This window comes from Cyprinus carpio, chromosome B7, assembly GCF_018340385.1.
Source record: "Cyprinus carpio isolate SPL01 chromosome B7, ASM1834038v1, whole genome shotgun sequence".
NCBI classification, from domain to species: domain Eukaryota; kingdom Metazoa; phylum Chordata; class Actinopteri; order Cypriniformes; family Cyprinidae; genus Cyprinus; species Cyprinus carpio.
In genome coordinates this window covers 36,623,477-36,676,053 of record NC_056603.1, presented here as the reverse complement: position 1 = coordinate 36,676,053, position 52,577 = coordinate 36,623,477, and the positions used below count along the sequence as shown (strand labels likewise).

General features: G+C 37.3%; 1 protein-coding gene across 4 annotated transcripts; it reads right to left on the bottom strand.

Moving 5' to 3' along the window:
• Positions 1-4,746: 4,746 nt before the first annotated feature.
• On the bottom strand, positions 4,747-51,315 carry acsf3 (acyl-CoA synthetase family member 3). Of its 4 annotated transcripts, XM_042728489.1 has the most exons (11): positions 51,085-51,197; positions 50,349-50,404; positions 49,476-50,226; positions 43,784-43,939; positions 34,853-35,007; positions 34,388-34,533; positions 30,755-30,852; positions 29,481-29,607; positions 10,813-10,947; positions 10,624-10,735; positions 4,747-5,277 (listed from the first exon to the last, which is right to left on the bottom strand). In XM_042728489.1, the coding sequence occupies exons 3-11, from the start codon at positions 50,175-50,177 to the stop codon at positions 5,151-5,153; spliced, it is 1,758 nt and encodes a 585-aa protein (XP_042584423.1). In that variant the 5' UTR covers positions 50,178-50,226; positions 50,349-50,404; positions 51,085-51,197; the 3' UTR covers positions 4,747-5,150. The 4 variants fall into 4 exon arrangements, with proteins under 4 accessions (XP_042584423.1, XP_042584424.1, XP_042584425.1 ...); XM_042728490.1 differs by lacking the exons at positions 50,349-50,404; positions 51,085-51,197 and adding an exon at positions 51,220-51,315; XM_042728491.1 differs by lacking the exon at positions 50,349-50,404 and having other exon boundaries at positions 51,085-51,217.
• Between the last annotated feature and the right edge of the window lie 1,262 nt (positions 51,316-52,577).

Genomic DNA, 52,577 nt, shown 5'->3' with positions numbered 1-52,577 from the left:
CCCTGCCCAGATTTAAAAAGAAACTCAAAAGTAACATAATGCATTACTTTCCATAAAAAAGAAACTAACATAATTAGTTACTTTTTAGGGGGTAATGCAATATTGTAATGCGTTACTTTTAAAAATAACTTTCCCCAACACTGGACTTTTCAGACTGAATAAGCCACCAGTCTGATTCTAAACTAGGTATTTGGTTTCATGTAAACATATCCAGTGATAGTTGGATCCTGCAGTTCCTATTAGGTTCCATGCATTTGATTGGTGTCAGTGAGCACCCCTTAAGTTTAAGGAAAATTTAGCATTATCCCACTTCCAGCATTTGTTTGCTTGGCATAGTGTTCTGAAACATTGCATTAATGTTTTACTCTGTGTGGTTATTCAGTGTAGGTGGGGACTGAATAGTAAATTAGCATGGAAACCTCAGCAAAGTGAACCAGACATTTTGTTCTGGACTGGTATGATGTCCCTATTGGTCCAAAATCTCACTGAACATTGTTGGTGATTTTGTCAGATAACATTTCGCAAATTTGTCAAGAGTTTTTAAAGAGTTTTATGAGTTTAGTTTGGATTCAGACATGGTTGAAACACTTAACTTTTCACAAGTTTTTTGGAACAGATCCATTGTTTGAAATGGTATCTGAATCCGGCCTTTCCTGTAAGTCAAAAGAGAAGTCAGATCCTGAGGTCATAGAGCCCCACACAAAATCAATTCATATCTAGACAGAAAGGAACAGAGGTCAATGTACTGATATCAATACAATACCTCATCTGATAGGGACTCCCCTCACCCTCCTCCTACCACTTACTACTTATGGACACAAAAGAGGAAGAACTGCTGTAAAATGCTGAGTAAGGGAGGACAGAAAGTGTGTAAGAGTGATGAAGGAGATAAATATTACCAGTGCAGGTTGTTGAGCAGGGCAACTGGTCGATAATGAATGTGTCCCATTACAGAGCAGGAATAAGAGACTTCTGCTGACACCAGCATCTACCTCTAGATCTCCTGCGCATCTGATAATCTTACAGGCACACACACAACAGTCAACAGTCTTCACTAACATTTAATTCAAAGTGCAGATGTATACAAAGCATTTCCAACTATCCTGGAGTTACCTTGTTCAAGGGGTCAATGATGGCTAAAGGCTTGAACCAGCTATTTGAAACTTTTCAGCCATGAGTAATAGTTTCTACACCATCCTTAATATTAACATTGAAGCTGATGCAAGACCAGGGTCTGCCCGGCAAGTAAGTCACGCTCTGGGATTAACTTGCTTGGTGGTCGTGGAATAGAATTAAAGTTTAGGATTTAGTTAACCATCATAGTTAGGGATAGGGTTACAGATTGGATCCTGGATTAACATGTTTATCATACCTGTGGTTTTCTTTTCTTGCCAGTATTTCCAGCTCTTTGTTAATACAGTATCTCTGATTGTTTCTTAGTAAGAGACATGTGGATTGGCAGCTTGCCTTGAGTGACGGCCAGGTGTTTCACAGTATCTGTGAGTCTGATCATCCATCAAAGCGATCGATCACAATCCCAGCGGTTTTTATTAATGATCCTGTCAGCTGGCGCGCTCCACGGTGCCCATAGTTGTCCAGGATGATAGATCTTTAGTCAGCCTGCCTGTTATTTATTCTCTTATGACCTTGTCCATATCTATTGTTGAGCACACCAAATTATGAGTGCTGGGACATGATAATTCAGTGTTCATCTTGCCGTTTTCAAAAATGTTGAGCTGGAGTGTCAGATCATTTATAAAATCAATTGAACAATTGCCATTGCATAAAGGCTTTGGACAGAGTCATTCTAGTGTCTTTAAAATTCTCTGTATATCTTTTCTAAATGCATATTATAGAACTTATTGTAAATAGTTAATTTGTGCATGTTTTATTTAATTTGTTTTGATCTCATAATGTGGTAGTTATTTTACAACCCTGAGTATTTTATGGTGTCCTTGTTACATGTTACATGTACTTACTATTATCATAACAATAAATAATGTATAATTACACACAGTAACCCTAAGCCAAACCCTGATTCTAATACTAAACATATAGTAAGTACATGTAGTTAATTCATATTACTCAGTACTTCAATGTATAATTACACTGTAACAAAGACACCTTAAAATAAAGTGTAACCAAATAACGTGTAACCCAATCATGTTCTGCATATACATACTACTTATTGTAGTATTTACAATAACTGTGTAATAAAATAAAATTAAAAATGATCCAACAATGGTCAGATTTTGTTTCATTAAGACTTGCCTAGTGCACTGAGCACATCACCGTCACAGTGCAGCTCTCTATACTTCCAGACATTTAATAGTTAATTTAATAGTTTTAAAGGAACTTCAACAGATAATTTTTTGAGGTTAGTCTTACCTGCCTCGATCATCTGAATAGCGTTTTGCCATTCTAGCCAAGTTAGCCAAAAGTCAACTACCTTCAAAGCTAAACAAATCATATGTAAATCCATAAGAAAAGTGGGCAATAATGACAGTAAATGTTTATTTTTTTCATTTGGTTCTGATACAAACCAGAAGCCCTTGAGAGAGCTTCCTCCTCAGCCTTTATGTGACTTCTGTTTACGTACATCTATACCAATTTGTAAAATAGCATTTGCTACTATTGTTAGAAAGCTTTCTAGAAAAATGGTTCCTTTTGCAGTATTAAAACTGTTTAGTATATATACGCTGTACAAATTGAAATAGTAAATGAATCAAGACTATTTTAGTCTTTCTTCTAAATTTCATGATTAATTCAACTTGCCATTCCTTTGAAATTATTTGTGAAATTTACAAGCAATTTCTGAGTTCCAAAGTAAATTCCACACCAACATCCCTGTTATTCGCCTCCTGGTTGTGGAACTTGACTGTTTATTTCTTTGCTCGTTGTGTGTGAAAGCTGGTGATAAAATAACCGCAGTAGTAACAAAGTAGAGTCCAGTCGAATGTTTCTCTTGACTTGTCTCTTGTGGCCCCCACAAGGCCCAGGGGCCCAATAAGCATCCATCTGCAGACAGCCCACTACAACACGCTTGAGTGGACATCCATGCAAGCCAGGGTGTTTGTAAGTGTGTGTGTGTGTGCGTGTTTGTGCACTCTTGTATGTCTGACTGGAGCTGCAGACATTTTATCATTCTAGAGCCTTGGGGATCAACCCCCCCACGCAAATACACAAAAACAATCTTCACAGCTCTGCTCTCATCAGTGTTGTCACCACATCCAATTGTTCGTCTTTTCTTCTCTTTGCCGTGCCACCTTTATAGTCTCCTGTCAGCATGTCTCACAGCCCATCCACCAGTGCCACTGCTACCCACCCAGCACATCCATCCTTCTCAGCCAGGCCAGAGATCGATAGAGCTGCTCTCTTAATCAGCTCTCTGGTGACTGCAGGCGGAGGAGGGATGGAGCGGGTGCTCTTTCCTTCTCTCTTTTTTCCCGCTTGGTTGCCTCTGTTCATTCAACATCTATTTTACCTCTGTATCTTCTTAAATCCCCACCCTGTGCTGGTGGGGCCGACTTATATTTCCAGAGCCCAGCCTGGGGGAGTCTGTCCGTCAGTGTCTCTGTCAGTCTTTCTCTCTGGATGGTTCGATTCGCGTTGTGAGCTCTCTGGCTCAGTGCTGCTGCTGACGCTCTGAATAATTGTGGTGATTTATTATAGGGCAACTGCTGCACTGTAAGTTAATTTATACACAATAACTTCCAAAGTCACAAACACTTAGAAGGAGACACACTCTGGGAAAGCTGTACAGTGAGTCATGGTAGTGGTTCAATAGTGCAGAAATTGCACTAAAGTAAACCAAAGCACCCTTAATCAAACCCTGAAATGTATAAATATTAACATCATGCATTTCCATAATAAGTACGCTAAAGTGTACTTCTTTTTCACAAGGTTATGTCTTTCGAATTTCGAAGGTTTCATGCCACTTGTGGTTGCAACAAACACATGCATGTAATGTTGTTTTAGGCTTTTGAGGATGAGGGCATCTCATTGAACCATTTCTGGCAGAATCTAACCTAATTTGGTTACATACTACCAAAGTGAGAGATGAATATAAATACCAAAATACTTGTTTGATTGGACGCACATCCTTTGACGTCAGCAACAAAAGATATGGGAAGCTGAAACCCCCCGTTTATTTTGCTTTTTTCTAATTATCTGTGACGATATGCTTAGTTGGATTTTATTTTCATTCAGCATTGTTTCTCACTTTTGTACACGACCAGATCAAAACAGATATGCAACCATTTTCAATTGGATGTCCAAGGCACCAAAACATCACATTTGATGACATAGAACAAATTAAACCAAGTTTAGGAGAAAAGCAAGGTAAAATTTTAAGTTACTGCACATAAGCCATTATTATGTAGATTTCCCTGTAAAATGAAAACATTGAAAACATTTGAGCAATCCAACATAACAGCTGCTTGTTCAACCAGTGGTATACAGCACTGAAATGCACACCTATAGACTTACCTGAGATTCATAGGATAAGACAGTAAGGGATTTCTAACAGAGATTCGTCAAGAAACCACTACACTTGTTCTCTCACAGACCAATACAATGGCCTTATCAGTGAAATAGAGGGGACGACAAAAGAGAGGACCCATCTGTGCTGTAATCACTTCCTTCTCTACAAGCACACACTGCCTTTGGGCCTGACCGCACACCTGTGTACACACAGCTGCACACACACACACACATATGCACACAAACACTAGAGAACATCACTGATCAAAATAAATTCGTTTATTTCAAAATTTCATTACAAAAATATGTAACTAATTTTAAATACACATGCTGCTGCCTCAACATCTTCAGTGTTTTAAAATGTGTACATTGTTGAATTTTCTTCAGTTTAACTGTCATATTATTACTGGTGTCTTATTTTAAATACAGATTACATAAATTTTTTTTCATCTATTATCTGCTTAATAAAGCACCACAAAAATCAAGTATATTAAGAACAATACAGTACTCTGCATTGTGGACACATCTCATCACTCACGCTGACATCTACTGTTCAGTGAGGAGACATCACAGTCTCCTTTCTTTCAAAGATGGGATCCGGACACAGTTCTTGAGTCTGTGGTTAAGACTCCCATCTCTCTAAAGACTGATCTTGGAGCAGACATGGTTCAATCAGAGCGAGTAGGGAAAAACTTGCGAAGAAGGTCCTTCTTATTCACCTTGCCCATCTGGTTTCTGGGCATTTCTTCCACCAGGATCAGCCCTGTGGGAATGGTGTATGGAGCCATGTGCTCTCTGAAAGAAGAAACCAAAAGAGAAGATCAACTTAAGAAAATAAGAAATCGTGGATTTCAGTTGTTCTTTCACAACTGTTGTTTGTTAGATGGTCTCCAATGAGATCTTGGGTAAGCTCACGGCAGATGGTGATATACATCCTAGCTAACAGTGTTAGGTTAGCTGACGCATCATTTTCATAATAGCTTTTTGTCAGCAGTATTTTTTCATCATCGAAAATGAGACTATAACTAAATGTAATCGAGTTTTGAATGACAAAACTATGACTAAATGTCAGTTTTGGTGAAAATTATTTAATGTTGGCTGTGTCTTAAGGGAACATAAACAGTTGGAAAATACTGAACGTGCATTAGTATAGTAGATTCTTGCATTCGGTCTTAAAGTGACAGCAGTCTAATGTACCTGCTACTGCCTGTGTCAAATCAAACAACAACAAAAAAAAGAAGAAAATCACTCACTGCTCTTGACTGAATCATTGTAGTAGATTTAATAACGATTAATCTAGATAATATGCTTGTTTCATTATGAGAATTGGTTTTATTTAATTTTAAGATAAACAAAGATGTTATATGCCATAACAATTAAATTTGAGTCTATATTGCACGTTCAAAACTCATTTATATTACCATTTCTCCAAGAATATATAAATAGTTATATATAATAGAAATTTTGGAGAAATCCTTAACGCATTGCAATTTAACTAAACCCATTAGATTTTATTCATATAAATCTACTGCAGACTTTAGTCAAGTAAAACTAACGCAATTAACATGACTAAAAATTATAAAAATTAAATAGCATTTTAGTCAAAAGACTATCTAAAATTTGCTGTCAAAATTTGTATAGTGTTGTATAGGAGTTGTATAGAACCGATATGGGTTTTTTGGGGGCCGATGCTGATATTAGGGAGTAAAAAAAGACCAATACCGATTTATCGGCCGATATTCTTTATGTGTAGGCTATATTATAGTACAGTATAGTCAAAAGTTTGGACACACATCCCATTCGTGACTGGTACTGGTACTGTATATAGAATACAGTATATAGCCTACATAAACAGAATATATACATAAACACTTTTTTTTGCAATGATAACTCGAATGTGGTTATCAAACACTTATAATGATGTGACAAACATAGGCCTACAGTATGTAGTGGAGGCAGGGTATTTAACAATTTAACAATAGACTTTATTACTCAAAATGAGTCTGACATCAGTGCACTTAAAAGTAAACTTTACTTCACTTATTATAAATAACTTCTAACAAATAGAACAAAATATATATAACTTGAATTAAGAAATTAAACAAGGTAACTGTGTAGGGCAAGCAAGCTACTGCCAAAACAACAGGGGCAGGTTTATGCAGGAAGTACAGCTTTTCCAAATGTAAACATCTAAAATTAATAAATAATAATAATTAACAATTTTTTTTCAACAAACTCTGTGTTGTGTATTTTCAATCAATACAAACAACAAGAACAACATTATCAAAAAAATCATCTTTTTCAGTCAAATAAACACACACACACACAATATATATATATATAGCATTAAATCACCATTCAACAGACTCAAGCCACCACCGCACTGCCGTCTATTGGACTGCAGAAAGATACTAACTTTTTCAATCTGCTACGTTACTGACTGTACTGACAAACTATGCTGGCACCTTGTCTGCACCTCAACAGGACGCGACAAAGCGACCGTTGAAAATCATTTGAACTTTGTGTCAGCACATCATAAATAGAACCAGGCATCAGTTTACTGCATCCAGTGTAGACAACATCACTGATTATAATGGGTTTTATTCTACACCAGATGCGAGCGGCACGGTGCAACAAAATACAGAATTCTATTGTATTTACTAGCACCACGCCACATCATGTAAAAAAACCAACAATCACTAAATCTGGGCCACGGTGCAACACAGGTTTAATGCGCCGCAGATGTGTGCCGTGATCACAGATCAGCTCTAGTCTCTAACGCCACTGAATCTGCTGTTAAAATTGAACAGTCCCATTCATCATATCATCATGCAAAACTAAGAATTAGAATCATTGTAATGTGATGATCAAATATAAGTGCGGGTGGGTGGCGGGCAGATCATTTGAAGCAGTGGACTCAGGTGAAGTTTGAGCTCATCCATGCATCTCTACTCTACACTGACCTTGGTCTCCAGTAGCAAACAATGGAGTCCGCTCTAAGTACGCTCTAAGTTAACTAAGTAATTACACCATTTAGAAGCATTTAATCCACGTTATATGTTCTGTAAAAAAAAATCATATTGGCGGCATATTCGGCGATACCGATATATTGGCGACAGGCACATATCGACTGATAATTTCGGCTAAACGATATATCGTTGGGCTCTAATAGGAGTCACACGAGAAGATTTTCAATTCCATCAGAAACTAAGATTTATCACAAAGGTGATGTTTGAATTAATTTATTAGTGATCGATGAGCTTGTGACCTTGTGAAACTATTCATAAACAAAGCATTTTCTCTAATACTTGCCTAGAACCTCTGAAAAAGCAACATTTATTTTGTTATAACAAAACATGAAATCAAGCTTTTGCAGCTAGAGGCATTTGTACAAATGTACTTATGTAGACCATGCTTTTCAGGACCAAAGAAAGAAATCTTAGGTTCTTTAAATTTTGTTGCAGAGGGCAAAATGATGAAAAAAAAGAAAAGAAAAGAAAAAAAGAAAGATTTTCAGGACCAAAGAAAAAAATCTTAGGTTCTTTAAATTTTGTTGCAGAGGGCAAAAAGAAAAAAAAAGAAAGATTTTTAACTTAATAAAATTCAACTCTGGGAGTGGAAGGAAATAAAGATGTGTCATAATTTAATGCTGCATGTTGTTTTATATGGAACATGTGGTGAAAATGTCTTCAGGCAAAGCAAAGACACTAATGACTTTGTGCAGATGTGAAACGTCAAGTGAAATACACACATAAATACATAAAAAGGCAAAAAAAAAAACTCTTGCGTATCTTTTAACACAGCCTCCATCCTGGAACTTCTGTTGTATAAAACGCTGCCAGATACATGGAATTCGATTAATTCCACAAACAATGAAATCAGCAAGAAATAAAGACAAATACTAAAAGGCAGAGTGGAGCGTTGAGCTAATTAAATGTTTTGCGTTCTTGCCTGACTCTTGCGGTTGTCTACAGTAGAAGCCTGGAGCCGTCTTTATCATCTTATGTTTTTTTGTGTGTGTGCGAAAATATTTTTTTATTCTGTTTTCTTCTATATAAGTCCCTTCCAGCAAGGTGTCTCTCTGTTAATGCCTCCTCTTTTCACTCCCTCTCTTTTTACTCTTCCCTGCAGTGGTATGAAGATTTTGAATGTACTTCACACTCCAGAATATTCCGCTCTTCACTGTAGCCGCGTGTCTGTGTGCAGTGTTTGGGTAACTTTCAGCTCATCAGCTCCTGTCTTTCTACGCCTTTTGACATATATAGAGTGACGGTTACGCAGGATGACAGCTGGAGTTACGGCGCTGGGGAGTGAGCATCTTTCCCTGTGCATGTTACTCTTTGCTGGGGTGTGCTAGAGGGGCTGGGACAGGTCAGAAGGGTCGCCACAAAAAACACATGCAGCATCGCACCAGCAGGGCACAACACTGCTTCCAACACCCCCACACCATATGGAGCTTACACACACAGAGAAAGAAAAAGCCCTGAGCTACTTCCTGTAAAGGGACATGTGTCTTCTGACAGAACTTACGTTCAGGCAAAATGGTACATTTGGGCAACAAAAGTGACATTTAAAAAAAGTGAGAGAGAATGAGGAATAAAATGAACAGGCACTGCTTAAACAGAGCATGTTAGATGCTGTTTCTTTCTTCTCACCATCATCGGTTTCTTTCTCCGCCCCTTCTCGCACCAAAAACACATCTGTTCTTGCAGCATGCTCCTAAATGAGTTCTTGTCCATGAGTGTGTCTACGTGTGTCTATTGTTATTTATACAGAGGCCTCTCGAGTCTAACGCATGTCCTGAGGGATTCCAACTCGACGTCTGACTCAACATGCTACACGTACGCTGACGCAAGCCCAAAAAACACCTCCAAACACACTGCTGTGCTCCACAATAAACTACTTGCAACAAGGCTGCTGGTGCATTTCCACAACATTTCATCACCTGCCGTTTTTTTTTTTTTTTTTTTGAGTAAGTTCAAGTGTGTTTTGCTAGATGCTGATTGACACTAGAACATTCTGGTCCTGTCATATCTCATTCAGACCTCTAGGGGAGTTGTAGAAGGAGAATGATGTACAATGTAAACTAATTTAAGCTTCTGTGAGCTGTTCTGTGAGATTACAAAAAAAAAAAGGAGAGAAAAGTAGTGGTGACAGAGTAACAAATGCCCTGGTGATAAATGGTGATTTTAGAATAGCCAGCACTAGGGCTGGGTGGTATGGACAAAAAAAATCACAATAATATCACAAAAAAGGTATTTCTTTCAAGTTTAAAGGAAGATTTCTTCTCTTGAGTGAAAGTTGGAACAAGACAGTTTCACAGGTTTTAAACTACTGATGTATGAGCCTTGATGTACATTTATGTTCATTAACAAAAACAGTAACATCTTGTAAAAACTGTAACAACCTCATATTTATAGGGTAAAATGTAAATATTCTGACTGTTCTACTTAGGTCTCTACTTGACCAGATTAACCATTCGTCATCTATAGTATCACACAATTAGATTATGATAACCAAAGATACCACACATACCACCTCACTACTATGGTAAAATGTAACTATATGGTTTCTATGATATTTGTATGAAGAACAGTACCCTAAATACATGTAATATAAATACAAATGCACATATGCTATAGCTTAATAACAACCATTACTCAGTTTAATACATGTCTAGATTAATAATATAATAAAATTCCATATTGTACATCCGGTGAAATATTAATATTGAAATATATATTGTCAGTGATGTTTTACTGGCTTTAACATTGTTTTGTTCCTCTTTTGGTGCATAAACATTACATCAAACATTAATAGAACATGTTATCGCTTTATCAAGGGAGAAATATTTTGTGATAATTATTGTTATCGTTGTTTCGTCCAGCCCTAGCTAGCACCTATTTAATAAATCTTGCCTTTGAGAAAATCAGTCAGGACTGCTGGGATTGTCATGGTATTAATATACATAAGGTAAGATAAGTTTTATGCATCCACTTTTTTACTCTTTCTCAGCATGTCTCACATTTATAAATCCAAGAATTTGTTCTGTGTGAACAGCCCCTTAGTGAGCTGAATAAACTGCAGTGTGGACCGCATTTATTCTAAACTAAAGTCTGGTTCAGTGAGGATATGAGTTACCTGGCCCAGGCCTGTAGCTGTGACAGAGTCAAAGTCTTCCCCTTTTTAAGCTGCACAACTGCAGTGACCTTCTGACCCCAGGTTGGGTCTGGAGCACCAATCACAGCCACATCTAAAGCAAAGAAGAAACAGTGCATATTTATTCCCTTGTCCATATGTACATGTGTATTTATGTGAGTGCTTGTGTACCTGTGATATCTGGGTGGGCAAGCAGATGTCTCTCCACGTCTAGCGCACTGATCTTGTATCCTCCGCTCTTGATGATGTCCACTGATGTGCGGCCCATGATCCAGTACACGCCATCTCTGTAGAGTGCAGTGTCACCTAAAAGAGCATCCAGAGCGGTCAGAGATCCCTTGGAGTTACACCTGCCTCATCACTACTCTCTGGTTTAATAGGGGTCTGCGCCTCTATTAATCGCTGAAGAGACCATATGGGGCTCAAACAGTGAGGCAAACGGCTGTATAGTCGACATCCTCCTACTACAGCTGTGGAAGGGGGCAGCAATAAGAACATGAGGGTTGTGTGTGTGTGGTTGCTGCATGCTGTCTTCTGCTGAGCTCTAATAATAGCCTGTAGTCAGGCTCAAGATCATCTGCTTGCAATCTTAAAAACCAATTGCACAGAGCTGCTCAGCTGGAGACTGCTTAATTACCACCCCATAACACACAAACACACTGCAGCCATCAGCAGCAGGAGCAGTGTGGTACACCCTATCCAAACCAGGTGCAGGTTTCCGGCATCACGTTTCCTCACTGAAAGAGTGTTACAAAGTGACAAATGCAAAGCCAATCAAAACTTGGATATACAGCTAAGTGGATCTGAAACAGAATCCGGCTCAAATGCAGAAATTAATGTGGACTTGTCCGACTTGTGGATTTGTGGCCTTTCCTTGCATGTGTCTTTGAAGTCCAAGAGACCGGAGTGTGCCCTTTTTGAAATTTGATGTTTCAAATAGATGCTTACAAATAACCTCTTTGTGGCCATGATGCACTCTTTCGCAAGACCCTATGCTACCATGGATACTGTCATAAGCTGCATCCAAAAGTAGTAGCACAGAGAATGTTGTTCCTCACTATTTAACAAAAATGACAACTCCTCTCCCACAGCCATGAGATAAGTGTCCAAAGTGTCCACTGGATACTCGCTTCAGAATCTTGGCAGAACTAGTAGGTCATCTGGGTATTTTTTTTTTGCAATTTTCTTTAGGAAATACTGCTTATTTGGACTAATCTGCCATACTACTTTTTGCATACTATGTAGTAAGGAAGTAGACATATCAGTTTTCATGGCTTGTCGCAGTCGTTGCCTAATAGATAAAGAATCTGACTTGTAACCCGAAGGTCTGCGGGTTCGAGTCTCGGGTCCAGCAGGGATTGTAGGTGGGGGAAATTAATATCCAGCACTCTCGCCACCCTCAATACCACGTCCGAGGTGAGACCCTTGAGCAAGGCACCAAACCCCCAACTGCTCCCCGGGCGCCACAGCATTGGCTGCCCACTGCTCTGGGTGTGTTTACGGTGTGTGTGTGTGCGTTTGTTCACTAGTCACTGCTGTGTGTGTGCACTTGGATGGGTTAAATGCAGAGCACAAATTCTAAGTATGGGATACCATTCTTGGCCATACATCACGTCCTTTCCTTTCCTTTTAGGACAATATCAGATTGACATCAAAAAGATGGAACCTTTAGCTTGTTCCTTTATCATGATGTGCCTGGTTAGGACAAGGTGTTAGCCTCCACTTTAACACACACCTTGATGAAAGGTCAAAGTTTTCAGACCGAGTCTGAAAAGTACAAGTCATCACAAGCCAGAATGTCTTCCAATCTCTTTAGCAGAGCGGAGACAAAGAGACTACTCATCGAGTGTTGGGGCTCAGCTGGGGCAGGACCATGAAGCCGACAGGAAATAGGTCATAGCAGGTGAGTGACTGAGTGTGAAAGAGAAGGAGGAAAGAACATTGGGCAAAGGTGTTGGATGTCCAGCGTGGATCATTATTGAGTGCTAAGCCCCAGCTGTGGCGAAGGGGAGTTGAGAAACGAGAATGCATGTGTGTGAGGTGTGTGAAGGTTAAGGATGATATGTCATGGGTTATAGTGAGTGTGTGTGGGAGGGGGTGGTTAAGTTGGCAGGGCAAGGGGAACTAAACATAGGCTGTGACTGGTTGGAGATGAAATCCAGTTGATGAGTAAGATGGGAATCACACCCCCATGATCAGTCATTGCCTCAAACTCATTGCCACAAACTTTAATTAGTTTCCATCCTTTATTGCCACAACGCTTACTCCCTAAAAAAAACACCCCTATCAGTATTACTTGGTGGACTCCTTTGAGCAGGTTCCAGTAAGTTACCACCTAAAAAACATCAAAATCACTGCATGATTTACTCACCCTCAAATAATCCTAGGTGTATATGACTTTCTTCATTCAGATGCATACTATGGGAGTAAGATTAAAAAATGTCCTGGCTCTTTCAAGGTTTATAATGGTAGTGAATTGTGGTCGAGATTTTGATGCCCCAATAATTCATCCATCCATCATGAAAAGTTCTTCATACGGCTCAGGGGGGTTAATTAAAGGCCTTCTGAATTGAAGGGATGCGTTTGTGTAAGAAAAATATCCATATTTAAAACTTCATAAACAGTAATCTCTAGCTTCCAGTAACTGCACATTCACGAGAGAGTGGTGATCCAGCGGATGACATAGGACGTAGGCATATCACTTTTTTACTGCCGTTATAAAGCTTGGAAGAGCCAGGATTTTTTTTTTTTTTTTACAATACAAACTCGGATTGTATTCATCTGAAAAAAGAAAGTCATTTGTACCTAGGGTGGCTTGAGGGTGAGTACATCATTGGGTAATTTTAATTTTTTGTGAACTATCCTTTTAACAACTACATAGCAACACAGTTGCAACACCCATAATACCCTAGCATTGTAGTGGGGAGTTTGGTACAGGCAAATACACTTTTTTTTTGTTTTAGAAAATGTCTAGTTTCATTCATACTTCCTTTAACTCTTTAAACTGAGGTTCCTATAGTGTCAGTTCAAACCTCACTTTAAGGCCCAATCGCAATTCTATTTTATACCCCTTCCCCTTCCCCTACCCCTTCCCCTCGTCCCTTGAAACAGAGTGTCAAGGGGTAGGGGTGAAAATATTCCCCTAAGAATTGGGACCACAACTATGCCGTCACACGTCATCATACATCGTCTAACTCCTACAATACACACATATACTGGTGTGTTGGTGTGAATTAGAGCCTTTAATTACCGTTCTGTATTAAACAACTGAAAACTCACACACAAAACGAAATGGCGCAGCTCACACATCCAGGAGAGAAGAAACTTGTCAACGCTGCCCCACAACTTTTATTAAATACAGTTTAAATACTGAATCGCTACATTATATTTTCCAGCAACGAGAGGATAAAATTGCTGTTTTTAAGTAAACTCACTCTAAAACGAGAAACACAGACGCGCATACACGCAACTTCCATCTCTCTCTCATTCTCTCTCTCCCAATATTTGAGAAAAGGGTTTAGCGATATCTAATTATTGGGGGGACTAGCCCCCCTCAATGTCTACGGTTGTTATCACCCTGATCAGACATGAAAATATGTTGTGGTACTATCGTGCAGTCTATAATGATATTAAGTTAGCAAATATTAGCGATTTTTTGCAAACATTTCTTTGAGTAACACGACCGTTAATATGAACTAACGATTGAATGTAAACTAAAACAAATGATTACTCTTCGTTAAAATTTTGTTAATGCCAAAATGCTTACATTTATGTCTTTTTGTTCGCTCAGGCAGCCATGTTGCCGAGATAATTCATACCCCTTCGTTTGAAGTGTGGTCCCAAAAAATCTTTGTTTGAAAGGGCTGTCTGGCCCTTCCCCTTACCCCTACTCCTCCAACCAAAAGAGAGTCGAGACACCACTACCCCTTCACGTGAATGTGCAAAACGGAGGGGTAGGGGAAAGTGGAAGGGCTAAGGGGTAGAATTGGGAATGGGCCTAAATGTAAAGACACAATGGTCAACTGTCGGGCAATGTCACATGGTCTGTACTGTTGGCACTACTTGTTAGGGGTGTAATGATTCATCGATATGGATCGATACATCGATACGATGTCTGACGATACGATGCATTGATGCCACACGTAAAATATCGATATCTGTAATATAAATAGGCACCTTATTTGGCACTTTCCACATTTTCACATAATGTCCATCCAATCATTACCGCAAACGCGTGCATTCTCATTCAAACTCACGGGTCAGGACTCAGAATTAGGACTGCCCAAAGGCACAAGATGCTCGGGATTGTTTGTGGAACAGTCGAGCGCTGTGTGAGAAGTTTTCAGCGCACACATCTGAAGCGCGCACAGACAGACAGCTGCACCACGCGAATACTAAATTGAGCTCTCTTCCACTTTTTTTGTGCATGGATGAATAAATACAGACAAGATTACATCAAAATGCGCGTTTTGGTGAATTTCCTAGTAAACACAGTCGTTTAGTCATATGTCTTAGCGTAAACAGTTCAGAAAGAAAAGGCATGTGTATATTAAATCCGTGCTTGGTTCTTAAAGTGAAAGCAAACTAATAATAAATCTAATGCTGTCAAAGTGCTCACTGCTTCTGACTAAATAACCTTTGTAAAATCAAAAATGATTAATCTATATTTAATTTTTACATGAAGACTATGCAGTTATTTTACATTTGATTACTACATTACTGTACCATACCTTAAAATTTATTTTAGACTGAGCTGAAAACCTGAAAAGCAGTTTATTTAACTGTTTTAAAGTTTATTGAACTTGTGTCTTTGATGTATTGTATTTGTTTTCTGCTATTGCTCATAATTTGGTTACCTGTAGAAAAGATTTTTAGCACTGAGCCCATAGTAGCAACCAGAATTGTTTTTCCAATTATTTATTTTCTGTATTATATAAAAAAAAATTTTTAAAAATATGTAGGCCTATTTTTTTGTTGTGAATATCCCAATTGAAGTAAACAATGTGAAAACTTCAGATAAATGTTCATGTTATATATTTTGGTTGCATTTGTGAGTTAATAAAAATGTAGATGGTTGTTTAAAATAGATGTATAATATCAAAATATCGATAAATTGATCGATATACTTCTGTATCGTATCGAATCGTATCGTAGAATTTTTTGAGGTATCGGCAAATATCGTATCGCTGGGTATGAGAATCGATATCGAATCGTATCATGATGAACCATCCGATTTACACCCCTACTACTTTACCCCCATCAATGGCTTTTTGGCCAATTGAGCATGCTGAATCGGTGGTGTCCGTTCATGAGAGAGATCACTGTGACTATCCGTTCAGTTTAGCAAACCTGTGCATGAGGAGAAAAACTGTACTGACAGAAGCTAGCAAATGAAACTCGAGCGAGAGTGGTGTTAAAGCAAGTACAATTTGCATACCTGCAGTCTTAGCTCTTCTGGTTAACCCTTTCCCCTACAAACTACTGCCATCTACTGGTTTGGAGAGTTATTTCCTTTCACACAGGTGCAGAATGTACATGCTATTTTATGGAGGTAAATCAGTAGCTAAACTCGAGAGGTTGGACATCTGAATGTGAGAACTTGTCATTTTAACATTCGTATTTGTAAGTTGAAATTTACACTCACAGCTCTGATGTGAAAAGCTGAATCTTTCAATTTGCACACACAGACAATGATTAAACACCCGTGTTTTGAATTGGAAGTTGTAGATTAATAGTCACAAATGTGTAAAATGACATTCACACAAAGAAAATGACATACACAAATGTTTACGACATATTTACTTTTGCACCTTACTTCAGTTTCGCTGCACAACGTCAAGTCGGCACTTACAACCTCTCAGATCTGGCAGTACGAGTTCAAATCCTAGCGCTCTGACTTTTGCTACTCTTTTTGCAGTATTCCTGTTGCAAAAACTCACTTGGGCACTTGTATATGCAGACGTGAGAGCGCAGAGCCAGGGGCGGGGCTTTGGTGCGAATGAAGACATTTTATTGGTCGATGCCTGACCAATGAACAATGCCAGCCACCGTGACATGCCAAGTCTTTTTGTCTTGGGTTTCATGGCATATGTATCAAATATTTGTAAAAACACTGCAAACTATTTTCACTGAATATCCTTAGCTTTACAGGATTTTAAGACACTGCATTCATTTTGTCATTCAGGTATTATCTGGTAGACAAATAATGCAACATTTTCATATGTATATCCCACTGCATATCGCTGTACCAGAATTGCAACATAACTCTGTTGTTTTTATTATTATTTTTATGATTTGTAAAAATAATTTAAACTTCTTCATTGGATTAAATTCCTAATTTGCTTGTCAGTAATGAACCTTTTTAAATGCAACATAAAAAAAAGCTTATAAAAATCGAGTGTTTGATAATGTCTAAATGTACATTAAAAAGCAAAACCTAAAAAAATAAGCAGTTTTATGACCAGCAATACTGTTTTGAACAACTAGAGTAGAGCTAAAATACATCTATTTATTAAACATCAATAAGGCCATCTAGTGGTTAAACAATGGCATTACATATGAATATTATCTTTCTGGACACCAAATGCCTCTAAATTTGCCTCTTTGCACTGAAATTTAAAAATTTTTTCTCTATTTTAATCCTAAATACTACACTTATTGTAATATAAATAATAAAGCATATTAGAAATTGTTATATTTTAAATGGTCATTCATGGATCATAATTATTGCGCATATTATTTAGTATCATAATCTCTTCCAATTAACTAAACAGGACTGAGCTAAGTAAGAGCTATGTAAGAGCTATGTAGTACAGTTATTTTATTGGTTAAAAGTTCCACTTAAGATGTTTGATCACATTTGACTGCTAAGGAGTATGCGAATATAATACTGTTTCATCTCCAGAATAAAATGCTATTGTAAAGCGTAGTCAGCCATGCACAATCAATGTACATTATGTGTTAATAATTACTAAAAATCGCTGCAAATATAATGAAACCGCTGTCTGTCCTGATTAATTCCATTCAAATAGATTGTCAGCGCGAGATGTTTAGTACTATTGATAGCTCCACATGACCGCGTGGCGGTGAGATCAAAGCATGTCACAACTGTTTCTCAGCTGCTCTGGTGCAGCGATATTACATATGAAAGATGTTGCATTATTTGTCTACTAGATAATACCTGAATGACAAAGATGGAATGCAGTGTCTCTAAAATCATGTAAAAAGCTAGGATATACAATAGGCCTAACTGATACAGATGCATAAAATCACAAATGTCTTTTTCTTCGGCAAGTCGCGATGGCTGGCGTTTTAGTGGTCAATCGGACCTGTCTCATTCGCACCAAAGCCCCGCCCTCGGCTCTGCGCTCTCACGTCTGAATAAACAATGTGCACAAGTGAGTTTGCAACATAGCAAAAGTCAGAGCGCTAGGATTGAAAACGAGTACTGCCGATCTGAGATGTTGTAAGTGCCGACTTGACGTTGTTCAGCGAAAATGAAGGTAAAGTTGCAAAAGTAAATATGTCATTTTACACATTTGTGACTATTAATCTACAACTTCCAATTCAAAACAAGGGTGTGTTTGCTATCCCTGTCTGTGTGTGGCCCCTTGAAAGATTCAGCTTTTCACATTCAGAGCTGTGAGTGTAAATTTCATTACAACTACAAATGTTAAATTGACAAGTTCTCACATTCAGATGTCCAACCTCTCGAGTTTAGCTACTGATTTACCTCCATACTATTTAGCGGCTGACAGTCAAGTGGTGCATTAAAAATGCAACTTATAGGCCCAGAAACAGGCAACATGAGGCAGATATATTAAAATCACATGAATAAATTGAATTACTAAGAAAAACAGCTGTTATTGGACACTTTTGTTAATGCAATAAATGGATCATGGCTGATGTGAGTAGTGCAGGTCCAGTATGCTTGCCATAATTGTCGGATTTTGTACACAAAGTGTACACAGAAAAACAACTGCCTTTTCCCCCCAATACATTTTCAATAAAGCCCTAAAACGTAGAGCTTTTTTCTCTTTGCCTCTCTCCCACCATCCCTCTCTCTCTCCATCTCCAGCGAGGAGCACGGCATCAATAGAGGGCCCATCTGTTCCCATACATCAAGCTCTTCATTTCAGTTTATTAGCTGGGATAAATCATAAATATTTCATTATATATCACGGGCGGCTGTCGCACAAACGGCGCAATTTATCAGCGCTGCCCTCTCTTGCCGCCCAGCACTGGAGCAATAAGCTTTCCAGTCTATTAAACAAGATTGATACAGTGTGTAAAAATTTAGATATTGGGAATTTCTTCACAGACCACTGCTCCACAGTGATAGGCTGGGGTGAGGTGAAGGAGAAGCAGGTGGGTGGAAGGAGACGGAGAGAGCGAGCAAGGGATGGGGGCGGTGGGGAAAATGGCTGGGTGTTAACAGCAGTAAGAGTGTATTTACACTCGCCTCGTCCTTCTTTAAAATAACCCTATCCGCAAACGCAAGGTGTAATTTGGTCACAGCAGCATAGCTTCCTTCTCATGGAAATGAACCAGGAACATGTTTGACATGGGGACAGATAAGCTGTTGGTGAGTGAGGGGAGAGAATTTACAGAGGTTTTTATCCTCTTTAAGAATTCATAATGCCCCTGGGGAGGGATCAAAGGTCACAGAAAGTATTAAACCCTCATGTCAGGGTTTTCTTCTATGATTAAAAGCAAAAGAAGGTTGATGTTGATAAGTATGTGGATATGAATAACATTGTGTCCTAACCAGCTAAAAAAAAAAAAAAAAAAAAAAAAAACCTAAATGCTACCACCTTCATCAAAAAGTGTTTTTGTCCCAACCAACCAGCAAACAACAAGTAATATTTTGTTGTTTTGTTGAGTTTGGTTTCTATTCCTGCAGCAATGCTCTGGACAGGCAATATAAAAGTACATTATATAATTAAATAAATTAATTGATATAATTTTTGATTGACTGTGATTATGTCAGCATCTTCATGTTCAATGAGGAAAGACAAATTGTTTGTTGCTTTGAAATTGTACCGTGTAAATTGTAGAAAAATATTTTTAAGAGAAAAATTTTGTGGAAAAAATTCTATGCCATATTCAAAAGAAGTTTCATTACATTGACTAACAATGTCATGTGATGTAATCATCAAGTAAAAAAAAAATAAAAATAAATAAATAAAATATATATATTGTACAATTTTGACACATCCCCCTTTGTAAAAAATAAAAAATAAAAAAAAAAACCTAAATGGTTTAACGGCTAAAATGTGAGGTTTATCATTTTAAAACTGTTTATGTCCACACTTGTAATATTTGAACTGTAAAGTTATTTAATTTTTTACAGTCATTTTACAGTTTAGGATGTCACCATAGACATTGGCTCACCATAATATTAAAATTTTCCTAATGAAACTTATTTTCTGAAGAATTAAAGAGTAGGCTTATTAATCATTATTATTTGAGCTGATCTCCCCTCCTTCTTTCAACAATGTATCAGTATATGTCACTGTACAGTATATGTGAAATGCATTTTTAAGGTATTAATAAATTAACGCTGTCACGCCATTGACTCACAAGCCAAAATTCCTGTAAACTGTCTTGAAACTAATCAAGTGTCTCCCAGAGGCTCACAAACACTATAAGCAAATGAATCCGAATGATTGATTTTACATGGTTTATGAGAACATAAGCACAGTTACATAGACATTCTCTCTAACCACACACCTAACATCAAAACAACATTTAACAGCATTTAACATCTGATTCTGCACACCATGTCGCGACTCATTTACATGAGGTAAACAATGACCCGTCAACTACATGACAACTTTTCTGGACGACTCGTAAAAATGAGTAATTGTGCGAACGCTAATATGAACCGCTCCATGAACACAGTGGCAGCAAAGGCATCAGTCTACTGAAGTCACTGCAGAAGCGCTACGGCCCAGCGGCTTTCCTAATTAAAATGATAAGAAGCTTTATTGCACTAGTTCTTTTTTCTCAATGTCTGGCTGAGGTGTTTAAGTGAACACAGCCATGTTGCATGCTAAACAAGTACGAACACATGATGCAATGTGGAGAAAGCATCCCACAGACAACTCATGCATTTAAAGCAAAGTCATTCTTCACATTATTTCCACATATAGTGTCATCTCAGATGGTGAGCTGAGGTTTGGTGATGCTTTAACATAAGAAAACCAGTATGCTTGGTTTAGATTTTTAACTCTTTGATTTAACAGGACAAAATGTGTTGTTTTTGCATACCCACAAAAGAATTACCTGAACATGCCAACAAACACATCTGTAAAAGCTCCTGGCACATGCCAACATTTAAACAAACATAAATAGGCTATTTTGCTGGAAGCTCAGGGTGTAAACAAAAACAATGCAGCACACACACATCATACACACATACTTGCATGAGAAGCTGAAGGGGTTGACAGCTCAGGAAAGGGCAGTGTGACAGAGGCCATGTTTCACGTCCAGCACACTTACACATCAGTGAACAAACACAGCGCTCTGACAAGCTGTGAGCTCCAGTGCTCCTCTTGAACATGTGTGAATGACTCTATATTCCCTGACAGCCATGGACGCAAAATTGAGGTGAGGAACATAGGCTCTCTGGGTTTGTAAAACTTGAACTGAGCTTCTGTTGGATATTTATATAAATTCTAAAGTGAATTATAAAAAAGAACCATATAAAGCATTTATTTATTTATTTACTCTTTAAATCATGTTAAAATGTAGGCCTATGTATCAAATATGGTGTATCAAATATTTATCTTACTTTTTAAATAACATTCCAAAATAACAACCAAATTGCACCCCCCCACCCACCCCACAGATGCAAACAGAAATGACAAAAACTATTTTGGTTTCAGCATAAAAGCGTGTTAGTGTATTAAACATTTGCTTGTAATAAGTGCTGCAGTGCTCTTTAAGATGAAAAAGGAACAAAACATATCAAAGACTAAATCAATGAAGGAAAATGTTGAAAGTCAGCACATAAAGTGCCATCTTCCTACAATATAAGCAGAACTCAGAAAGAGTTGTAGATTAAGTGGGGCCTGATGGAAAGTGATCTCTGTTAAGTAGCCAGATATACAGTAAACACTCACAACAACATGAATATTAATGCATGCATTTTAGAGCATTATAACACTTCCAGCTCCACACAAAGGCTAATGGGGATGGATAACAAGACAAGCACTGACAAAACACAAATTACATTTATCGTCCTTAAGCTTTTTTTCTCATCAGTTGCAATCAAATTTGAATATTTCTACTATACTCTTCCTGTAAAAGAATCAAACTCAAACCATTTTTAGTGGACCAAAATTGCATTCACACTTGCCTTGAAAGTGGATTCAGATCTCATTTTGGTCCCCACTGTGATAACGGCCTTAGTTAATTCATTGTTCACTGAAACACAGTCAACTTGGATAGTATTGTAATGTAATACTGATAATGATGACCATAATTTAAATTAATATTTGAGTATAGTTAGGGCTTTCAAAAACATTCCTGTTTTGCCTACAACTAATAAAATCAAATCAGAATAATTACATCAACATTAACATTAATAGTATTATAAGGATGGACTTTGAAAGCCCAGAAATAGTACATAATCTAAGCATTTTATTTTTTAATACACTGCAATTCAGAATGCACAAATTCTAATCGTGCATACTATTTTGAAAAGAATGTATGCCAACTGGGACACAGCCATAGTCTTATTTTAGTAATTAATACCCGAGTGAGTGCTTTGTACTTGGGTGAGTGATCTTATTTGTCTAATATGATTCAGTGAGAGGGGGCGGAATTGTTAATGGAACTGATTGTGCAGCTTGCTTATGATAACAGCTCAACTTTAGGATATCATGGAGGTTTTGAATCTAAACTATATTAAGCTATAGCATTCAAATACACAATGAAATTATTCATTCCAGCTTCCAGTTGAATTGAGTTTATTTTTGTTACCCCACTGGCAAATTGCTTTTAGCACAACAATCATGAGTACTGTAAAAAAAAAAAAACACTATTTTATATTATATTATATTATATTTTACATCTCCTGTAAATCCCAGTGTTAAAGAACCATAACTATCTAAACAAATCTATGAAAGCAGGTCTCTCTATCTCTGAAGGACAGGACAAGTGTAAAAATTAGACTAGGTCAAGCAGCTGTTGAGGGCAGCCCCTCAGTGGGACGGGGTAGGTAGCTGGGTGGACATGTCTTCAGGAAGACCTCAGAGCTGTTGAGAATCAGTGCCAACATTTCAAGCTCAAGAATCACATTTACCAAGAGCAAACTGCAAACTGACCACTGCTACAAGCACAAGGCAGACTCATGAATTACTGTAGCTTTTGGGCGTGTGTGTCTGTATGTTTGTCGGAATGACATGCAGAGCTGAAGGTGCTACACACAGCCGGGAATAGGACAACCAATGTTCCTTGTGCTCTAAGACATTTTTACTTTTAGCATTGCATTATTGTGAATGAATGATCAGTGCACATTAGTTTGAAGAAAAAAATAAATGTTTATCTCTGTAAAAAGACTTCCTTAAAAGACTTAGTTTTACAGCAAGGCAAACCCATTTACACAGACAGTGAATGTGCAGGGCAGCTTTATAAAACGAAGCCTGCTAAAGTGTCCTCAAATAGCACATGGCTGTCTAGCGTCTGTGACAGCAACAATAAGGTCACTTCTCCCTCTCACTGCCTTTCACTCCTCACACATAATGTCAAGCAAAGTACAATCAGCAATGCTCTATCTGCCAACAAGTGTGCTCTCTCAAAAGCAGGGTGATGGCACTGTGGACAGATATTCTTTTACTCTTCAAAAAGAAGAAAGAGTGATTGACCCTGTACTCAATATGTGGCCCATTTCAACAGATGACAAATGTATGTCACCTTCACAGAATAATCTTAGCAGGTTACTTAGCAGTTCATGGCTCATGCAGGGTTCCTACAGGTTTCTTTAACAGACCTTTTTAAGACCATTATATAAAAAATTAATGCCTATTTCACGTCATGAAAAACAAAATCCTTGAACTTGTGTTCATTTATTTTTCAAATGTGGAAAAGGATAAGTCAGCAGGTTTGAAAAAATAAAAACATGCAATAGACACAAGAAAGTTGCCGAACAATGTTGTTTTTTAACATTAGCTAGCTACTTATTCCATGCTGGGATATGGGGAACTGAGAGACCCCCCTGAACAATAAACATCGAAAATCAGAACTCACAATAAATTAAATTAAGAAACACACAGTCAAACTCCTGACTCAGGGCATTCTCTTTATCAAGGTTGTCCACTGGTTTCAGGGTTATCCGCCACGCCACGCTTCATTAAATTTACATTTCCCCATAACCTCAGAATGAAATGGTAGCGAGCTAACGTAACAACATACAACAAAACCGTTAAAAATATAACGGCCGTCAGTCAACCTTTCTGTGGAATGCTGAGATTTTCTTAATTTTTCACGCTTCTCCTTGCTTGTTGCTTGAGGTCTGTGTTGTGTTGTTTTGCTTTGCAGTCTATGGTTGTGGTGACTTTCATCTTCATTTACTGAAGGCATCACGTGTTCGCAGTATTTTGTACTGTGACCCGGGGCTGCGTTGCGTCAATTATTGGTTCCGCCACTCTTTATTTATACACGTCATTTAATCAAATAATCGTGGTTGACAAATGAAACTTCTGAGTTACAATACGGAGAAGTTACATACAGCACAATTTTTAAGACCCAGAATCAAAATTCAAGACTTTTTAAAGTCTTTTTAAGGTATTATTTCCAAATTAATAAATTCAATACTTTTAAGGCTTTTTAAGACCCCGCGGGAACCCTGTCATGAGAACAAGATTAGATGAATTTGAAAAATCTCAGATATACCGTATACAATATATGAAATTAAAGGATAAAGGGAGGGATGAGGGGGGTTTCAAATATTGCCATATTTTACATCACAATACCATATAGATTTTTTTGAGGCTGAAAATTGATTTTTTTTTTTTTTGGGGGGTTGAGTCTGTGAGAAGTTTAACAAATCTTGTTTTAGGGATCTCTAAGAAAGACATATTGAAACCAATGTACATTATTCCAATGTACATTATTTTTTATTAATTAAAGACTAATGTTCTCCACACTCTATAACAGGAAATTCAGCACTCATCCAATGAACACTTTATCCAGGTTCACTAATGCAACAGAACCACTAATGCAAAACTTTTCTACTCATGGCTCAGGAACGCAAAGACAATTTGCAATGTCCTCATGTAAAGGACAAGTGATGTTGTAATGGCTGCTAAAAAATTCTTTGGTGTCACAGAAAAAAAGTATATATATATATATATATATATATATATATACACACACACACACACACACACACACACACACACACACACACACACACACACACTTTATTCTTGATTTTTCTAAACTTTTTTCCAGTAGTATGTTTCAGAGCCATCATTGGACTTGTGACCTTCCCACTGGATAATTGTGTTGGATAGGCCAGTGAGAAGGAGAGATGTGTGACCTGAGGGTGGGGGTCAGAAAGAAGGATGAGCAAAAGAAGGGTCAGGAGAAATAGACGGAGAGGGGGATGACTGAATGCTTCATGTGATCAAGCGATGGCTGGAATCAGAGCTGGGTGATGAATTGGCCGCCCAGCAGGCTGAAAACACTGATGTACAGAACAAAGCAAATAAAACATGCAAACTCTTCCATACATCATTAATAAATGTCAACAATTTGATCTCCGAACAGCTATAGTGGAGAGAGAGAGTGAAACAGCTAGTTAACATTCTGCCCAGCACTCCGGTGCTCGGGAGTCAACCCCGTTACCACCTCGCTTCTGTTATTTACGAGCAGCTGGGCTAATGTGCATTCCCTAACCAGTGCTTACCCGAGTGCACCCGACTTTTAGCATGCCTCCATTATTCATAACTATGTGTGCGCAGCATTTGGAAAATTGCTAATGCTTCTCTGTGCGCAGCCTTGTCTTATTTATTTAATTTTATTTATTGTTTCCCAGAGTGTAATTCATTCCAGGAAAGAGCTGTCCTGCTAGAGAAGAGGGCATCACCTCAACCCGCTTGTCTTTCTTCATTTCTTTTCTATTTTTCTCCCTTTTCCCTTGTTTCTTTTCCTACTGTTTGTGTGTTAGAAAAAAATTAATTGGTTGTAAACAGCATGTGGGATGTTACTATAGTATCACTGGTAAAAACTATACAACTATACAACATATAACCAGAGACAGACAAGCCTGAGCTTCAGTTGACCACAGAGTTCACAGATCATCTGATACATATTGCACACAAATATGACAATTATATTTTTAAATAACAGGGTTAAAACTGTCCATTTATATGTTGTTATATGTTATTAAATTGGTCAGACAACCTATTCCTGCCTAACTTGACGGTTCTTGGGAAGAATAACCTCCATGTTAGACTTTAAGCTGATAGTAAAACATCTCACAAGACTAGTGAGTCAGTTGGCAAAAAAGATGAATAGCAGGCAACCAAGTTAATATTTCACTTACAGAAAGTGTAAAGCAAAAGCCAGGGCCAGATAATGTTCTCAGATATTTATTACAAAATCCTAATGACCTTCAACCAGAGTTAATGAGGGTCTGTGTCTGTGTGTGTGTGTGTGTGTGTGTGTGTGTGTGGACTGCTGATGGAGTATCCAACAGCATGAAATTCATAGCAACAACAAAGGAACAAGAGAGATATGGAAGAGAAGGAGGAGGGAGAGGAAGAGAGAGGGAGAACATAAAGGCACGCATGAAAATCAATGGGAAGAACGAAGCATGAGGATTGGCAGAAAGTGAGCGCTGTAGAAAGGGTGACAGATGATCTATAGAGGTGCCAGTCACAGCCTGCAGCCACACTTACACTATTAGAGACACAGCCGGGCAGACACGGGCCGCATTGATCTGCTCTATCTCCCTCTCTGAGAGTGTGATGATGAAATGTGAGGGTGTGAGGGTGAGCAGATGGACTGCAACATCCAGCAAACTCAGGAAGAACAAGAAGAACAGTCTTTTTTTAAGGATGCAGGTGAAAAGGAAATGAGAAGGACATTTCTTACTAGGGATGGGCAGGATGGTCGATTAGTTGTTCATCAGCTGAATATATGATTAGTGAGGTCGACAAGTTTTTTGAGAGGTGAGGGGTGGTTGTTACACTACAGTAAAACACATTAACTGCAAAAACAACCCACAAACAACCCCCAAAAACATACCAAAAAAATAAAATTCAGGGCAAGATTGACTATGGTTTGTGCCAATGAAAAATAATATATATATATATTTACTAAAAATTAGTGATGAAAAGCGGTAATCAATTTACTGGTATTTGTGGCATTATTTAACGCCCAACATATTTTGCGCTTGACATGGCTGTGATAGTTGCTAAATTGTGCTGCTCTTGATAGATTCTAGATGGCGTTGGTCATTATGGAAATGAGCTGGCTGTGTCTGTGTTCTCATTGTTAGTAGATCATCTGCCAAATAAACGCACGTGTCATGGATCTTTTGTGAATGTGTGTCAGAGATCTATGCAAAAGTGACGTTTTTTGCACACACACAAAGCATTCATATTGTTTCATGAAAATGGAATAAACCGAGTCATGTGGATTTCTTTTATCATGCCTTTATGATCTTTTTGGAGCTTGAAAGTTTTGGTTGAATCGACCTTCAATTGAGGGACAAAAATGTCTCAGGTGTCATTAAAAATCTTAATTTGTGTTTTGAAGATGAAAAGAACATTTGAAATGACATGAGGGTGTGTAACCAGTAACAGAATATTAGTTATTATGTGAATTATTGTAAGTGGAATAAAAATAACAATCAGAAACCCTAGATGGCTCATTGTTGTGGCATCAATGGTTTCAGATTCACCTGCCCTTAAAAATCAAATGAACAAAACAAAAAATTTGTCATTTTAAATATTTTTATCATGTTTAATCATCTATTCATCTGGGCTCTTTTTGCACTTTATGCCAACAGACAAAATGTGGTAACATGATGTCAGCATTGGTATTAATACTAACAAGGGTCTAAATAAAAATTTACAAGAAGCAAATAGTCTGTTTCAGAAATGGTTTAGTCCATATGAATACATACCTCCACAATGAAACCACACACACTCACAGTCTGCAGACTGGTGTGTTTTGAGCTGATTGCTCTCTCTCTCTTATTATGGGATGGTGCTGTGTTATGGAGTGTGACAGAAGTGTGGAGCATTTTTTTAGGTAAGTACATAGTAGTTAAGGTAGCCTCCTGCACTCTCTATCAAACTACTCTCTTTTCCTTGATATTTTTATTTACATTTTTTGGTCCTACTTTATATTAGGCTACTGTGTACTTACATTTAAATTAATCATTTATATAATGCACTTATTGTACAGTGTTTACATTTTTTATTATTACCTATATGTAATTACATCTGTATTATTTCTGTAATTAAAAAAAAATTGTAACTGTTGACCCATCCCTGACACCTTAAGCCATTTCCCTAACCTTACCCGTATCCCACCTCATGTTTTGTTTTGCAATACAATATGAACACAATAAGTACATTGTACTTATTTTTTTTAGGTAAGTATAGTATTAAGGCAACAATTGAGCTTTTTTTATTCTGTTTATAGAACAACAAATATATTTTAAAGAGTACAATTGTCATCATTTACAGCAGTATGTATGGTCAACATTCTTTCATAGAACACAAATATATTTTAAAGAGTCTTTCCTATCTAATGAAAGAATGCAAGAAGCATAGGGTGTGAAGTTTCTGAAGCCATAAGATAGCTCTCTGTAAGCAACAAACTTCTATGCTGCAGCAGCATTATTTTAGTTGCATTGAAATAATAGAAAATTTTTATTACTATTTGGAATTTGTTTTTATTTTCTGTTTTTATTTCAATTTTAAAGTTTTAGTGTTTTTATATGTCTTTACAGTTTTCATATTTTAGTACATCAAGTTAAAATAAATGATAAAGTGCCTTGGCAAGTACCTATAAACTAGAAATAAATTCCTTTTTTTTTTTTGAATGTGCACAGGTGCAAACAGAAAGCGGTTTTATACCTTCAGATCATTACAAATATGGCACATGAGTCATATATATATGTATATATATATATATGTATTTTAATATATATTTATTATATAATATGTATTATGTATGTATATGTGCATAGGTGCAATGTAGATATGGTATATATAATAGTATATATTTCAGATATGTATATATATATATATATAGATATATATATATATATATATATATATATATATATATATATATATATATATATATATATATATATATATATATATATATATATATCTATATATATATATATATATGTATGTATGTATGTATATATATATATATATATATATATATATATATATATATATATATATATATATATATATATGTGTGTGCACATGTTTATGCACAAGAGCAGCATGACAAGTTTGCATCTTATCTCATTTTCTGTTGCATAAAAGAAAAGTCAATAATAAATGATGACAGAATTTTCATTGGGCGAACAATTTTTTACATTTTATGCCCCGCTTTTATGGCAGCAAACTGGACCATTATGTCTTCTCCTTTTATCTCTCATTATTTTTTACTAGTTTCTTTGATTTATCTTGCACTTTATTCAGACAGACAGTCAAACCTTCATACAGCCCCACCTGAGCATGTCCCACAGAACACACAGTCTCACCTATGCACAGTGCGTAGAAATGCTTCCCTATATTGTATGTGTAGTACTATAACAGACAAGCATAAAGTAAGTGTGAGAGCAGTACCGGTTTTGAACCATCCGTCCTCGGTGAAGGTGTCTGCTGTCTCCTGAGGTTTGTTCCAGTACTTCTGAAAGACAGAAGAACCTCGAACCAACAGCTCGCCCTCCTTCCCCTCCAAGCCAGCCTTCACCTGACAAAAAAAGAGAAACAAAAAAACACACATAGGTCTAGAGACTCAAAGGAGTACAATGTCAGTAGGGCTTCTTCATTAATAACTGTGTATGTACAGTAAATACAAATTTGATTTTGTATTTGAATAAATTTAAATGCATACTTATAGTTAAATCTTTTTTTTTTTTTTTTTTTTTTCTGTGAGAACATTTGTACAGGTTTTATGCACAAGAAGGTTCGCACACACACTTATGGAAAGACTGTCCACCTTCTTCTGTAAACTTTTAATGCATTTTAAATTATGGGTAGTACTTCCGGTTTGGTGAACTTCCACTCATGGCTGAATGACTGAAACAAATAATTTCAAATAATGGGCTACAAATAATGTTATTTGTGCTACAAATAATCCTTATCAGTCAGTTTGACAGATGTACAACTCTTTTTTTTTACAACTCTATTTGTACTCTATTTTTATTTTATTAAATATGTAGCACTTTTACATGAAATAATGTAACACAATTAATGTAACATTGATATCAAAACAATATCTGTGCTAAATTCTTTTCTTTCAGTTTGCTGTGTACTGTTTCTCCTGATTATTTACTTTCCTTTGTTTTGTTTTGGACCTGCTGTATTACTATGACAAAGACATCAGAAACTGCACAGTTGTGGTCTGCTCTCATGGTTTTTCTCTTCAAAACATCACCCTTAACGCTTTACCATTTTTTCACACAGTTCCTGTTTTCACTTCTAATCCCTATCAGCAGTGTTTTCTAGAATATTTCAAAGGTGGAATATACAACATTTATAAAGGAAAAAAGAAAATGAAGGAAAGCACTTTGACATTTGCATAAATATCCAAGTATTTCATGACAGAACATTTTTGATTCACACAACATACCCATGTGTTACATAATATAGACTTATATACTATACAGTAATATTTAACACATCCACAATATTGCTGCTGAAAGAAAACCTGAGCTTTTGGAGTTATTAATTCTCTGGTGACAGTAACTTTAAAAACTTTTTTTTTTTTATGTCAGTCGCTCATTGTTTACAGTTTAATGGAAGTTATACCCATAATTCGTGTCATGGGGCGTAGGAAAAAGGTGGATAGGAATACTTCTTTTCTATAGGAAAAAACAGAGTGCTCCTATAGGTACCCGGGTTCCTTTGCTGTTGCCCTCAGCGATTATAGCATTGGTGGAGTTTGTCATCATGATACGCACTTCCACTCCTGGCAGAGGCACTCCAACAGCACCTGGAAAAACACACACAGGCAATTTTATTAAATACAACTTGTATTATTTTTTATTTTATTTTCGAGGCTTATATGCAGTCAAAAAAAATTGGTTTACCATGTTCTTATTGCGATGTAAAGCACGAATTAGCAATTCCTAAAAAAGGTAATGGTAAACTTTTATTTAATCACTGAACTGAGTTCTAGTTGATTTTGATTTGGTTTGGAGAAGCTTCATTTTGGATGCTGGGAGAAGTAATACTTAGGGTGTATTCACACCAGGAAAGTCCGCTAGTTCACTTGCTTTGGTCCGGAACAAATACAATGTTGATTTTTTTTGTTCGTTTTGTTTTGTTTTGACACTGCTCTTTTTGCAAGTGAACCAGAAACTGTGAACAAAACCACACGTGTGCTTAAGATCATACATTCATCGGTTCATCCATTCAACTATTCCAGTGTTCGTTTGGAAGTGGACCGAGACCACCTCTTCTGCTGGGTTCAGGTTGTTTGGTCCGCACTCAAGTGTGATTGCTGTATTCACACCTGTCCAATAGATCTGCACCAAGGGGGAAAGGAATTTGAATTCAATTCAATCAAACCAAACAAGACAGGTGTGAATACACCCTTAAATTCTCCTAGCAAAACCTTCATTATCAAAATTCAATGTTCCAGCATCTCAAACACTGTAGTGTCTGAAGGAAAAATGTCAGCCTACTGTAAAACTGGATCAATCTGTCTAAAAAATAAATTCTGTCTGCACTGTAAAGCTGTAGCACAGATATACAGAGCTGAAGAGATGTCTTACTCCTATATACACACGTTATGTGAAATCTGACCATTAGGGACTTGAGTGTGAATATAAATGAGACGGGGGCTGATTTGAGGTCTATGCACGGTGTCCACTGGGATATGATTGCGTGCAAGTATATACTGGAATGTGGTTGTCCCTGTAACAGCATTCCTGTCACAAAAATGAGAAAAGGACACAATAGCTCCCAGACTGCTTAAAGAAGCCATTAACAAGCCTCCAGTCCCTCTGCCCATCACAAGCCCTCATTAAAACAGAGGACACACACACACACACACTCATGTTTTATTCAAAGCTTTTCGCACAGCATTCCACACTGAGCCACCATAGGGAGTGGCAGCACCCGCTAGTACAACACTGAAAGAAAAAGAACTTATGCGCATTTCTACTATTGCCACAATTAGATTTGTTTTTCTGAATGCCTTGTTTAACTAGATTTCAACATTTTCTTGAAAATGTCAGTGGTGTTTGCCTGTGCTAAATTTAAAGCTATAAGGTGTTCCGAGTGGTTGCTAGGGCATTGATGTATTCTCCATGCCTGTATCACATCCTAAGTACGAACAAATAACAGTAGAATGTAGTATTTGAACTTCCATAATTTATTATCACTTGTTAGTTAAATAGTTTATTTATTCTGGAAAATTTATGCATTTCATTTTATGTTGCCCTACAGATATTTATTTAAAGTACTTGTTTACTCCAGTCACACAATTTTACTTCTTTATTTAACTTATTATGTAACATTTCTCATTGTATTCAGCTATGGTAAGCTTTGGTAATACAAATGCAGTTTCTGTCATGCCAATAAAGCACACCAAAATTAAATTGAAAACAGATAGAAAGAGAGTGCAGAAAGGGAGTCATGGTAAGAAAATAGAGGTGGGGGATTTGCTGTGGAGCAATTACAAAAGAAATTGATCAAATGAAAGAGTAAGAGAGAGACGAAGGTTTGAAAATGTGTGAAAATCAATATAAAGGTTTATAAATAACATCTATTTATAAAAACAAGCTCTCTTGCTTGTGTTTTAAAATGAAAGCTGAAAAATTGTTCATGCCATATAATTCTTTTGTGCCTTTATGATACAATTACTACATAAAGATATTAACAAGAAATTTAATTAATTATTAAGTACATTTAATTAAGATGTGTCACACTTCTGCTAGAAAATACAGACCCTCGCTAAGTTGAATAGCTGGCTTATGGGTGCAACACAGAGATATGCACAATGGCTAGATAAACGTGTTTTATATCATAGCTGATACTATCCATTTTTATAATTAACATTTGCAATAGGTCTTAAAATTTTACCATTTAATTCAGCTAGAACAATGCCTCATCTAGTCTGAGTTTTTGAGTGCTTTTTTAAAATTGGTAAAATCAAGAATCACATTATTTCCTGAACTGACTGAAAAGAAAATTTAAACCATTTCTTCAAGAGACTTTTAAATCTTTTGGTTTATACTGCCACACACATTAGATCAAACTCATCATAATTCTTGGGCGTCTCCTCTGGTGATCACAGACAACCCTGTGACTGATACTGATTGACTTCAACCTACTTTTGAATTAGACAGCCTCACACAGGCGTCTCGTGGGGCTGAGCAGAAAATGTTAACAGTTGCAAACTCCTCTTAATCATCACCTCCGAGCATTAACTTCAGACCATTTTTCCTCCAAACTCTTCACTAATAATACAACACAGCACACAAGCTGCCTCTGACAGCCACGTTAGCACCTTCACTCACAAACACGTGTCGAAAGGCGAACAAAACAATCCTCAGATACCCAGAGCAATGCAAGAAACTGCAAGAAGAGCACTGAAAGTGCTTTGATACTGACACTAAAAGAAGACGTGGAAGTTGACGGGAGCAGTTTGATCAGTGCTACATCACTCAGAAAGACCCATGGAGAGTTTCTCAGAAGATAATCACACGTAAACAACAAAACGCAGACGAAAGAAAGACAAACAAACTACTTCAGAGCGGAGGTTGATCTGTGACAACTTGTCATCGCAAAACTGTCTGAGAAAAAAAATACTGTTACAGAGATGAAGCATTAGGGCTAAACATCAGTAGAAGAAAAAGTAACAAAGCCGAGATGACTAGTTTAAAATTTAAACTAGCTCTATTTCAGATTCTGGCAGAAGGAAGAGGTATATAATACTAAAAAAAAGCTATCATATTCACATTCATCTACATGGCAGTTGATTGGTCAGATTTTAATTCACTTATTTTATATGGCAAGCATTTAACATGGTAACATTAGTTAACAACCAAAAATACTGGGGTTCTTACTCGGGCTGTTGATATATTGGTATTGAAGAGAACCATGATTTACAGACTGTCTTTCTGCCGCTCTACATTCATATTTTGAGTATGATTTTACTGGCCAAAAAAGACAAAACACAAAATAAAGTTAAATATAAATTTGATATCATAATTTTTTTAAATATAGATACTGGCTGTTCAGTAAGTATTTTCAAGAACTAGAACAGTCTCAATATCAGATTTTCACTACACGATTATCATGGCCAAAAGTATTTGTAATAAAATTGCATAGTTCTTAAATTGCTAACTGTAAAGACGTAAAATATAAATATGGGATCTTCTTCAAACAAGCTTTCAGAATCTTTAGTTGAACTTCTGTATTGGTGACGGAATATGGTATCCCATTGTTAACTTTTGTTAAGTGTTCACATATTTGCTTTTATTGTTCTTGGTCGTCATATTTATGAAGTGATGCAGTACCAGGTACACGTGACCCCTTAAGTGGATTTGACAGTGCCATGCCAATCTCAGTCATGCCATAGCGCTCCAGCAGCACATGACCTGTGATCTCTGCCCAACGCTCCAGCACAGGCTGTGGAAGAGCAGCAGAACCAGACACCATCAACCTGTGAGAAAGAAAAAGAGAGAGAATTGGCCATTTATTCCATTTTCCACACTTTTTTTTAAAGTTGGAAATTATGCATTGGTTGTTTTCTTCAAAAAGTATTTTTTTCGCCATTTGACCCTGAGGTAAAGTACACAGAAGCTTATGCGACTGAGCCAAATAAAGGTTTGAAGGCTTGTCTTTGATGTAGGTTTACTGAAGAATAAAAGAGAATTTTGAGGAAGATGCGCTGGCTGGTTGCATATGAAGACAGAAGCTGCGAGTCAGGATTCTAGCTAAATTACTGTGGTGTTTTAAAAGAGAAAGAGAGAGGATAGTACCGTATTCTCTCTTTGCACACAGCTCTGATGAAGTCTTGGACTTGAGGTTGAGTAAAGTGTTGGTCATAATATTCAATGAGTTTAGAGTAGATGGTGGGAACTGCCATAAAAACATTCACCATGGGGGACTTCGAACTGATCAACTGCTCCCAAACCTGAAACACAGCAAAACCAAACAAGCAAACAAATCAGCATTCAAGCATTATCAACCAAATGTGTAACTGAACAGTTTAACATAAATGTAACTGGAAATAAAATAGCCTAATTTGCAAATAATATAAATATTACATTTTAAATAGCTGATATGCACAACATTTTTGGATTATTTATGTGTTATGATAATTAACTATAGTTCACTCAATAGGTTACAACAATTATTAATATTATTACATAAAAGATAGCCATTTCTCACAATGAATGAGTGAAATGTAAATATCAATAAAAAATATCCTGTAGGTTAAACTGAAAACAACAACAACAACAACAACAACAACAACAACAACAACGCAGAACTGAGAAAAGATTGCAACATGTTGCCAGCTGCCTCTGAGATGAATGGGAATACTAAAATATATTTTCTGCAGCTTTTAAAGACCCACTTAGTTCACAGTAGATGAAATCAGACATCAAAACATTTAAATGTAGAATAGAAAACTATACTTTTATTACCAAAAATGTCTGAATTGGATTTAATAAATAAATAAAAAAACAACCCTGATATTATTTGCTTCCAGTATCGGCCTAATCAGACCGTTAGGGTTAATTACAGGAACAAAAACCACTACAGATACTGATTAAGTCACTGATTGTGCATCCCTAGTGTTATGTGTCTTTGTGACTGTATAAGCTTGGGGGGAAAGGTTGTCGACTGGAGGAATGTTGTTAAAAAAGGAAAAAGCGAGTATAGATTTGTAAAGGTCAGTGTGATTCACAGCAGAAGAGAAACAGTTCAGATTCCCTGTAGAGCTACTATTGAGGTCAGAGTGAAGAGTGCACTGAGCAGGACACACTGGGCTTTTACAGCGTTTCTCTGCTTTTGATGAATGTGTTGCATGAAGCATAGTGAAGGACGGCAGACCCAGTCCCCGCCACACACACCCACACTCATCCCAGTCTGTCAGACGGAAACAGATTCAAGTAGACAAGTAGCATAACTGCCGATATAAACACACTTCTCATGCAGGCACACAAATCAATTACACAGCATCTAATTCTCTCATTTCATTCACATACTTTCATTGTACGACATACAAACACATGAGAATGAAAGGCTGTACAATGGATGATCAAACATAAATGTGTACGATTCACACGTAAAAGTTACAATATAACAATTCTGTCTATTTCATCTCGCACAGGCACACACAGTCTCACAGTCGGGCGGCACGCCTGGCTGCACCTTTAGAACACAGTGGGAGAAACGCATGAATTAATTGAAGGTGAACGACAGATTCTCCTTGGCTCTGTCCCCCCTGGGAGGCATACATCTCCCCCCCGCCCTCTCTCTCTCCATTTCATTATTTCCTGCTTCAGTACCTCCATGCTCTTATCATTCCTGCTGTCTCGCACTCTCTCTATCAACCCCCCCCCCCCCAACACACACACACCCACCACACACACACACACACACACACACACACACACACACACACACACACACACACACACACACACACACACACACACATCAATTCACTTCTTTTATCATCAAAAACCCATCTCTCATCACCACACCTCCTCCTCTCCACTCTGTTACCCAAGTTGCTCTAGTTTCTTTTTTTCATTTCATTAGCCCCCCCCCCCCCCCCAACAAAGAGTTGTATGAATTTGTTTGTAATTCCATATTGTTTATTTCAAAGTACACTATGCATGTGTGTAAACTTGTCATGCGCAGGCTGCTCATCAAATTCACATAAAATCTGGCACATTTTGTCTGGAGACATTCCTGACAATAAGCCATCAAAATAAATTTAACTTGTCGAATTGTTTTGCAGACTTCAGCCAATTAATTTTTTAGCTGAAGAAAAAACATATTACAAAATACCCAAAGTTTCTGAAATTCTAATAAATTAATTAAATAAAGCTGCAAGTAGCAAAAAAAAAAAAAGAAAAAAAAAAGAGGAGTGCAACTTTTAGATGTTCATTAATCACACAGAAAATGAAAGGTCAAGTCAGGTACTTTGCATTGTGGGACTGAAGGTCAAGTCAAGGTCATTGCACACTGCATAGACTATGTAACAGCACATTTTGACAGGTGCAGTAGGCAAATTACGGATGCTCCTATTGCAATTTTCTTAGCTGATTCTGATGTAATTTATATATATATAACATATATATATAACATATATAGCATATACAAACATATATATACAAATTTTTTTTAACATAAATATTATTAAACATTACAATTTCCCGCAATTTGTGCTAGGTTACAGATGTTCTCTCACTTAAACTCTCAAAATAAAGTGCTTTGTGACTTGAAAGAGGTAGAAATTTGTTGCTGTATATAACAAAACAGATGCCATTGCCCACTATATTTATAAATGGGCATTTTTTCCCTAACCTAATTAAATTTGTGTGTCATCTTCCACATCAAATTTTTGCATTGTTTCAATTTAATCAGAATAATAAGAAACTATAGAGTTGTTACCATTCAAATTAAATCAGTATCAACAAACTCCATCTCACCACTGCCGAGGAAACAGAGGTTTGATATGAAAGTGCCATATACATGTATACTAGAGAATTGCAAATGCATAAATAATGCTATAAGATTAATATGAAACCAAACCACCAGTAGGTGGCAGCAAATTTATTGTTTTAATGAGTGAGTCATTTAGTCATTTATTCAACCGATTTATTCAAATGGCTGATTCATTCAGTTGTGTAGTTTGTTCTTGGTTCTTGGGCGAACATGTGGAAAATCAACTGATTCCTGTCCCTGGACAGTCGATTGGTGCATCTCTATTTAAATTTTACCAAATGCCCTTGTTGATCGCTACATACCGTAAAATAAATAAATACAAAAAACAAACACAAGGTTTCCCAGTGTTCATGAATTTTTGCATGAGAAATAAGATGGGGTAGGACATGCATGAATGGACTTGTCCTTTTATTATGGACAACAGATTTTAGTTTACACATTAACATGGCAAAACTATGATCACAGACTTGCTTAATGGCAAGTGAAATTAAGGAAAAGTGACATTCAAGAGAGCATTATCTTGGGGTGAAAAACGTACTAAGGCTCTCATAAGACTTTTAATCCATTTTCTAAAATTTTTGATCACTTTTTCTAAAGGTGTCTGCTTAAAGGTTTTTGTTGTCAATGTTTAAAAGTATACTAGCATAAATATGTTTCGGAGCTAACATTGAAAGCTACAAAACTCCAATTTTAATATCATAGGGCTTTAACGTGGTTTTTCTTTCCAAGCAAATGCATCTGCAAAACTGTACATTCCCAATCTCACACTTTCACACAGAAATCCAATAATGAGCAACATACATGTAGAAAACACCCGCCCTGCACCATCACATGATGGATAACCTTTTACATCCCATCATTAATAATAGTAGAGTCTCTGACTGCAGGCTGTCTAATGCATTCATACCACAATAAATTCATCTACACGCACGTTTTGCTCCCACCAGAACTGAGATGAGCGCTCATCACTCAAACAACTCCAAGCCAAAGTAATGGTGGCTCAAATATCGATTTTTCCGCTTCATTAAAAATTACTGAACCGCATGTTGTAAATAATAAAACCCTTGTGGTGAAGAAAGCGTTTGATCCCTCAAAGAAGGCGTTTGTTTTTTAACATGTGCGTTCAAGGTCATATCTGTGGAAAACAGAGAATGTAACTTTCTTGTCATCCTGAATGTCTTTTTTCTCTGTTGTGTCCTCTCCAGACCTTTCTTGTCAGTCAGAACCTTGACTGCCATTAAATTCTCCTGGACCTTAAAGCCCTTCCGCTTGCTCGCTTGCTGCCGTAAGCCCCCTCCCTTTACAAAACGCGGATCATTCCTCAATGTCACGCCATCCATTGATCTGCTTCTAAAGCCTTTACTGAGAGTTGGCGTGGCCAGATACAAAGCTACACTGGGCAATCCATCACGCAAACTCTGCGCTCGCTGTGACAGTCCGGGTTGTCTTTTACGCACACACATACACACAGAGGTTTGAGCCAGAGCCTGTCAGTTCCTGAGTCCTGGTATTGATGCCTGCAGCGCTGGCACGCAGCAACACGGCTACAATTAGCGCATCCCTCTGACAAGTACCCGATAAGGGTGATCAGCAGCCTCCTCCACCCTGCTACAAACAACTTCATTGTGCAGGTCCCATGAGTTCCTCCCCAGAGGAGCTGGGCATTTGCCCCCCACTCATTAAGTTAAAGGGATACTCCACCCCAATGTTGCCCTAAGAAAGTTCTGCTGTGAGTGCATAATGGAACAAATAAAATGGCTTTGTGGAATTATTTACAACTTAATATCTATGTAATGCATCTCTGGCATGCTGTCGATCACCACAGACACATGACTCATTCCACAGTTTGCAAAAAACCAATGGAAAACACATTCATAAAAATAAACAGAAACTCAACCCCAAAATGAAAATTTCGTCATTAGCCCCCATGTCGTTCCAAACCAATAAAATTAAGTTAAAGGGATACTCCACCCCAAAATGAAAATTTCGTCATTAGCCCCCATGTCGTTCCAAACCAATAAAAGCTCTGTTCGTCTTCAGAACACAATTTAAGATATTTTGGATGAAAACCGTGAGGCTTGAGACTGTCCCATAGATGGCCAAATAAATAACAGTGTCAAGGTCCATAAAAGGTTTGAAAGTCGTCGTCAGAATACTCCATCTGCTATCAGACGTGCAATCTGGGTTATATGAAGCGACCGGAACACTTTTTGTAAGCAAAGAAAACAAAAATAACTACTTTATTCAGTAATTCCTTTGTAATTCCGTTGTCAGGACATTGGGGTAAGTGATTAATGACAAAATTTTCATTTTGGGTTGGAGTATCCCTTTAAAGAATACTTTTAATTTTTTTTTATTTTTTTGCAAAATTGTCAAAACGTTTCTTTTGAGGTGGGATTGCTTTACTTGGTCGATGAACTTTTGTTATGTATTGGAGGCCTTATGTGATATCGAAATTGCCACTGCTCAAATTTTTTATCCGATAAGAAAAATATGCAAATAAACTACAATGGAAACACAAAGTCATGTGACTTTGGGGGCAGCATAACTGGACTAACCAGTGGACTGATCTCATTGCACAACATCTGAAATGTTGTTTTGGTCATTCTTAAATGCTTGAGTCAAAGTCTGTCATCAAAGTGGTTCGGTATAATTATCTCCAGAACTATCTTTCATGACTGCATTTCCAAACAGCAGGCATCTGCCTCTGAAAGCAAGATAACATGACCACATGCTTCGTTTGCTCGCTCTGAGGCACAGATAATTTATTATATATGAAAAAAGACCCACAGTGGCTTCTCCTATTGCAGCAAATTACCTTTTTCTTAGTGATATTTGGCGCCAGTTTATCAGGAAGTGATAAGTGAATTAAGTGAAAGGAAGTGATTTTTTTCCTCTTCATCTCGCAGATGGAAACAGTGCTTTATTTGCAAATGTTTTATGCGATATTCCAGTTTTGCTCAAAAGTAAAATTCGCCACTTTGGATGGAAACATAACTAATTATGAATGGACTTTTCTGACTAAAAAGGTAAGAATGAATCAATCTCTTCTTCACTCCAATTCACATTTTCAGCATTTGACATTTTTCCTCTCAAACACTGCAACAACTGTTTTTATATAAGGCACTGTGTGTCCAAAGCACATGAATAGGAGCCACACGATTCGCGGTCTAATGCTAAGCATCTAGCCCTAACATTTTGACACCATATTCTTTCACACTTTAGGGTTTTTATAAATCAAGGTCAAAAACAGTGCTAACCCGCTTTTAAATTACAAGTGTAAAATGTAGCTTTACCTGGGGTTTAGAACAACGATAACCCAGGGTTAAGTGAAGGGTTAACTATTTCAGGTGTTAACAGCCCTCAAGTGTACTGTATTATTATGAACTATTATAGTGCATTCTGTGTCCAAAGGGATGACTGCAAATCGAAGGTATGTTACAAATGTGATACATATAAATCTATTAGTAAATGTCCCAGAATATTTATTTACACTTGCTATCATTACTGGATACATTAATAATAATTTTTGGTCATGATAGTTACCATATAACTGAAAAAACTATAATATTTCAGACTGTACTACATTAATAAGATACTATGCATGCAGCAGCTACAAAAGTATTTGTATATATAAAATTTATACAAATAAAACTATGAGCGTCATTGCATTGCAACCAAATGGCATCTGTAAACAAATTATGTATGGCCTTTCTAAGAACAAACTTTTCTAACACTTTTCTAAGCAACTTTTAGCCAACCAGCCAATTTTTAACAGACATATGAAGTTCAGTCAGTTCACACAGGTATTCTAACAGAGCAGATGTAGTCCATCACATTAAATGTTCCACTAATGTTTGACAACTAGTATCACAATACATTTTGTCTCCATTTTGAACAGTTTATCAATGGTGTATAATTTAAAAGTTTGGTCACACTTTATATTAAGTGGCCTTAAAGGGTTAGTTCACCGAAAAATGAAAATGATGTCATAAATGACTCACCCTCATGTCATTCCAAACCTGTAAGACCTCCGTTCATCTTCGGAACACAGTTTAAGATATTTTAGATTTAGTCCGAGAGCTTTCTGACCCTCCATTGAAAATGTATGTACGGCAGTGGTTCCCAACTTTTTTCAACTCACGGCCCACACAACCAAACACATATGTTTGTGCGGTCCACTTCAAAAAGATTAACTGACCCCGCTATTGTTGGGTTAATAACTTAGTACTCAGAAGCTAGATTGTTAACTGTATTTATTGAATGAAATAGGGCTGTGCGATATGGACAAAAAAAAAACCTATCGCGATTTCTTTGATCAATTTTGCGATTTCGATTTTAATCACAATTTTGACACACACAGATATGCTTTACAGTCATAAATGCATTCAGGATGGATTTGAAACACATTTCCAAAAGAAAACCAATTAGAGCTTTATCAAAAAGTTGTAACCTCTCTAGAACAGACATAAGTCAAAATAATCACTATATTAAAGGTGTAACAAAATTTCTAGACTTATGGCAAAAAAATATAAATAAATAAATCTTGTGTCCAGGGACTTTTTTTCTTTTTTGCCATGCATTGGTCATAGAGCTCGTAGCGGTGCCTCAGGTGTTGAAATAAATTTGTTATACATTATACAGGTTCACACGTACTCCGTCTGCAGTGCGTATACAGTATGTGTATGCGGTGCAGAGAGAGCGCATTGTAACGCGAAAGCACATTAAATTAATGCGCAAGCGTGAATCTCTCCGCTCGCACGCAGATTTCCTTTGCTCTGTCACAAAACCAGACGCGCGTGCTCAGATACACGCTGTTCTCGCCCGGAGAGAGTGCGTGCACTTAAAACGTGTCTCCTCTCGCTCAAACTGCATCCTGTGCTCTCACAACTCTCTCTATGCTCATGTGCTAGATATTAATTATTTTCGCACCTTTTTATTTCTAGCCTTTTACCGCATGCATTGTGAACGCTCTGATCAGGGGCGTCGGACTGGGGGTAAAACCAGTACTGATTACCAGGGCCCCAAAGGAAGAGAGGGCCCTTGAAAAGTCTGGAATATATTTTATTTTACCTGGATATTTTCAAGGGGTGGGGGGGCATGGGGGCCCATCAGGACTGCCTATGCATAGGGCCCTGGATCTTGTGCAACGCCCCTGGCTCTGATCCGTTAACATGGGCTCGGAAAAAAGGCGCATCACAGAGAGTGTGTGTGAACCTGGAGTTACGTAGGCAATAGGCATATTCCCAGTCTGTTCTGTTCTGTTCTCGCGCTAGGCGCGTTGCATTCTGATTGGATCGGATAGCATACTGCGGGAGGTCAGGGCCATGGAAAATCGTGCTATAAAGCGATTTAGAAATCACGCACGCTCAAATCATGATTTTATGATGATTTCTATCGCACAGCCCTAGAATGAACTGGCAATGAACAGAAAATAACTCGGGCTTATTTAATTATATATATGAAATGATGTTATTATGTTATGACTTAGACATTTTTACATACATTAACAATATTATTATTTATTTTAATAGTAATTGGCGGCCCACCTGCAATACCATCGCGACCCACTAGGGGGCCGTGGCCCATAGGTTGAAAACCACTGATGTACGGTATACTGTCCATGTCCAGAAAGGTAATAAAAACATAATCAAAGTAGTCCATGTGACATCAGAGGGTCCGTTAGAATTTGTTGAAGCATCGAAAATACATTTTGGTCCCAAAATAACAAAAATTAACGACATGAGGGTGAGTCATTAATGACATAATTTTAATTTTTCAGTAAACTAACCCTTTAACTACTATGTAATAACATTAAATGCCTGCTATGGATTCACTGTGTAGCTGCATGTTGTTCTTGAGCTACTGTATGGTTATATTTATGAGTAAGGACAGGGTTAGGTTTTGGATAATAGGGATTAAAGTTAGGTTTTGGGGTAAGGGTTGGGTTGTAGTTGAAGTTCAAGTTAACAGCGTAGCTACAAATATTAATTAAATATATTTTGAATGCTATTAAACAGCACCAACAAGTAAAAGTATATTGTATCAAATAAGACAACCTAATATAAAGCCTGAAAAAAAAAAATTTAAATGCTTTGCTGGAAGTGTATCCTTTGATTTCTCATTCAAAGATTTTCAGTCACTTTTAAGTGTGGCTTTTAAGTCAGCAGATTTAGGATCTATATGTTATATGAAGGAACTGTGGTAATGATGTGGAAGAACTGTACCTTCTGAGCACTGAACTCTGGCAGCATGATGCAGGTAGCACCCACCCAGAGTGGGCACATTAGTTTATTTACGATGCCATGCACATGGTGAAGGGGCAGCGTGTGCAAGATGACATCATCTTTATTCCATGCCCACTCTGACACCAAACCCTGAACCTACAAGACAAGAAAAAAGAGATTTTGACCTACAGATACTTGTGAGTGTTTTCATTGTCCACGTGTTTGAAGCATGGGAAAAAAATCACACAGAAACAGGCCAAAGCCTTTGTGTTCAAAACCTTTAAACCAGCAATGTGAATTAATCTTAACCGTTTGAGTTAAAATGGACCGAATAATGCTCACAAGTAACTCTTCAGTTCTCATTGTGCTGTGGCATGAACATGATTATTTACCACGTGTAGCTGGGCTGGTGCATGCACACACAATCACACAGTCCTGAATTAGGTTGAAACGTTTACACTCAACCCCAATGCCCTATTGCTTTGGGTGTTATTCATCAGGTTATCTTTGTGTCATAACCTATAATCAAACTTTGATTAAAATTCACCTGTCTATTACATTTATAGTTCTTTACAGGCATTCAATTTTATTTTTTTATTTTGTTTTGCATGATTGTGGTACATCAAAAGTGAATCTGACATGAAATGCATATATGCCTTGGCAAAGCCCCTAATAATGATGACACTGGTTGTACCCCACACAGTTTCATTATTACTTAATGAAGATAATGCACATAACTCAAATAAGAGCATCAATTCATCTTATCTGACTTTCCATATTTTGCCAGTCACATTTTATGTATATTTTTCAAGCACACCATCACTTTAATCACAGACTGATCACACACACACACACACAAAAAAAAACATTGATTACATTTCTTTCCATATTTCTCTGATATCTATGGACAGTACTGTTTTCATTTAATGTTAAACCATTATTTTCATTAATTACTAATACAATTATTATTTTAAAATGAAAAAGTATCTTTGAATTGGTAAATAAACTCCAGTCATTCCTCATATGCACACAAACAACACAATGCAGTTCACCACAATTGTAAATGTTACGAAAAACACATTTAGGGAAGACCTTATTATTATATTATATAAATTCTTAATTAAATGAGCTAAAATGTACGGATTTTGAAAAATACATTTATTAATTATATATTGTACATTTGTATGTAATAAAATTAAAACAAAACTATTAAATTTTAGGTTAAAGAGTTTAAAAAGTAGACTACTCAGCACTGTGTCTAACAGTGGCGAGTAGTGAGAATGATAACAGTTGACCAGTGGCAGCTCTGTCCAGTCTTTGTGAAACACAGGCACTTGAGCTTGTCCGAAGAGGCTCCCCCTTAATTGAGAGTGATCTAATTTTCCACCCTATTGGAAATGCAGGTCAATTTTTGCCAGGAAAAAACCCCACTGCCTTGAGTGGCCCATGAAATTAAACAATCAGAATGATTATTCAGAGAGGCGAAGTGGAACAAAAGTAAAAGAACGCAATGCCATCAGGGGAGGGAGGGGTTCTCATTCCACAGCTACAGCTCTCATCAAACCTAATTCAGCTTCTGTTATTCATCTCAAACTAAAAGAGCCGTCGGCTAAATGATCCTAATGTAACAATTCTTCCCATATCGGAGTAGGTGACACTCCTGATCTTCTCATTTGATTATATTTGTGCCATGAATATATCATGAATATATCCAATGTTGTGCAGAATGATTTTGGTGTAGATGATATTATTGGAAAAAAATTCAAAAAGCCGTTATAGGCTTTGCATTACACTAATGTAAACACACATTAATCCTTAAGATTAAACTTCTGTTATCACACAAAAAAACACAATTAAAATAATTTCTGTAAGGAAAATATTGGTGTCAGCGCCAATAACATCGTGGGCATATAGTATTGAAAAGTGAAAGTGACGTGACATACAGCCAAGTATGGTAACCCATACTCGGAATTCGTGCTCTGCTTTTAACCCATCCAAAGTGCACACACACAGCACGGTGAACACACACACACACTGTGAACACACACCCGGAGCAGTGGGCAGCCATTTATGCTGCGGCGCCCGGGAGCAGCTGGGGGTTCGGTGCCTTGCTCAAGGGCACCTCAGTCGTGGTATTGAGGGTGGAGAGAGCGCTGTACATTCACTCCCCCCACCTACAATTCCTGCCGGCTCGAGACTCGAACTCACACAACCCTTGGATTTGCCCATAAAATATGAAATACAAGTTTTGGAACAACATAGGAAAATATTGGTGTCAGCGCCAATAACATCGTGGGCATATAGTTTTGTTGCATATAGTATGTTTTTTGCCCATAAAATATGAAATACAAGTTTTGGAACAACATAAGGGTGAGTAAATAATGACAGAATTTCATTTTTGGGAGCATCATCCATTTAAGGGTTTGTAATGCTTTATTGTAGGAATGCTGTGAAGCAGGATGTCTTAAACACATCTTAAACGCTGTATAATAAATAAATAAATAATGAATGAATAAATATGTTACACTGAATGTTTATAGAAGTTTAACCACTTTTTTTTTTTTTTTTTAATAATAGAGCCAAATTAGCCATGTAACAGTAAATCTTTTTTGGCCTTGATGGCTATTTTATTGATGTTCTGGTCCCTTAACATGGCTATGATATTTATTATTATGATTTTTATTATTATTAGTTTTAACAAGTGAAAATTGTTAGCAAAATTTATTTCCAAACAACTTGAAATGCGGCTCATCCAATCTGATTTTACATCTAAAAAATAATTTAAAAAACAAATTTAATAAAAAACATAATCACAAAACAAAAAAAAACATAAAAAAAAAATTAAAATACAATAAAAATCACAGGACATGGTCAGCAACACTATTTAAGGTTGATACAATTTTCATGTGTCCTATTTGTGAGAATACGTGTGTGTGTGTGTGTGTGTGTGTGTGTGTGTGTGTGTGTATATACACACACAATTTTTAATCGAATTAATCACAAATTAATCGGACATCAAATTTGGCTGACAAAATTACTCCCAAAAAGATAATTTAAAGTCAATGTTGTGTAAAGCATCAAACAGGCATTACAAAAATTAGCTTCAGCAAGAAATTTGTTTGATTTTGTTTTATAAAATTTATTACATATACTCTTTTGGACCATGAGAGTGAGTAAATGATGACACAATTGTCATCTTTGCACAAAAATAAGTATTCTCTTAGCATCGCAAAACTGAAGTTGAGCATAAGCAACTGATGTCACATGGACTGTTTTACCGATGTATTAACTGTGTTTTTCTGGACCTGGGAACATTTCAGTTGCATTGCTGTCTATGGAGGGTCAGATAGCTCTCTGATTTCATCAAAAATATCTTAATTTGTGTTCCGAAGATGAACGAAAGTCTTACAGGTTTGGAACGACATGAGGGTGAGTAATTAAAGGGTTAGTTCAGCCAAAAATTAAAATTATGTCATAATGACATTAATGAAATGTGACATCAGAGGGTCCGTTGGAATTTATAGAAGCATCGAAAATACATTTTGGTCCAAAAATAACAAAAATTACGACTTTATTACGCTTTTTCTTCACTTCCGGGTCTGTTGTGATAATCATGTGTCATGTGATAATCACTCTCACAGGCCTCTGATGTCATACACCAATCGCTCTATGTAGCGCTGGTGTCCTGACATTTTATCCTACCCGTCAGATTTTCCTACCTGGGTTTACTGCGCATGCACACGTCAATATTGCATCCTTTTTCTCATGCTGAACAACAATATTTAATGTATCTGCATTAATGTAAGGGTAGGTTTAGGGTTGGGGTAGGTGTAGACTTTAATAAAACACAATCTAATAGGTAGAAAAAAATATTTATTGTTGGTTTCCTGTTAGGTGTGTGCGATAAAAATGTCTCCACGATCTGCTTTTGAAGAAATATTGTAGTATCGTGCTACAGCATACATTCTATCAGCTGCAGTTCTGGCGCCTCCGTCATATACTGTACAACGCCACATGCATTCACAGCAGTGTTAACTCTCTCATTATAATACTCTTTAAATGTTTCATTCGCGCGCTGGTCTGACCTGTGCTTTTTCTGAGCGCCGCATATACCCGAAGCGCACGCGCTAAAGCCTGTCAAACAGCACCTGATTATTGAAATAAGTTATCTTTTGCGCTAATACTGTCAAAACACACAAGGTTTACATGTAGACGCAGTTGGTTATGTCTACAATTAAAGTTAACAGTTGAGAGAAGACCCCTTACGTTGCCTGTATATTAGATGCGTGCAGGTCTTAAAGAGACAGTAGGCATATAAACACGCAGTCGACATTAGGGATAGTTCACCCTAAAATTTGATTTCTGTCATTATTTACTCACTGTCACGTTGTCCCAAACCTGTATTAATTTCTTTCTTGTGCTGAACACAAAAGAAGATATTTTGAAGAATGTGGGTAACCAAACAGTTGCTGGTCCACATTGAATTTGATAGTAGCAAAAAATACTATGGAAGTCACTGTGGACCAGCAACTGTTTGGTATCATATCACAAAAAAAATTGTGATATGATATTTTTTCCATATCGCCCACCCCTATTTCCTGTAGCTGTAACCCTTCTAGCTACAACCTCGAATATAACACATAATTACTGTATTTGCATTACTGTATGGTAGGTTTAGGGTTGTGATAGGTGTAGACATTAATAAACCATAACTTTACAGGTAGCATTTTAATTGTCGAATTGTACTACCCACTGTTTTAATGGGAGGTAGCAAAATCTGATAGGGTAGGACAAATCGACAGAACACCGCTTCAATCCAACACGCCTATGGCCAATGGCACCAAACTGTTCACCCAATTTGTTCAAAACATGCATTAAGAAATGTTGCTGTGAGTTGCTCGGAGACTGAGACGAACAGTTCTGCTTTGTCTTTATATTTTTGTTGGCAAAATTGTGAAAAACAGACAACATTGTGTCTAAAATAGCACACTTTTAACTTCTTACTTACTGAACCGTTGTCACATTTGGATCAGTATCACATTTGCACTTGAGTGTTATTGCACTTAGCCTATTGCTCGTGTTAACTATATATTGTAAATATGAGACAAAAACTCAAACAGCTGCATTTTTGCCCAATATCTTGAATTTTTGAACATTCTAACTACGTTCTCCAGGCTCCATCACGCTGTGAGTTGTTTCCCTGCCTCATATTTGTCATCAATCGACTGTATGACCACAATCGACTGTATGAACCAGTCATAAGTTGCTCAGGTATATTTGTAGCAATAGCCAAAAACACATTGTATGGGTTAAAATTATCACTTTTTCTTTTTATGCCAAAAATCATTAGGATATTAAGTAAAGATCATGTTCCATGAAGATATCTTGCAAATTTCTTACCATAAATATTTCAAAACTTAATTCTTGATTAGTAATATGCATTGCTAAGAACTTAATTTAAACAACTTTAAAGGCGATTTTCTCAATATTTAGATTTTTTTTGCACCCTCAGATTCTAGATTTTTAAATAGTTGTATCTGCCAAATGTCGTCCTGTACTAACAAACCATAAATCAACGGAAAGCATTTTTATTCAGCTTTCAGATGATGTATAAATCTACGTTTAAAAAAATTTACCCTTGTGACTGGTTTTGTGGTCCAGGGTCACATATACAAAATAAATCCTCATTTACCATGGCCTGCAGGCTGCTGTGAGTGTGAAGCACTCCTTTTGGTCTGCCCGTGGTGCCGCTGGTGTAGATGAGCATGGCTGGCCTCTCTGCCCAGTCTGAGATGTTCTGCTCAGGCAGCATCCGTATGTCCTCAGACTGTAGAGTATCTAGGCTAGACGTGGTGGGAAGCTGCAGGCAGGGCAGCCCTAGTTTCTGGGCCAAAGGCTCAAGGGTATCCATGAAAGGTTGTCCGGCTACCAGCAGCGAGCTCTGGGAGTCTGAGATGACATATTCCAGCTCACCTGGAGGATGCTTCCTGTAGAGGGGCACAGCTATGCCGCCACACATCCAGGCCGCCCACTGCGCCACAGTGTAGGATGCATCATTGGCACACAGGAATGAGATACACTTGCCCTGCAGGTCTCCTGATTGACAGGTGAGTGCTTTAGTAATGAGCCCCGCCAGGCTTTTGCTGTTTTTGTAGAGGGAGCAGAAGGTGTGGCTCCCGCTGTGATCCGTAATGGCCACATTGTCTCCATACACAGAAGCTCTGGAGAAAACAGGAGCAACTCTCCCCACACCTGGCGAGATTTTAAGGTAGGATGATGCGAATGTTCTCTGCTTGACATTTCCCAGAAGCCAGTTCAGGACTCTTCTGCCTCCCCTACAGTGAGACCAACTTGAAGAGCAGCTCCAGATGGACACAGTGTGTGAGGACAGCATAGTGTAGGATTGCACAGGAGCTGACCACAGTCTTTGTCATCTGTCTAAGCTTGGGAATATAAAATGAAACAAAAGTAAATATTAATATTGATATACATTGTATATATATGAAAACAAGGATTAAAAATACAGAGATTTTTTTTAATAAGACAATTAAAAGCCATTACTTACGACATAAGTCTCAACATTAAAGATTTTTACGTGTCCTTTCAGCATTTTCGCTGGACCTTTCATAAATACAATAAATAGATACTTTTTTATTTACCTATTTATGTCAGTAAAAATAAATAAATAAAAATGGCAATTTTTATTAAACTTAGTTTTCTTCATTAAAGTGTGTAAAATAAGTATAATAAAGACTGTATTTTTTATGAAACATTACTGAATTTATTTATTTTTGTTTTTATCCTGTTCTAACTGACGCTTCCAAACTACAAGAAGTCATTCTGCAAACTTTCAAAAATCCCTTTTTCAGGTTTTCATTGGAAATGCAGGAATCAAGGAAGTTGAGGCAAAACACAAATCTGTCATTGCTCAAACATTTTGAGTATGTTCATGTTATGCTTTGTATAAAATAGGTTTGCATGAGGTTCCTTAAACTTCAGCACAAAACACACACATATACACACATATATACACACACACACACACACACACACACACACACACACACACACACACACACACACACACACACACACACACACACACACAAATATATGCATGTACTTATTAATAGAATGCAGAGATTCAGCCATTATTTATAAGTTTGTTTGTTTGTTTTTTATGGGGGTGTCAGAAATCCCAAGCCTCATCTATCTTAAAACAACAGTTCAATTCAATTAGTCTCTATACATGTTGTCCCATATATATGTTGTCTCTATATATGTTATCCCATATTTCTTACACTTCTGAAGACACCCTGTTGTGGATAGCTCGGATAGGTTAGTCTTTATAAAGTTTTCTGAGCTCGCTATGCATAAAATCGTAACAGAACTATAAGACCTTCCTCAAACATGCAGAATAATACATTTCTTCTTACCGAATGTCATACTGAATGCGGTGCGTCGTTAAAATTAATCCGTGTGGAAATCGAAGCAAAGCGGAACCTTTATTGACCACGCTCTTGACTCGGACCTTTTTCTTGTGTGTTATCAAGCTTTACATTTTGTAAGCCACAACAATATCTTTAGATTTTATTTTAGCATTTAACTTAGGTGCGATTATAACTAAGAGAAAATACATAAACCAAAACATTATCTTTGTTTTCAAAATAGACAAGTAGGATAAAGAATATCTTTTAGTGATATGGATGTCATCAGTTAGAGATGTTGGCCTTAGCTTTCATGTAACATTTAGATATATTAGAAATGATAACAATACAATGCAATAACAAAAATAAAGTCAATAATTATTATTACTGTTATTATTATTTATTTTTTTGCAGAAAAAGTCAACAACTTGATACACATACATGAAACTAGTATGAAAATAGGATGAGGCAGACAGACAGATGGACTGAAGTTGGTGAGTATTGACATCTAAGCGTGTATTTTGCCATCACACTGTTCTCACCCAAGCTATATCATGCCAACTGGTTTTGGCATCAGCTCACAGCACGGGCACACTTAGCCACCAGCTGGCAGTCGCGGGCCTCAAATAAGAATTGTTCAGACATGGCACTCATTCAAAAAGTTCTCACTTCCCTAAACCCCTCCGTGGTAAATAGGGATGGCATGTTCCTGCAAACTGAAAGCTTTGTCTGAGAATCTCCCCTCCAGTTTGAGAAGTAGTATCGTCAACGAAGGATCCGTTCACCACCACAGAAAGAGCTGGAAGCGAGAACACTCTCCTTGAGGCTTTAAATGCCTTAAACAGATCATTGATTATTGGCGCTTTGTATTGCACGTGATGTAGGTGTTTTGATGGACATCCTTCTTCTTTCGTGAGGAATTCAATGATTTTCTTTTTAACAGAACCAGGCTTGGATCCCAGCATTCTCTTGGTATGAATTTTGAAATTCCAGCAGCTCTTCAAACATATTCGCTCATCAGCAATCTGATTGGTTTGGAAAGAAGACCGAAGGGTGACTGGCAAGCAGAAGGCAAACCGGTGAGCATATATTTGACGCATAGCTACAATGGCTGCCGCTAGCCCGGTATCTTCTCAGTCACGGTGTTAGCAGGTAACACGTCCGGCAGTGGGCGCCAGCTCCCCATTTGGTTGGCTCAGGATTCGCTGAAAACCGTGGGAGAAGAAAGACGCCCCCTCTTTTTTAAAAGATTTGGAGAGTGAGTGGGGAACAGAAATCAAGGGGTGTTCCAAAAACATGTGTCAGGTTGGCACCAGATGAGAATGCCTTGGCAAGCGCCTCACTTTCCCCCTCTTGCCCCTCTTAGA

What these genes read in the sequence shown, in the direction of transcription:
- acsf3 (XM_042728490.1), bottom strand. Translation starts at nt 50,177, where the DNA reads ATGCTGTCCTCACACACTGTGTCCATCTGGAGCTGCTCTTCAAGTTGG. An exon ending in GGACGGATGGTTCAAAACCG is followed by an intron (nt 10,948 to 29,480) that starts GTACTGCTCTCA and finishes ATGCTCTTTTAG; the next exon opens with GTGACACTGCACTCTACAGA. An exon ending in CAGCTACAGGCCTGGGCCAG is followed by an intron (nt 5,278 to 10,623) that starts GTAACTCATATC and finishes TTCTTCTTTCAG; the next exon opens with AGAGCACATGGCTCCATACA.